The sequence below is a fragment of the Erythrolamprus reginae genome, chromosome 4 (assembly GCF_031021105.1).
Source record: "Erythrolamprus reginae isolate rEryReg1 chromosome 4, rEryReg1.hap1, whole genome shotgun sequence".
In the NCBI taxonomy this organism is placed as follows: domain Eukaryota; kingdom Metazoa; phylum Chordata; class Lepidosauria; order Squamata; family Dipsadidae; genus Erythrolamprus; species Erythrolamprus reginae.
In genome coordinates, this window is record NC_091953.1 from 106,770,036 (window position 1) to 106,841,780 (window position 71,745).

At 41.0% G+C, this 71,745-nt stretch overlaps 3 protein-coding genes across 10 annotated transcripts in view; 1 reads left to right on the top strand and 2 right to left on the bottom strand.

Annotated features, from left to right (window-relative positions):
• Nucleotides 1-201: 201 nt before the first annotated feature.
• On the bottom strand, nt 202-9,271 carry ING1 (inhibitor of growth family member 1). 4 transcript variants are annotated; one of them, XM_070751158.1, is made up of 2 exons: nt 6,316-9,271; nt 202-2,017 (listed from the first exon to the last, which is right to left on the bottom strand). In XM_070751158.1, the coding sequence occupies exons 1-2, from the start codon at nt 6,455-6,457 to the stop codon at nt 1,314-1,316; spliced, it is 846 nt and encodes a 281-aa protein (XP_070607259.1). In that variant the 5' UTR covers nt 6,458-9,271; the 3' UTR covers nt 202-1,313. The 4 variants fall into 4 exon arrangements, with proteins under 4 accessions (XP_070607259.1, XP_070607263.1, XP_070607261.1 ...); XM_070751162.1 differs by lacking the exon at nt 6,316-9,271 and adding an exon at nt 4,549-5,597; XM_070751160.1 differs by lacking the exon at nt 6,316-9,271 and adding an exon at nt 4,555-4,726.
• Nucleotides 9,272-11,194: 1,923 nt separating this feature from the next.
• On the top strand, nt 11,195-55,701 carry CARS2 (cysteinyl-tRNA synthetase 2, mitochondrial). The gene is made up of 15 exons (XM_070751163.1): nt 11,195-12,194; nt 13,811-13,861; nt 18,729-18,846; nt 20,653-20,724; nt 23,876-23,981; nt 27,058-27,141; nt 29,255-29,384; nt 30,737-30,870; nt 34,218-34,282; nt 37,697-37,763; nt 42,532-42,670; nt 47,703-47,826; nt 51,543-51,641; nt 52,803-53,063; nt 55,466-55,701. The coding sequence occupies exons 1-15, from the start codon at nt 11,899-11,901 to the stop codon at nt 55,508-55,510; spliced, it is 1,791 nt and encodes a 596-aa protein (XP_070607264.1). The 5' UTR covers nt 11,195-11,898; the 3' UTR covers nt 55,511-55,701.
• A 7,932-nt stretch (nt 55,702-63,633) lies between these two features.
• NAXD (NAD(P)HX dehydratase) overlaps nt 63,634-71,745 on the bottom strand; it is a 25,013-nt gene continuing 16,901 nt past the window's right edge. For 4 of the 5 annotated variants that reach the window (XM_070751189.1, XM_070751188.1, XM_070751187.1 and 1 more), the window contains 5 exons: nt 69,111-69,161; nt 68,925-69,029; nt 66,842-66,962; nt 66,212-66,332; nt 63,634-64,031 (listed from right to left, as the gene is read on the bottom strand). In XM_070751189.1, the coding sequence (XP_070607290.1) occupies nt 63,881-64,031; nt 66,212-66,332; nt 66,842-66,962; nt 68,925-69,029; nt 69,111-69,161 (549 nt within the window). In that variant the 3' untranslated portion in view covers nt 63,634-63,880. Of the gene's footprint in view, nt 64,032-66,211; nt 66,371-66,841; nt 66,963-68,924; nt 69,030-69,110; nt 69,162-71,745 lie in introns of all 5 variants that reach the window. The other variant, XR_011559054.1, reaches the window with a different exon arrangement.

Consider the following 71,745-nt stretch of genomic DNA (forward strand, 5'->3'; position numbering starts at 1 on the left):
CACTGACATCTTAGAAATTAGTGCTGAATTACTTAAGAAAATAGTCACTCTTCTTTATAGGACTACGGTATATTGATCCCATAAATAAAGCTTTTCACATCTTTCTAAATGTACAGAGATTAAAATATATGTTCACAATCCAGTACATTCAAGACTAAAGGAACAACAAAAGGAAAGTGAAAAAGAAAACACAGGTGTGAATTGGATTACTCAATTTAATTTATTCCTTAATATCACAACTGTACAACTTTCATACATACAGAAGGAAATGCATATTGACTACATCATGGCATGTAGATGCATTTCCAATTATAATACAGTTAAGTGCAACTCCACTTGAGAAATGTACATTTGTACAACTTATACAAAGTAAAGACCGCTACACTATTATTCTGTGACAGTATAAAGCCTTGATTTATGTTAAGTTTCACTACTAAACCATTTTCTGGTTAAATACAAAATATACTAAATCATTTTTAAAAGGCCTTTCTGGTAGTTGGCCAGTATATAAAATATGTTGTGTAAAATTTAACCTTCTGCATTTTAAAAAATAAGCTTGTAACATGTTGTCATTGAGAGCTATTAAGAGTGACACATTTAACAGGAGCCATGCTGTAACTTCTTTTCCTTTGCTACTGCATCAATCACCATGAGAAAAGTTCACCGATATAAACATGTCTTAGAAACCAAAGCCCATTGAAAGCAATGGTCTTTAATGTTAATATGTATTAATAAGGTGTATGATGATCTCTCATAGTTTTGGAATTATGTTTAATTGAAACAAAGAACACATACTTCCAGGTAAATAGCCATAAAACCAATTCAGAGTGAAGTGTGTTTAAACCTAACTAAAATAAGGTGGTTTAAGCACCCTAAACTCTTCATTTGGTTGTATTTTTAATTGAACTTGCAAGGCAATGCTGCTTTATTCAGACTACAGAATAAATTTTTGGAAACAAGACCACATTCTTCTACAAGGAAGAATGGAAAATGTTATTCAGGTTTCCGCCTATATTTTCACTGAAGTATTACCAGTTTGTGAAAAAATGTTTTTATAAGATGAACCTGAACATTACTACATGTTAACATTCTTATTTTGCTCTATGTCTTGACCAACAGTTCATTTTTTTGCTAACAGCTGTATCAAAGGAAAAAACTCAAACATTTTTCCTATTGTCATTCCTATGACAAGAATGGTTTGATGTATAACCTCCTTTAAAAATATACATTTTACAATCCTGCAACCTCAACAAAAAGGTGAGGCAAGAAATAAATATCAGTTCTCAGGGCTTTATTTGCTTCTGATCTGTAAACTACCTGTTGTAAGCTCTTTCTTTTTTAGATTTCTCCAGGGCTTTGTCCATCGTTTTCTCATTTTCTCCTCTACATTTGGGACAGTACCATTTGCCTTTGGGTTTATGATTGAGTCCCACACAAGAGAAGTGAAACCATTCAATTGGACATTCATCATTGTCACAGCCTATCATTTCTCCATAGGAGACCTGGTTACACAAACAATAGGTTGGTTCATTGGGATCAATAGGTAGGTCTGCAGGGGAAGCCTCCCTCTCTGCTTTGGTCTTAGACCTCTTCTTTTTCTTGGAAGTTTTTGCTTTCTTCTCCTTTGGCGTTCCGGAAGTTATATCATCATGATCATGATTATTAGAAGCATTCTCACGGTTTTCATTATTTCTTTGCCTCCTGGATCGCTTATTGTTGGGCTTTTCTGCCTGAGTCAGTGTTTCATTCTTTGATTTGTCTTGGTTAGCCTTACCACTATTTCCAGTGATTTCATTAGTCTCTTGGCAGGTTTCAAATAATTCTACATGACTATCAACTTGTCTAGTTCTGTTCTCGACGAGTTCTACCATTTGGCTGACAATCTGGATTTTTTCATCTCCTAGTTCTTGACTTCGAATCAATGCCCTCTGTATACAATGCAATAATCTTCTCTTTTGTACTGCATCTGTTTCCCGTTTGAATTTTTCATAATAGTCATCAAGTTCTTTTAAGATCTCTGTAAAGAAAGAATAAGGTTGTTATTTGTCAGCTTTGTACATAACACAGAAATGTTTAAGTTTCATCAAATAGGTTTGATCAAATAAAAATCTCCCCAAACTTTTCATCATGTAACTTGCTCTACTTCTAAGCACCACTATTTGAAAAACAAGATGTGTAATTTCTTCTAAATTGGGCTTGACTGCTGATGATTTCAGGAAAATATTTTCCCCCCCCTGGCAACAGTACAGATATGGTTTCTTACTGCTTTCTTTCAGAATGATTTTTAATGAATTTCACATCTAACCTATAGCTCTTGTACTATATCACTTGGAAGTCTCATATTCATATTATTTATTGTTAGCATATGGCATTGTTACATTAGCCAAGACACCAAAATATTATTGCAGAGTAATAGTTTGCGTGGCAAGGTACCAGATCTGTTGTAGGAAGCACTTGAGTACTTCCCAAGATACACCACAGGAGAGCAAGCTGGCCTCTTTGGAGAGGGGCGGCATACAAATCTAATAAATTATTATTATTATTATTATTATTATTATTATTATTATCAGAAAGACCAGCAACCCTTCCTGCAGCATCACCTCTCCCTCCCCATAGTTGCCATGCAAACAGCCGTCATGGCTGTGAAGGTTCAGAGCTGGCAGAAATCTAATGCATAGAGCATCAACGTCTCTCCCTACCAAAGTGATTCCTACCGTCTACTTACACAGAACATGCTTTTGAACTGTTAAGTGGCTAGAACCTGAAGTGAGTGACGGGAACTTACCCCAACATGCAGTGCTAGGACTTGAACTGCTGGAGCAGAGACCATCTCCAGTGTCATTAAGCCACTGAGCCATAGCACCTCTTCACATTCAGGCGCTAAGAAAGTGCAAACCTGTTTACTTTTCCATCCCAGACAAAATCATCCAGGAACTGTGGCATACTGAGATACATACAGGAGCCTGGGCATAAAAATATTGTTGGCATAAATTGTTGGTAAGCAAATAAAATAAGTGTTTGCTTCTACTAAACTTGTTGCTTCAAGATTTTACTCAGAGGTTCTGCTTCAAGTCACCATGGTTTATTTTGCTCATTATTTAGATATATATTTCTGTGTGCATAAAGTAAAAAAGGTAAAACTGACCAGCTTCTTGGCCACACCACGGACATGTATGCTCTTTTAAAGCACCACATTAGTAGTTTTACAATTGTCTTTTCATTTGGGGGGGAGGGGCAGGAGTTTTCCCACTAATACTGGGAATTTCCTGGGGGCCTCCCATTTAATTTCTATTTATTAAGAATTTAGCTTTTAAAATCAGCAAGGTTGGCAAGGTGCTGCCACCTAGCTGAGCCGTTAATGTATTAGCCCCTACAATAGAGTAATAATTCATGCGAATGTAAATTGTGCAATTTATCTTTGGTTCTGTTGATTATATGCTCGCAGATTAAGCCACCGTTTTTTACTCTAAAAATCCGAGCTGCCCTTTGAACTATTTGTAAGCCATCTTGAGGAAATTACATGGAGTTTTCAAGGTCGGAATATGTCCGTCTCTTTTTAAATAAAGAGGCAAAACATAGAAAAATACAGTGTTGTTGACATGCAAAAAATCCTCGCCGCTGACTCTCTTTCTTCAAACATAACCAGCGCCAGTCTTGGAACCTGAAGCGAACTCTCTTTCTCCCCGTGATGGCCGTTTCGTCCCTGTCTTTATTTTAGACCGGGGCTTCAACGGATCCTCTACGTATCAACCCCAAGAACGAAACACAGCATTTGCGCAAAAGGAAAGAGAACAAAAATGGATTCGCCTCGACGCCTCTGCTTCGGGAGAAAAAAGGGGAAAAAGCCGCTGCTGGTCAGCGTAGCACGTCCCTCCCTCACCCGCCAAGTCCCCGGCCGGAGCCTGAGGTAAATCAACGCGCGGCGAGAGGGGGGACGACGACGAAAGAGGCCCCACCCCTATCCCGCTTCCAGGGCAGCAGCCAATTTCGCGGATAAAGGGGCGGGGCCACCCTACAGCACAAGAGGCCTCCCCGCAGCCGCGGCGTCGCTGAGAGGGTGGAGCTGAACCATCAGAGCGCGCGCAGGGAGCGGGAAAACAAGAACCTTCAGGCCCCGCCCCGTGAGTGTGCGCTCGCGTCCGCTTCCACATTCGAAAAAAGACCTAGTTCGTTCCAGCTGCCTCGCTTACTCTTAGCCAATCAGAAGCGCCTCCCCTTGCCTCTCCCTCCCCCGTCTCCTTTTCAGGCAACGAAGTCACGCCCTCCCCGTCCCCTCCCACAGGATGCGATTTCTAGGACCATTGTTCTTAGAAGGGAAGTGGCGGTAGGCGTGAGTGCGTGTGTGTCTGTTTTTCTCTTTTACGTCTTGTCTTTAATAGAACGTACGCGAAGAGCAGGAACCATCCAACCGGCCAATCAAGGTCTGGCCACTCCCACCACAGCCCGACTGGGTCGAAACCGTCCAATTAGAACAAGGAATTAAACCAATAGCCCACCTTCTAGCTAAAAACTATTCCCACCAATCAGTAGGGAAAGCCCCAAACCAACCTCCACCTTCTTGAACGCCAATGTTCCAATCAGGTCCCGAGGGCGGGCAGACGACAGCCTTCATCTTCCACATCAACCCATTAGTCACCGCGCGCCTCCAACTCTTCCTTCAACTAGCATGCCAATCAATCTCAGAGGAGCAGCCGGGGCAGTACGAAACCTCCGCCCGCCGCTTTCCCCCTCCTCCCTGTCCCCCTTCGGTCCTGTCAGCGTCACAACGAAGCGAAGATCGGTAGAGAATTTAAGGGGGTACTAATCATTGAGCAACGGGGCGGGGCCAAAGCAGCTTCCTGAGGGAAGCTTCACCAATAACAGCAAAGGAGGCGTGGCGAGCACAATCGGGGAATGACGAGGAGCTATAAAAGCCCCGTGACGGCGCTTTTCACTCTCTTCTTTTTAGAGCTCAAGCGCAGAGGCGTCTCCCTTTAGCGCAGTCGAGTGTTCGCCGCGGGTTGAAATGCCCGCCCTTGTCCTTCAACCCTCCTCTCTTCCGTATTACCCCTCCTCAAACAGCCGTTCGTACCCCAAGTTGACGCTTGTTCCTTCCCCTTCTCTCTCGCCTTTCTTACACTCGCCTGCTTTATTTTTTGGCGCGTCTTACGGACGGGCGACACAATATTAAGTCCTCACCACAAAAACAAATACTGTACTTGCTGTTTCTATCGTACTCCTCCATTAAGCGCCGCAAACACATAGCCGGTTCCCATCCCCTCCAGTTCTCCACAGGCGGAAAAGGGAGTTTGGACGTACCAGGGGCACTCCGGTGTCACCTCCACTAACAGCAGTCGCACTCTTTTTCACCCGCTCTCCACCCCTTTTTACCCCTCACAGCACCCGGTGACAAAGGACTTCTCCGGCTCTTTAACTCCAACCACCATTTCCCCGGGTTGCAGAGTCTGAGAAAGGGAGGGAAGGAAGGATCCAGCCTCCCTTTTGAAAAGAGCTGCAAAACGCGGCAGGAGTTTGGGAAGGGGGGGGAGGCCCTCCCGCACATCCCCAGCCCACACGGGGATTTATATAATCGGTTCCCCATCACTTTCCGCTCCTTCTCCCTGCAGAATTTGGGCGAGAGCAGCCCGTTTTGAAAGAAAACCCCATTGAGAGAGGGGGGGGGGAGGAGGAAAAAAAAAGAGGGAACGAAGGCTACAAGCCCGGCCCACCCCTCGCACACTCCAGCTAATCCACCCGCCCGCCCTCTCTCTCTCTTACTAGCACCCTCTTCTACTACAGCCATTGCGAATACTAGAAATTCCTCAATGTGGAGCCCTGGTCGGTCTCCTTCCTCGCCGCTGTCCCACCGTCCCCCAAAGCAGCCCCTGTTCGTCGGGGAGCCAGAAAGAAACAGCTGCCTCCGTTGCCCCACGCGTCCGGATTTTCCTGCCCCTCCTCTGCCCCGCTTCGGTGGTGGTGCCGCCGCCTTTTTGTCCAGTATTTTTACACCTCAGAAAGCCAAGTCCTGGCTTTCGAGAGCCGAGGACCGAAAGGAAAAGACCTTTTGTTCCGCCCCGAGAGGGGATAAAAAAGAACTGGGTATCCCTGCAGAGCAACCCCCCCCCCCTTCTCTACTCTTCCTTGCTTTTCCGCTCCTCTTCTCACTAATAAATAATCCTGATAATAAAAGCCAACCCTCGGTTTCAAGATCGGGAGGGGGGGGGGGGCGCAGGGAAAGGGACCCGAGAGACCATCTCCACAAACAAGGCAAGCCGAGGTGGCTTCTACACAAGACTCCCGTCCACCGATACACATAAAGGAGAAAAGCTCTCTTACCTTGGTATTTGGCGTCTATTTCCCTCATCAGGGAGACGTTTCTCTGCAGATCGAAAGGCAGCGATTCGATCGATTCCAGGTAATCCTCCACATAGTTCGCTAAATGGAGCTGCTCCCCGTTGCCAGGATTCAACATTTTCATCCGGCCGAAAAATTGTGGGTATGTATATGTCTCTCTCTGTGTGTATCTCGTCCTCTCACCCCAATGGGCGAGAGTTTTCCTTTCCAGCACGGCAGCCCCAATGGCAGAGACTCAGCCCTCCGCCGCCTCGGTGCCTCTCTCTCTCTCCGGTTCCTCGATCCAACCGAAAAACACACACACACATACACACACCAGAAAAGCTACATCTGAATCTTTTCTTCCCCCGAACAGGCAGTCGCACAGTCCGCGAGTCCTCTCTCCAGCGGCGGTAGCAGCTGATTGAATGGCTGTCGTTGTCGGTAACTCACACCAAGGAGGTGGTAGGAACAATCAGAGGGATGTGTGTGCGTCTCCGTGCGAGTGTGTGTGGACAAGAGAGGGGAGGAGGGTGGAAAGGGAGAAGACGGTGTAAAATAATAATAATACACAGATCTCCCCCCTCCCCCCGGCAGACAAGTAAGATCCGCGCGGTAAAAAAAAGAAAATGCCAGGCAGAAGCGGCGTCTCTCCCGGTGCGTGCCCGCTGCTCCTGGGCTGCCGGTGATCTTAATGCAGCTCGCTCTGTACGCCGCACTTGATCCAACGTGGAAAACCCAAATACCAGTTTCAAACACTTGGGAAACATTCAACCCCGCCAGCTAGTGCGCCTGCGCAGCACTCCCATTGCAACCCCCCCCCCAAGAGCGGCAGCGGCAGCAACAGCCGGGAAGCTCAATGCGCTGCTTTCTCTACAGTTGTGTCGGGCTCTCCCTCCTCCCCAGAAGGAAGTGAGACCGCGGGGGAGGGGGGGAGCCGCACGGGAATGGGGTTTTGTGCATGCCCAAAGACAGTTTTCTGACGTAGGGGCGGAGGAAAGGGGGGGGGGGGGTCGCAAACGCAATACTGTACAGCTTTTTTTTTTCACTTAAAAAAACGAGGGGGGGGGGGGCTGCGTCGCGCCGCCTCTGCTGGAGCGGGAAACCGGGGCCGCGTTGGCCAAAGGCGAAACGAGAGAGACGTCTGAAGTTGGGCGGCGTTTCATTCCGAACTCCTCCCGCCGGAGCCTTTGCATTGCTCAGCAGCACCGCCGAGAAGGGAGGACGGGCAGAGCTGGTAAGAAGTTGGGGTGGTGGGTTTGTCGGGCGGCCGGGCCTAAAACTTGGGTCAAAGAACTTGAGGGGCCTCCTCAGCCACTTTGGTGCCCGGAGAGGCTGTTGGCTCCCCTCTGCATTGTTTCGTTTCTCCAATTTTGCAGGAGTTGAGTTAAAAAAAGGAGACCGTCTCCTTCCCTGCTTGAAGTTAGCCACTGCCTCTATTATTATAATCCCACACTGACAACCGGAGGGCCCAATCCGCTGTCAGGCTTGTTTCCCGCCCCTTTGCTTTCTAATCCAGTCACAGGCTGCGGGTTGCAGAGCCGGAAAAGAGGAGGCGAGTAAAAAAGCGGTGCATGCGCAAATTCAAGACTTGTGGATAAAATGGAGGACGAAAAGATGCAAAAAGAAAAGTAGACTACATTTCCCTGTAACCGTTTCCTTTTCCTCCCCCTTTTTTGTGTGATGCCGCATGCGCCCGGATAATGGCTCCTGGACTCTCGGGTGGGGTAGCCCCCTGCTTTTAAGATTGCCTGATCTGAAAATCAAAGCACACTCGGCTGCAGAAAACAAGAGTATCTTAAGTGGAACAAGCTGGTTGCTTTCCTCAGCCCTGATGAGTAAAGGATACTTATTATTTGAATTTATCCACCTGCAGTACCCTCCTAAACTCAAATCCATGTACTGTACCTAAGTAGTCCTGCTTTTTGGAAATTAGATTTACGTTGATGTAAAGATAAAAACTGAACAAAGAGAGAAAACATCAGGAAGCCGAGCTTTAAAGCCAGTAGTTAACTGCACTGGCAACTTAGATATATGGAGTTAGCAATAGATGTAAATTGCCAGATGCCCGCATTAAAAACAACTGCCTTGAAAATGGTTGAGGATGTAAAACTGACAGAAGGTGGAAGAAAAGGGATGCCTTGGTGAAATAGGCAGTGTAATGGAGAGTCATTCTTAAATTTTCAGACCACTGAATGTTGATCTGTTTTTGCAACCATGATATTCATATATTACATCTTAAACATTAACTTGCTGTGTTTATAGCCAAACAGGTGTGTGGTGGCAAACTTTTCCTTTTTGGCATATAAACTTCAAAATGTAAGATTATACACTGATAATAAGAGATTGCACAATGAGGATTTGAATAGATTGGTTTTTAGCCTGCCTTGATTATACATATTTCAAGGAGACAAGTTGACATTATATACCTTCCTCTTCCATATCAACCCTATGAGGTGGGTTGGAGCTGAGGGAGAATGACTGGCTCAGTCATCTAACTGATGTTCATGCCTAAAGTGAGATTACAACTCACAGCCTGTTGGTTTCCAGGCCAGTACATTAACCACTAAACTGTAGTGTAGATTGTGGTAGTGTTTGTTTTACATTCTCACCACAGGTGAGAAATAGTATCCTCACCACAGGTGATCCTCCCTGAAACAGTTATCCTTCAGTCAATAGAGAAAACAGTCTATGTAAAAGAAAGAGGTGAGTTAGCTGCTTTTCTAGAAAATAGATTGTAAAAGCAACTCCACAGAAGTTGGAATAAAATAAATAAATACATTAAAAAAATCATTTTTTTAAAAAAAAATCAAGGGGCCCACCACTAGTGACCTTGAACCAATTACTTCCCCTCAGCCCAGCTCACTTCACAGGGTTATTGTTATGGGGAAAATTGGAAGGCATGTTGGATATCTTTACTGTTTTGAATTATATGTGAAAATAATAAAAGCAGAGTATAAATAAATGCTGAATCAAATGTCTGAATTTTTTTCTTTGCCTGCTGCAGACAATCTGCACACCAGATTGGTGTGATATCCTTGCGGTGATTATGCTGTGGGTACCTAGCAGTTCGAAAGCATGCAAATGCAGGTAGACTAAACTAGCAGATAGGGGAAAACAGCACAATTTTCCTCCCAACAGATAAAAACCAGAAAAAAAGGGATAAGGGATAAAACTAGCTCTTTTTAACAGGCTTCCTTTTGTTTCATACCAAGTCTCAAAAAACAAGGAATGGATTTGCCCTCCTCTTAGAAAGTATGTTTCTCAGTGACACAATTTCACTATGCTGCTTAATCCACAATCATACATATGGTACCAGAAAGGGAGGGGTTTTTTTATAAATGATAAACAGCATTTGTGTTCAGTAGTTTTTATTGTAAGATTTGCTTCTTGTTTGCTAGAAATAGCAATAGTAGCTAAGTACCTACACCCAGAAATACTTTGTGTAAAAATTTCTGAAAAACCATAAACCTCCTTGAAAGCTTTAAATGATGCTTGTGGATTTATAGGAAGTTATTTTTGTGTGGAGCAATGTACTACAATATTTGTGTGTCTTCCATAATTGTATTGAATGAGATTTTTTTTCAACTTGGGAATTTTTTTCTGGCCAATCTGTAGACTTAGGCATAAATTTAGTTTCAAATAAGAAAAACAGACTTGCAAACCTTCATTCAACTTGATTTGTTTCATCAAAAATAGATGTATAAGAGGTTTTGCATTAATAGTCTTATACTTTATTAGTTACATTCAGTCAATTTTAGTAAGATTCGTGTCTGTTCAGTACTTTATTTTAGACTATAAATGCATAGACACACATTCATACATATGATCTAGGATTAGAGATAAAGGATGGGCTACAAACGACAACTGCTATTTGTTTCCAGGCTTAAGGGGCAGAATTTTCAAGCTTTTTATTAGCTTTGTTATTTTTAATTATTGGCTTAAAAATTTTGGGATAATTCTGGGATATAAATGATTGCAATAAATATTTTCTTTTTGGTAGTACTGTATTTTTATTTCATTTCTATAAATATAAATAGCACTTAAGACTTATATACCACTTCAGTGTCAGCATATTGCCCCCAACAATCTGAGTCCTCCTTTTACCCAGCTTGGGAGGATGGAAGGCTGAATCAACCTTGAGCCTGGTGAGATCTGAATTGCAGCGAGCAGTTCAGCTGAAGTAGCCTGCAGCGTTGCACTCTAACCACTGCGCCACCTCAGCTCATAGATGCATAGTTTTAGTTGTAAGCCATCCTGACTTGTGTCTAAATAAAATTAGAGAATACTAATACAATTAAAACACACTTCCAGTGTATTAACTCAGTGACTTTAATGGTACTTATGACCATGTACAGTATATTGGGATTCATTCAGAATTACATCAAGCAAGGTATCACAAGTTTGTGTGTGTGTGTGTATGTGTGTAGAGGTAATCCTCTACTTATAAGCTCATTTGGTGATTGTTCAAAGTTACAATGGCACTGAGAAAAGTGACTTATGACGGTTTTTCAATTACGACTTTTGCACCTGCATGATCACACAATCAAAATTCAGGTGCTTGATAACTGGTTCATATTTATGACCAGTGCTGTGTCTCAAAGTCATGCAGTCACCTTTTGCAACCTGACAAGCAAAGTCAATGAAGAAGCCAGATTATCTTAACCTGGTTAACTAATCAATCACAACGTGGGATAGGCATGACAAGGCAATCTGGGTTTCTACTGTTTCAACCCAGTCTTAAGCTGCTATTTAAAGCCTTTATTTCTCCTATCCCTCGAAGATGCTCACGGTGGCAGACATGGATCCAACAATCACTTTCATCCTCCCTCGTAAAAGTCTTGAGTAGCACTTAAAGCCACACTGGCGGAAGTCATCCAGCAAGCCAATAGCGACTGAACCCGGATTTTCCCCTGGCAAGAATCCACCCAGTGAATTTTATCCGCGAGTTTTATTTCCGAGTAAATCTAGCCACATTATCTCGGATTTGAAAAGGGCGAATGCCTACGTCTGTGGTAACTACAACCACTTACCGCTTGCACCTATACACACATACGTTTCCCCTTCCCCTTGCAATTCATGCTTAACTCAAAAGCAATCGATCGGACGCCTCCCCTGGAAAACGTGCACCAGCTTTACTTTCAGTCTCCGCAGGGGACTCTCTTTTTTGCGAGTTAAAACTGGGAAACAACGCAACTTTCAAGGTCACCGGCAAGTCTGGAACGGGAGTTTTGGGGAGAATCGGGTAATCTTGTGAAAAGCCATCGTTGAACGCTTTCCTCCGCCTCTCCCTTACGAACGTAGGCAAAGAAGCACGACGGCTCCTCCTTTTCCTGCTGGGCTCCGCCTGTAGCTACCGCTCCTCCTCAAGCGGCGGAACAACCGGCGCTGACTGTTGCTACCGCCGGCGTGGGCTGTGCGGCGCCGAGAGAGCCCCTCCCTCTTGCTGGGCGGAGGGTGGGAGGAGGAGTAACAACGCGCCGGGGATCTCGCAGCCGAGTGGGCTGCGCGTCTCTTCCGCGCAAGCAATAGTAGAGCCCGCTGCAGCGGCGGCGACGGCGGCCGCCTCCTCGCCGCGACGGAAGCATGTTTGGCGCTCCTTTGCTAGCCCGGCCTGGCGGGGCTTGCCTGAACGCCGCTGCTTCTCCTTTGCAGCGGCTGGCCGTGCGTCGGTGGTTGTCTTCGGTGGCCATCGGGGCTCCAAGGAAGCGCCTGCCGCTGGGTGAAGGCTCCCGCAGGAGAAGTTGCACTGCGTGCACTAGCCCAGAGGTCGGGACCAAGTGGATCAAGCCTACCGGCCAAGAAACCGGGATCCAGATCTATAACAGCTTGAGCAGAAGCAAAGAGCCCCTCATTCTGAGAAATGCCAACGTGGTGACTTGGTAATTTTTTTTTTTTTAAATTATCAAATCTGCCCTCCCTTCCTCCTCTTCGGCAGTTTCTAGAAGCAATGAAACAAACTTATCGCGTTGCTGGTGGAGATGTAGTAAATGTTGGGGTGGGGGGCAGTGGGAGTAGCCTCTCCTGTTGAAGGTTTCCTTGACCTAAGGCTTGTAAAACTATAGGGCGCCTCAATGGAAAGGAAATAAAAAAATAAAAATAAAGGGAACACTTAAAAAACAGAATATAACTTCAAGTAAATCAAACTTCCGTGAAATCAAACTGTCCATTTAGGAAGCAACACTGATTGACAGTCAATTTCACATGCTGTTGTACATATGGAATAGTTGTGCTAATGAAATATTCAATGAGAATATTGTATTTCATTCATTCAGATCTAGGATGTGTTATTTGAGTGTTCCCTTTATTTTTTTGAGCAGTATAGTACAGTATTATAGAACTGGATTGGTCAATTAAAAACAACTTTTTTATATCCCTCTTTTCTAATTTTCTTAAAAGGTAGTAGAATAAAATGGGGCTCTTAATTGGGGATTGCAGCCTAAAATGGCAGTGTTTGGCTTGTGGAATTTGGAAGTTCATCTGTCCCAACTCCCAAGACCCTAGTGGCCTTTCTCCTAAACTTGACCTTGCGATGAAATAGGAATATGGTATCTACCTTCCAAATAAAAAAGAACCCCATCAGATAATTGTCAAGCGGATAGAAGGCAGGAGGACAAAGACCTGAAATGTTAGCAGAGACCAAGGAATAGCTTTAGATGAAAAAAATCGTGGGCCGAGTTCTGGTAGAATAAGTGTACCATATCTGATCTGGGAAATTAGGGACAGCAATTAGATGGCAGAAAAAAAATTGAATGTCCATATTTACTGTCATTTAGTGATCTTCTGGAGCTTTGCTCAGATATTACTTAAAACAGAAAAGCAGAAAATGTAAACATAGCATTAAATAACATTTGCCAACAGATTTCTTGGCCTAAAAATAAGTTATCAGTTCCTGAAAACTTTACAGACATACTAATATCATTTACTTGGCCAAAACCGAGAAATTGGTTTGTCATTATCTTAATCTAGGGACCCTTTAGTCATCTTCTGCTTTATCATCTAAGATTGACTAGATGATACTACCGATAGGTGTTGTAGTGATGTGCAGTGTGCATAATTATTACCTGCCATGATTGCAAATTAGTTGGAAGACTTAATGTTATGTAAGGCTGCTTTTGACAAAGAAATGGTAAAAATAAAATCCAAACTCTTATTGTTTGCACATCAAAGATAATGATTTGTGAGTGGTCGGGGCTTCCAATCTAAAAGTGATTTAGTCTTTGCATGTTGTTATTCTGTCTTTATACAGTATTCTCTTCTTTGGAAAATTGCCATTGTTTAGTTAGGCCCTAATTAAAATGATAATTTGAGCAGATTTAGTGTGACCAATAAAATATGACTCTCAAAATATATTTTTTAATGAAATCTCCCTAGCAAGATCACCATAACCAGATTATGTCATACCTAGGGTCAGTCATTGTGGCTGATGTTGAGCCTTTAAAACTATTCAGCCATGTGACTTTTCTCTGATTTTTTGCCACTTTAATTTGATTTGCAGGTACAGCTGTGGGCCCACTGTATATGATCATGCACATCTTGGGCATGCTTGGTGAGTTTTAATTTTATTTACATTTGTACCCCACAAACGTCTCTAGATATAGATTAAAATTAGCAGCAGCATCCATAGCAAATTGTGTTCCGTAATAAAATGTTGACATTTGTCTGGTGCATGCAAATGCCATTACAGCCTTCTTTTGTAATATCTGCTGAAATTGCAGATGTGTGACAATTGCCATTTGTTTATTTTTGTTTATTAGATTTTTATCTTGTCCTTTTTCTTGATCTCCCTATAAATTACTATTTTATTAGATAAATTAGCATTGATTTGCTCTTTCAACAAAAAGCAAACGTTAGTTGAATTAACCCTGATATTGTATTTATTCAGAATGAAAGTCCCATTATAGGTTCACTAATCTCAAGAAACTACATAGAGACTTGCCAAAGACATGTAAAGGATGAAGATGAGATGTAGCATGACAGATGACTGGTTTATCTGACCAGGGAGGTTTGCAGAGTGGTGTCCATGACACAGGGTCAAAGCCCTGTCCCTTTTTATATTTGTTGTGATGGCACCTTGTCTTTTCTAACACCCACTCCCCCCCCCCTTCACATGGACAGCTCTGCATCTGACTTGGAGAAAAGGATTTTTTAATATACAGTACAGTGATCCCCCGATCATTGCGAGGGTTCCGTTCCAGGACCCCCCGCAACGAGCGGGTTTTCGCGAAGTAGCGCTGCGGAAGTAAAAACACCACCTGCGCATGCGCAGATGGTGTTTTTACTTCCGCAGCGCTAGCGAGGAGCCGAAGATTGGGGGCGGCGCGGCTGTTTTAAAACGTCGCCGCCGGCATGGGGGGCTTCCTAGCAGCCCCCCAAACCCGGGTTGGGGGTCCGGGGGGTGCTGGCAAGCCCCCCATGCCGGCGGCGACGTTTTAAAACAGCCGCGCCGCCCCCAATCTTCGGCTCCTTGCTAGCGGGCAGGCAGGCGGCGGACAAGCCGTTCGCTGGCGCTCGCTCTCGCCGCTTTCCAGCTGAGTCCTGAAGCGAATTCGCTTCAGGACTCAGCTGGGAAGCGGCGAGAATGAACGGCGTGGGCGGGCGAAGGGCGGGCGGCAGCGAGGAGTTTGCGTGGGCGGTGGGGAAACTCCTTGCTGATGCCCGCCGCTCGCCCTCCCGCCAGCAAGAGGGGGAAGACCCAGGGAAGCCGCCCAGCAGCTGATCTGCCCGGCGCCATCTACGCATGCGTGCCCATAGAAAAAAGGGCACGCATGCGCAGATGGTGTTTTGACTTCCGGGTTGAAAAATCGCAAATTAGCCTGTTCGCAATGGTCGGGGACGCAATAACCGGGGGATCACTGTATATTAGGTGGTGGGGTGGGGTGCCTTACTCTGGTTGAAAGATTAGGTGAAATATTTTATTACTTGTAATATTCTTATTTTTCCAGCTATGAGTGAAGCGGTTAAAGCAAGGACCTAGTCAAATACAGAATAGTTTTTTCAATGTCTTCCTTAAGTAGAATTTGGTAGTCCTATTTATATGGTACAGCTGACAAAGGATGCTATAGGTGCCCTTCCTAAGAGAAATTGGAGGGTAGGTACAGCTCTTCATTTTGGAACAACTTATTTTACTGAGGTCAGGTTAGCTTCTATACTTTTCTCTTTTCTGGAGCAGGGTAAATTTGTTTTGAATATTTTTGTTACCGGTATCTAATGCAAAGTGCAACTTTGAATGCAACCCATAATTCATCTACTTGCTGTATGGTATATTTTTGACTTACTTATCATGAGACATTTCCAAATCACCAATGTAAACTCACTGAAATACCTAAGATGACTGTGTAGGGACCCAGATTTAGAGGAGAAACTGTGATTTGGAACATTAGATGATAGGCTACATTAAACCTATTGGCAATCATGTTAAGCCAGGATTTCTTGAAAATGTCACAATTGACTGACTTCATACCTAATAATGACTGTTTACCTAATATATATCTGGTTATAACCAATATGTATCAAAATGTTATATTTAATAAAATATATAATTTTATTTTAGGGAGTTAAATAATGCCAGGTTATCTGATTAGTAGATAATATGAATGTAATGATTTTTGATATATATTTTATTAGGCATATAAAATTATGTTATGAGCATTGAATACACACATTTAGTGACTGCAGTTATAATGGTGATGGAAAAATAACTATGTCAATCCTAGTCACCGAGTGAACCATAATATTAATCTATCTAATGAATAAATAAATCTTCAAATCCATTACGTTTGCTCATCTGTAAAGCAAAGGGAAGCTGAAATAAGATCATAACCAAGTAGCATTTTCACTTAGCAATCGCCTTCCTTAATTACCAACTTGCTGGTTCAAATTGTGGTCACTAAATAAGGACTATTTGTATTTTCTAAGTAGAAATTGCCTTGTTTCAACAGTAATGGAACTTCAAGAAAAATAAAAATGACTGAACTACTTATTTATCAGAAACTTAGACCTGTTTATTTAGGGCTTAATCAAAACAAGAGACTGGTCTCACATTGCCTGTTAAAGAAAGTTTACCATCCTGGTTATTGCATGTTAGTGGTGGAGCTTATTTCAGAATACAGTGATGCCTCATCTTACGAACCCCTCGTCATATGAACTTTTCGAGATACGAACCCGGGGTTTAAGATTTTTTTGCCTCTTCTTCCAAACTACTTTCACCTTATGAACTCGCCGGCGCTGCCAGGCTGCCCTGCCTCCGGAATTCCGTTGCCAGCCGAAGCGCTCATTTTCATGCTGGTGGGGTTCTCCTGAGGCTCCCCTCCATGGGAAACCCCACCTCCCGATTTTGCGATGCTGCAGGGGAATCCCACCAGCGCGAAAATGGGCGCTTCGGCTGGCAACGGGAGTCCGGAGGTGGGGTTTCCCAGCGAGGGAAGCCTCAGCGAAATCGCAGCATTTGCGTTGCCAGCAAAGCGCCCATTTTTGCGATGCTGGGATTCCCCTGCAGCATCGCAAAATCCGGAGGTGGGGTTTCCCATGGAGGGGAGCCTCAGGGGAATCCCACCAGCGCGAAAACAGGCGCTTCGGCTGGCAAAAGGGGTGAATTTTGGGCTTGCACGCATTAATCGCTATTCCATTGATTCCTATGGGAAACATTGTTTCGTCTTACGAATCTTTCACCTTACGAACGTCGTCCTGGAAGCAATTAAGTTCGTAAGACAAGGTATCACTGTATGTAAGTGTAGGATTGCTTTGTAAATAAATAAAATTAGAAAAACCAACCCATAGTTATAACATTATATTTCACAATAGCTATAGTTAAAAATAGTTGATGTTTGTATAGAAATGCCACCTGTGCCTTGAATTTTGTAGCCTGGTTGCTTACAATTCCTTTCTGTGCATTAGCAGTTCAAACATCAGGTAAAGTTATGGAGGCAGAAAAAAAGTTGAGTGGCATCTTATAAATACCTGTAGGATTTGTAGGAAATACAGTATCTGATTCCCAGTTGTTCCCTATAGCAATGGTAAAATGTCTCCTCCCTTCCTTACCCACCAAGTGAAATCTTCATATTGTTGAAATTAAGAAAATATGGGATAATATTTTTTGTGTCAAGTGGCTATAAATTTTGCTCAGTTCCTGGCTTTAGTATTACTTAAAATATGTATCTGAAAAAGATGTTCTCCACCCCCCCACCTATTATTATATGTGTTCTGTCTCAGCCACCTAATCACTATGTTTTCTTACCCTATGTGCCTAATCACCATGTGTGCATTCACACAGCCTTTTTCTCTTGCTTGCTTGCTCAATCTCTGCTTTATTGCTGATTGTGCACTAAATCTCTCCCTCATACCTTGTGTCTCCTATCCATTCACCAGCCATGCACAATCAGCTTCTACCTCTCAGATAAGCCATCTTTCTGAGTATGACAGTAACACTGCCTTAATTTAATTTCAACTGTAGGTGATTTTAAGCATCTTATCAGAGTCATATGTGTGTTTGTTGCAGATTTGATGTCAAATTAAAAAGCAGGATAGGTCTCAGAATCCTGAAGCTTTTCTATTGCAAAAAACCTACATTTTATGTCACAGTAAAACTTCTAATCTTCTACAGTGTTCCCTCACTTTTTGCGGGGGTTGCGTTCCAAGACCACCCGCGAAAGTCGAATTTCCGTGAAGTAGAGATGCGGAAGTAAATACACTATTTTTGGCTATGGACAGTATCACAAGCCTTCCCTTAACACTTTAAACCCCTAAATTGCGATTTCCCATTCCCTTAGCAACCATTTAGATTATTACTCACCATGTTTATTTATTAAAGTTTATTAAAAAAATATTTATTAAAGGTGGACGAATGTTTGGCGATGACATATGATGTCATCGGGCAGGAAAAACCGTGGTATAGGGGGGGAAACCACAAAGTATTTTTTAATTAATATTTTTGAAAAACCATGGTATAGACTTTTCGCGAAGTTCGAACTCGCGAAAATCGAGGGAACACTGTATTTCCATTTCCATTTCTATTTCACTTCTATTTCTACTAGTTTTTTCTCATCATTCCTATCATCCTTTTCCTCCCACTTAGGACTGTATGACTGTAACTTGTTGCTTGTATCTTAAGATTTTTATTAATATTGATTGTTTCTTCGTTGCTTATTTGACCCCTATGACAATCATTAAGTGTGGTACCACATGTTTCTTGACAAATCTATATTTTCTTTCTGTATACTGAGAAGCATATGCACCAAGACAAATTCCTTGTGTGTCCAATCACACTTGGCCAATAAAGAATTCTATTCTATTCTATTCTATTCAAGATTCCATTCTAATATATTTTGGATATATTCAGGGAGCTGAAAATGATGATCAGAATGTATAAAAGATGTGTCTTCCCTAACACGTTCATGATTTTTCTCTCTGTATTTCAGTTCCTATGTAAGATTTGACGTCATTCGTAGACTAATGACAAAGAGATTTGGAAAGGAAGTAGTGATGGTGATGGGGATTACAGATATAGATGATAAAATAATTAAAAGAGCACATGAGGTAAGTATACAAGCCTTTAAGCATGTTTTCAGAATGTGTATCTATTTTATATTGTGTATTTCTTTATACATGTTTTATTGCGTGGTATATAAAATCTGCCGTGAAATGAGTACTCCTCTTGTATTGTGCTATTTGCATCATGTCCAACTTAGAGAGTAAAATACAATCCATCTGTTTGAATTGATTTTTATATAAGCTGAAAATACTTGAAATTTATTTGTTTATTTACTTGAACATATTGGTAAGCCAATGCAGTCAAAAACCACCCAAAAACACAATATAAAACCAAGCCCAAATGGAAACAAAAATAATACAAGAACACGAAAGTACACAAGTAGTAAGAGAATCAAATATGGCAATAACAAGTCAAACCAGGAGAAAGTTCTCTGACAAAGTTCATATTTTAGAAGCTGGTAGAAAACCAACAGAAAAGGGGCCAGCTTGATTTCCACAAGGAGCCTTTTCCACACAATATTCAATACTATGGAAACATAGAAGACTGACGGCAGAAAAAGACCTCATGGTCCATCTAGTCTGCCCTTATACTATTTCCTGTATTTTATCTTACAATGGATATATGTTTATCCCAGGCATGTTTAAATTCAGTTACTGTGGATTTTCCAACCACGTCTGCTGGAAGTTTGTTCCAAGGATCTCCTACTCTTTCAGTAAAATAATATTTTCTCATGTTGCTTTTGATCTTTCCCCCAACTAACTTCAGATTGTGTCCCCTTGTTCTTGTGTTCACTTTCCTATTAAAAACACTTCCCTCCTGGACCTTATTTAACCCTTTAACATATTTAAATGTTTCAATCATGTCCCCCCTTTCCCTTCTGTCCTCCAGACTATACAGATTGAGTTCATTAAGTCTTTCCTGATACGTTTTATACTTAAGACCTTCCACCATTCTTGTAGCCCGTCTTTGGACCCGTTCAATTTTGTCAATATCTTTTTGTAGGTGAGGTCTCCAGAACTGAACACAGTATTCCAAATGGGGTCTCACCAGCGCTCTATATAAGGGGATCATAGTATAGGGATGTCAAACTGTTCACAAGTTCCTGACTTTGCTCATAGACAGCTAGTAGGGAATGCTAGAAATAAACATTATGTGACCAGGGGCCCCTGTGATGACTAGAACTCCAAGGAGCAGTCAGATTGTTCATGGCTACATTCAACAGCATTCTGAATACTTTCTGAATAAATTGTATATATTTCAAAATTATATACTGTAGGTATTACTGGGCAACCTGTGACTTGTTGGGTTTCAGAGAAATTTCCTTATTGGGTGCTCTCAACAATGGCAGAGTTTCTAAAATAATGGAAAAATTCTGCCTTGAAAGTAGTCCATCTTGAATTGTACAGCACAGTCAAGACATAAGGAATTTAATGTTTATGACATTTTGGATTTTGTCATAAAATACTTTGTGGTAATTTTTATGGTACAAAATGTTTTATAAAATTTACCAAATTTCAATTCTATGGGAGATGGATTCCGGATTTTGGATGCTTTCTGTGAGTTGGTCTATTTGAGCTATCTTGGTTGAAAATGTTTTGCCCTATTATGTACCATTTTGCTCAAAGGTTAAGTAATCAGAGTATTAATATTATATAGATATATGAAATTAAATCATAAAAGTCCTGTTGGAATGGATCTTGGAGATTCTTTAGGCCCGTGTTTCTTAAACTTTTTAACATTAGTTCATTAGAAGAACAGTTGGCTTGACCTCTTAGTTATATCTTGATTTCATAACCTCTGTTAGCTCTTACACTTGATACATGACTTAATCACTTGGTGCTTTTTTATAGATGGAAATCTCCCCTGAAACCCTTGCTCGTTGTTATGAGGAGGACTTTAAACAAGATATGGCTGCCTTAAAGGTACAAGCATTTAATTGATATGCTTTAATGATGAACATAAAACTTACTTTGTCACAGAGCAATGACAGTGGTGGCGATTGGCGAACCTGAACCCTGAACCATGAACCCTGAACCCTGGGCTACCCGGAAGTTCATGTATGCATCACCTTCAGCCTCCTTTTCACTGTCAGAGGTCTTCATAAACTTCTTTGCCTTTGGACAGTTGCAGCCTGGCCTCCCACACCTCGGCCCACTTCTTCTGCAGCAGGCAAGACTTCTGCAGCCCATAACAGAGCTCCAAATCTATCCAGAGTCTGTTATTGGCTAGAGAGGCCTTCAGGAAAGCCTTGCTGGCTGTAGAAGAAATGGGCCGAGGTGTGCGAGGCTCGATTGCAAGTATCTGAAGGTAAGTAGTAGAGCAGTGATGGTGAACCTTTTTTCTCCTCAGGGGCCGAAAGATTGTGTGCGCACGCTACCGCACATGTCCGAGTGCCCACACCCATAATTCAATGCCTGGGGAGGGCAAAAACATCTTCCCACACTCCCTGGAGGCCAGAAACAGCCTGTTTCCCAACTTTTGGTGGGCCCAGTAGGCTCGTGTTTCACCCTCCTTTTTCTGTCTGGGTCACTCCGGAAGCTATGACCAACCCAAAAAGATAAGCCAGACACACTGGTAGAATCCAAACACAGTTTTATAATGGTAAAGAAAAAAGAAGCCAACAGAAAATGTCCTTACAAATCAGGAAAACACTGGAACTCCAAATAGATAAGGATCCTGTGTTTCAGACAGAAACACAGGATCCTTAATGCCAAGACGAGGCTGGTGAGATAACAGACATACACCTCCCACGGGTCTTCAAGACTGCTGGGCCACGAGCCAGGAACAGAAACGCTGAGAGACAAGGCAGATACAGCAACTCCACTCTGATAACACTCCACGCTGTCGAAAGAGTTTGCCTGCCTTATAAACCCTTCCCTGGTGTTGTGGTTCCGTCTGAGCCCCTCAGGGAACGGCTGACCTTCTGTCGGTTTCCAGCTCAGAGGGAGAGGATGAGGAACAGGAGGTGCAGACAGACGAGGAGGAGGAATCCCAGGCTGAAGAAGAGGGAGGACAGCCAGAGTCCCACCAGGGGGAGCTCTCCCCAGCAAGCAGCCTGGATTCCTTAGAGGAAAATGCACAAGCCATAATTGATCTGCGACAAAGAAGAGCTACTCAGAGAAGAAATCAATTGGCTAAGTACTTTCAGCATTAACGAGGCAACAGCTGGGTTTGGGTGTGGTGCTCTTGGGAAAGGCTAAAAGGCAGACCCACCCTTCCTGGCTTGTGGAGTTTTATCTTTGAGAGTCGTGGGACCTGGCTGTGAACTTTGGCGTCTTGGAATCCTGGTTTGTGCCTTTGACTATTGAAACCTTGGGGGGGGGGGGGGGTGCCAGCAAGAAGCTTGCTGTATTGTCTGGACATCAGGACCCTGCTGTAACGTATTATAGCCTGTCTGTTGGGAAGAACAGGTTTTCCTCTGTGCTTATTTTTTCCAGCTATAAAATACTTTTGGCTTTTACCAGAGTGTCTGGCTGTTTTTTCCAGTTGGTGTTGAGGTCTGGGGGAACCCAGACAGAACACCTGCTAACGAGGATCACACCCAACCCCCTGGTGTTCCTCATTCAACGCTGATAATATTTATTCAGTTGATTCCTCCTTTGATCTATGTGTCTCTGTCGCATACTAATGATAGCTTGTGCTTCGTCATCTAATGACTCCAGAGACTCCAAGCTACTGGCTTGAGAGAGCCCCTCCCCAGGGCTCCCAGGTCGTTCTTCCTCGTCACTTTCCTCTTCGCTCTCATCCTCCCCCGGGCATGGAGCCAGCAGAGATGCAGCTGGTCTTTCATCTGACTCAGGCTGAACCACAACACTCCTCAGGCCTCAAAGGCTTCCCTGAAGCCAGGAGAGGGTAAAATTACACCCACCCAGCCCCGGAGGCTCTCTGGAAGCCAAAAACACCCTCCCAGAGCTTTTGTGTGAGCCAGAAATCAGCTGGCCGGCACATACATTCACATTGGAGCTGAGCTAGAGCAACGGCTCGTGTGCCCGCAGATATGGCTCCGCATGCCACCTGTGGCACCTGTGCCATAGGTTCGCCATCATTGTAGTAGAGCATCTCCACTTCCATTCCATTTCCAAACTTCCGGAAAATGAGGTGGAAATCGTGGAATCATAGGCTTGGAAGAGAAGGTAGTCCAAACTCTGCTCAGACCATCCCAGGCCTGGGAATTTGGAAGTGTTATCGAGCCTTTGCAACATTTAGATTGATATGTTATTGTTGCATTTGATTTTATCTCTGGTTACAGATTATATGTGCATTGTTGTATCTTCACTTTTATGGTTATTATGCTATTTTAATTATTGTTAGCTGCCCAGAATCATGAACTTGGGTTTGTATCTTAAAAGCTTAAATCATGGCATCCCAGCGGCAGATAAGGTCCCACAGAGTTGGCCTTCTCCGGGTCCCGTCGACTAAACAATGTCGTTTGGCGGGCCCCAGGGGAAGAGCCTTCTCTGTGGCGGCCCCAGCCCTCTGGAATCAACTCCCCCCGGAGATTAGAATGGCCCCCACCCTCCTTGTCTTTCGCAAGTTACTCAAGACCCACCTATATTGCCAGGCATGGGAGAATTAAGACATCTCCCCCAGGCTTTCTTATATTTTATGTTTGGTATGTATGTGTTGTATGGTTTTTAAATTGTTGGGGTTTTTTAATGTAATTTTATTATTAGATTTATTCCACTGTTATACTGTTTTTATTATTGTTGTGAGCCGCCCCGAGTCTTCGGAGAGGAGGGGCATACAAATCTAATAAATTGAATTGAATTGAATTGAATGGCAACTGGACCAAAGTTTATTGAAACGGACGCTGTATGGCAAGAGTTGGTTCTTTCCAGTGACTATCTGATTTTCTGCTTACCCAAATTTTAATTTTGACTGAAAAAGTTACTTGAATGAGTAACAAAATGTCTCAGTTTTAATAAATTTTGGTCCAATTGCCATGATTTAATCTTTTAAGATACACAGTTCTTTATTGATGTTCTTCTTTAGGTCTGTTGCTCTTGTGTCACTTTAATCAGATGTTACTAATCATCTCCTTAATATATAATTCTCTCTTTTTTTTTTACATAGGTCCTTCCTCCTACAATTTATATGAGAGTAACTGAAAATGTTCCTCAGATAATTTCTTTTATACAACAACTTGTTACTAATGAATACGGTTACGCAACTTCACAAGGTAAAACTTCCCAATCTTACAGTAATCCTATATTGTGTTTGCAGTACAGTTAGTATGTTTATTATTATTATTATTATTATTATTATTATTATTAATTGGATTTGTATGCCGCCCCTCTCCGCAGACTCGGGGCGGCTAACAACAGTGGTAAAACAACATGAACAATCCAATTAATAAAAACAACTAAAAAACCCTTATTATAGAAAACCAAACATACACACAAACATACCATGCATAACTTGTAATAGCCTAGGGGGAAAGGATAACTTAACTCCCCCATGCCTGGCGACAAAGGTGGGTCTTAAGTAATTTGCGAAAGACAAGGAGGGTGGGGGCCATTCTAATCTCTGGGGGGAGTTGGTTCCAGAGGGCCGGGGCCGCCACAGAGAAGGCTCTTCCCCTGGGGTCCGCCAAACAACATTGTTTGGTCGACGGGTCCCGGAGACGGCCAACTGTGTGGGACCTTATCAGCCGCTGGGATTCGTGCGGTAGAAGGCGGTTCCGGGTGTATTCTGGCCCAATGCCATGTAGGGCTTTAAAGGTCATTACCAATACTTTGGAATTGGCTGGGGCATCCCTCACCCATCTGTATAGATATGGTGAGTGTTAGAAAAGCTGTTGTATTTGTGCATTAGTGCTACCTTTTTTATTGATGAGATTATGACGCATAGCTTGTTGAAAGACCATATCAAAGGAAGCAGTGTAGGCCAGTGATGGCGAACTATGGCACGCATGACCAAAGTGGCGCGTGAAGCCATGTCACACGGCACGCTCGCCTTGCCTGCTTGTCATTTCTGGCACTCATGTGCGCGCAACAATCAGCTATCAATGCATGCACATCGGGCCGCTGATTGTCAGGTGTGCATGTGTATCAGCTTTTGGGGAGTCCGATCCCTTTGTGTGTGTGGCAGTGCCGAAAACCGTCCTATGCATGCATTCCGGCCTGCTGATTGTCAGGCGCACATGCGTGCTAGAACCCGGAAGTTTAGATTTTGCGGAGTGGCCCCGACGAGTGCCCGCGTGCAACATTTCCACATGACCTTTTTGGCACTTGGTGTCTGTTCTGCCGGGCTCTCTGGTATGAGCATCCCGAAAATTCAAGGGTACAAATTTCAGACACACACAAGTTTGAAAATTCAAAACAACATTCTTTATCACAAAATTCAAAATAAACTAAGCACTCTTTTTGTATTGCAAAGAGCACTCGTCCCAAAACAACCTGGTAGTCTGTACAATTCCCTTAATCAGTCCTTAAGTACTTAGCTTGCAGCTGTGAAGAAACGTCACAGCCCTTCTTTTTCCACGAAGTGAAACACACACACATTTTGCTCTGCTTTGGTTTCAAAGTCGTGAAAAATCGACAAAGTCCGGAAACAGCAAGGCAGTCCTGAAGAACAACAATCAGATAATTTTCCACAACGGCCAAACCCACACGCTGCTATTTATATCAGCAGCACTAATTACTTGAGCCCCATCCAAACACAGGTGGCCTCTCTTATCTCCTGTAATATGTCCTCAATTGGTCTCTTCTACGCATAACTCTGCGCCTGCGTGGGTCCAAGACTTCCGCATCTGAATCGACCGAAGATAATTGTTCTGTCTGGGTTCCCCCAGACGTCAACACCAACTAAAAAGAGTAGCCAGACACGCTGGTAAAAAGCAAAGTCATTTTATATCTTTGAAAACAAACACAGATAACAAAAACTGTTCTTACAAACTGGAATGCTATGAAGCTTCACAGAAGAGTCACGACGGCCAGACAATACAACAGGCTTCTTGCTGGCACACACACCACTGTAGATAATAAAACCCACGCCTCCCCCAAGTTTTCAGCCTTCGAGGCCACAAGCCAGAATCAGAGACGCCAAGGATCGAAGCAAGGTCACAGGACTCCCAAAAGATAATTCTCCACAATACAGGAAGGGCGGGCCTGCCTTTTCAACCTTTCTGAGGAGAACCACACCCAAACCCAGCTGTTGCCTATTAGGGATGGAAATACCTGGCTAATTGTCCCCTTCTTTGTGCTGCCCTTCTCTGCCTCATATCTATGATGGCTTGTGCGTTCTCATCTAATGACTCCAGGCTACTCGCTGGGGAGAGCTCCCCCCCGGGGGTCTCAGGCTGTTCTCCCTCCTCCTCGTCCTGACATTCCTCTTCCCCGTCTGCCTGGTCCTCCTCCTCCTCCTCCTGTTCCTCGTCCTCCCCCTCTGAGCATGGAGCTGGCAGAGTTCCAGCCGTTCCCTGAGGAGCCTCAGACTGAATCACAACAATAATGGAGATTGACTTCCTGGGCTGTGTGCCAAGCCCCTCTCTTCCAAGTCACTCCCACCTTCTTCGTCCGAGGAAACTGAACTACCTGACTCTGTCGGCAATAAAACAGGCCTATGACATGTTGATGTTTCCCCTTCATCCACCTCCACATTCCCTGGGGCAGGAGCTGGGCCAGAGCCAACCACAACAGTGTCGAAAAGGTTTGCCATCACTGGTGTAGGCTAACCGGTTACATTATTAAGTTAGGGCTTATCCACAAAACCCTGTAACCTTTCCTCTGGCTTCTCTATCACTTTGTACATTTCCCCCCTCTTTCCTTCTTTCTCTTGGCTAGCAGCTTACTCTTTTACTGGCAAGGGACTTTAGAAATAATTGGATGTAGAAAGATTGGTAAACCGTTTTTAAGAAACAAATTGACCTAACACCGGATTTATCATTGAACAAACAGTAACTGATTATAAATTTTGCTTGAAAAATATCCTTTCTTCACTGAATATAGAGATTGAGAAGTCTGCATCCTTGGCATGGTCTTTGTGTCAGTGTGTTTTGTCCGTTGATGTATTCTTTTCTCTTGGGTCTGCTATGAAATTTCTTCTGTGTTGGTGTTGAAATGTGGGCAGTCTAGGCTACCTGCCATCATCGCCAGAGAACAGCATACTCAGGAATATTGCTTTGCATCTTAGGTATAATATGGGCTAGCTTGAATTGTTGCCTAAAAGTAGAAGGCATTGATCGATGATTCCCTCGAGTAACATACCATTTTTCCCCATCTTTATAGTAAGATCAAATTGTTTATTTCCGACAGGTAATGTTTATTTTGATGTCCGTTCTAGGGGAGACAGATACGGAAAGCTAACAAGTATTTATCCTGAGACCCAAGAAGAATTTGGTATGTTATTGACGGTTACTGACCTTTGAACAAATTTATTTATTTACTTACTATACATATTTCTTCTCTAAGATTCTAGAGAGTTTGCAAATGCCATAAAATAATCTTAACATTAACCAGCCCAGTGTAAAGCAGTAACAGCAATACAGCAATAACAGAAGGACTGACTACCTTAAAAATGTGTTTCCTGTACTCTTTCCTAGAACTATGGCCTTGACCAGTTGTAGAATTATTTTTATAATGTAAGATTTCCCCACAACTTCATAGTTATCTTGGCAGATGCATGATTGAGGTCAGATTATATTTCATATAATTTGTATAATGAAAATAATTTATATTTCTGTGAACTCTTTGGATTCCATAAAAAAATTGATAGTAAATAAATTGTATAACTAAAATAAGTAGAACCATATTGGAAACAAGATGAAAATTACACTCCAGCTTCATTATAATACAATTATATTGGAAGATAAGGAATTATACAATCCACTCTGTTACCTTGCCCACAACTGTTCAAATTTGTCTTTACAAATTAGCTATACAAGACCTAAAGAAGGTGGTAGGCAACCAACCTTCTGAATAAACAATTCCTCAGCATCGAGTCCATAGAGAAAGCTGATTTGTGACACCCGGTTCGCCAACACTGATCTAGACTATTAAAATTGTGTACATGTAGTTTTCAAATGACAACCATAATTGAGACCAAAGTTTCTGTTGTTAAGCGATTCACTTGCAGTTGTTAAGTGAATCACATCATTAATTGAATCTGTCATCCTCGATTGATTTGGCTTGTCGGAAGCTGGCTGGAAAAATCACAAATGATGATCACATGATTCCGTGATGCTGCAGCCGTCATAAATACATGGTAGACAAAATGCCTGAATTTTGATCATGTGACCATGAGGATGCTGTGAATCATGAGTGCTATGACTGGTCATAATTCCTCCCTCCCCCCCAGTGCCATTGTAACAGCTCAGTCACTAAATCAGTGATGGCGAACTTACCGCACGGGTGCCACAGGTGGCACGCGGAGCCATATCTGCTGGCACGCGAGCTGTTGCCCTAGTTCAGCTCCAACATACATGTGTGCTGGCCAGCTGATTTTTGGCTTGTACAGAGACTCTGGGAGGTTGTTTTTGGCTTCCAGAAAGCCTTTGGGGGGGGGGGGTGGAGAGGGCATTTTTACTCTCCCTCAGCTCTAAGGAAGCCTTTGAGCCTGGGGAGGGCGAAACATGAGCCTACTGGGCCCACCAGAAGTTGGAAAACAGGCCGTTTTTGGTCTCCAGAGGGCCTGTGGGGCGGCAGGGGAAGCTGTTTTAACCCTTCCCAGGCATTGAATTATGGGTGTGGGCACTCACGCATCTGCGATAGTGCATGCCCACGCTCTTTCGGCACCCAAGGGGGAAGGCAAGAAGATGCCTGTTTTTTTAAAAAAAAAAAACCGAGCCCATTTTTTCCCACAGAAATGGAGTGGGCAGAGGGCCTGGGAAGCTTGCAGAGAGCTCCTGGGGGCTGGGGGATGTAAAAAATGCCTGTTTTTGCAATAAACCAGCCCATTTTTTCCCTGTTTCCCCCCTACCAGGGGTGTTTTTGCCTTCCTCCAGGCCCTAGGAACTCTCTGCTCTTTCGGCACCCAAGGAAATAAAAGTTCGCCATCATTGCACCAAATGAATGGTTGTAAATCGAGAACTCTCTGTATTTGGGATTCCTTCTGGTCATTCACCTAAATGAGGCCAATGACGTCTACACCAGTGATTTTCAACCTTTTTTGAGCCGCGGCACATTTTTTACATTTACAAAATCCTGGGGCGCACCACCAACCAAAATGACACAAAATGACACTAACACAGTACATATTATACATATAAGAGGCTTTATCGAGTAGTGGCAAAATTTACCTCCAGTACTGACCAGGATTAGAAATCAGGACCATGGGGAGGAGTAGCAGCTTCAACTACTCGCCACGGCCTGACAATGTCTCACGGCACACTAGTGCGCCACGGCACACTGGTTGAAAAACACTGGTCTACAATACAAGTCCTGATGGATTTCTTTGAAACACTGAATTCCGAATTTTCTCTTTAATCATATACTCACTGCTTGTTACTGGCAGGGTTTAGTGATAAGCGCTACAAGAAGGATTTTGCTCTCTGGAAGGCAGCCAGACCTCATGAGATATGCTGGGATTCCCCCTGGGGGAAAGGGAGACCTGGCTGGCACATTGAATGTTCTACAATATCAAGGTCAGCTCTTTTGCATTTCCTAATCTTGCTTCTGTTCAAGAACGTGCTAACCAGTGCTGGCAGAAACCCTACAGCGTCAGTGTGGGATGTCAGTTGTTTATTTTATTTACTTATTTAAAACATACAGCTGCTCATTTTGCATCAAACGCTGGGTGGTTCCTAATCAGGAGTGAAAACAATATGAGCAATAAAGCAATGTAAAACGATACTAACAACTATTAAAACTGCAAAAAACCCCGTTTTTTATTTGTTAAAAACAAAAAATAACAGCAATTGCAGTTTGGAATTGTCCTAACTACACATTTGGAAACGGATTCATCTGAAAGGCATGATGGCTAACTAATGCCAACAGCTTTTTGTCTCCTTTGCAGCTTGAAATGTAAACTAACTGCTGTGGTCCATTGCATTGTCATCCGGAATGTTGATTGATTGGTTGTGACATACGTCTCTTGTGTTGAAGCCTAGCTTGTAGATGATCTGGGGTATTGCAATAAAAGAATGGGAAGGTGTTGACAGCCTTTTCTGTGGGTTATGAAAATGAATGTTGAGTAGTGTTTCAGTAAAGAATTGATTTTGTGTTTTATACGCCTTATGTCTTTGTACTGAACCTATCAAATTTGTTGAAAGTGGTGGTGGGAGGCAGTTTAGATATTTGCTGGACCCTCTCCCAGGTCAATTTCCTTGGGCCCAATGAAAGGAAATGCCTCAAATAAGACAGCCTATAAAGGCAGAATTGTACATTTTGCAAATAGCTTTGTGTTCCCTTTTGTCTAGAAAAATCCCTTGCAGCAATTATGTTTATAAGGACCAATGTGTTATTTGTCCTTCACAATGTAAAGAAGACATCATAGTGTAGCTTTTCCAGGAACTGCTCAGTTAAAATTAATGTGAGCTAATGGATAGAGAAAAAATAGGTCCAATTCAGTTTAATATATAAGTAATACTGAATCCATTAATGTTCAGTATAATTAAATCTATATTAAAGTCTGTAAGCTTGAGGATGTTCATGTAAAAGTAATATTCATGTGAGCCAGATATTTCTTTACTGTATCATACATTTTAGCACAATATGGGTATTTCCTTTTTGACAATTTGGATGCTAAGAGAGAGGCTACATGTAATTATCCAGTGGCACAGTTGAATTAAAGAGAAAAATGTAGTCTGGACATATTGCAACTCCCAAGCAAATGACTTAAAGAAAGTCCCTTGAAAGATATTAATAATAAATGCCCAGGCTGCCTCTCAATTTTCTATTGATTGGAAGCAGTAGTTTGAATATCATTTTTTATTAATTTATTAACATTTCTTTAAATCTAATCACTGTCCATTTGTTTTAATTATTATTTTAATAGTCTAGTGTTTGGGGGACATTTGGATATCCATACTGGTGGTATAGATCTGGCCTTTCCTCACCACGAAAATGAAATTGCTCAATGCGAGGCTTATCATCAGTGTGAACAATGGGGAAATTATTTTCTACATTCTGGTAAGTTTTAGTTTAAATCAACTTTTACATTTTTCATTCCTTTTATTTAAATATCAGAATTCAGGAAATTTCATGGATATAAAAGACAATGAACTTTGTAAAGAACACATTAAATAAGAATTATATTTATTGGGTATTTTTAATAAAAAAAATGAAAAAAGAGGTAAGATATCTAGCTATATACATATTAACAGCTGCTAGGATAGCATATGCCCAGCAGTGGAAAATAGATAAAACACCAGAAGAAAATATGGTAATTAAAAAAATATTGGACTGTGCTGAGATGGACAGGATGTCCAAAAAATTAGAGGGAAAAGAAGATTCAGATTATTATAAAATATGGGGGAAATTCTACGACTGGCTAAAAGAAAGAACAACGAAGAAATAATTAAAATTCAAGCAAAGCAACATGTCAAATAAAAGAATTAATAGTAAGTGAAAAAGGGAAATTCTCTGATCGAACATTCAAAAGAGAAGTGGGGAAGCTTTTGTTTCCCAAATGTTGTATGTATACGTTTTGTTTATGTTTTTTCTTTTCTGTTATATTTGGGGGAAAAACACATTAAATAAATCAGGATATACAGTAGCTTATCATAAATAGTGCTTATTTCATGACCTACAAGATATTTCTTTGTTGAAACTATTGAGGTTGCTTATATCTCATGTTGTTCTACCATATAGGGTGTAGGTTTAGGCAGGTCTTATAGCATGAGTCACTTTTAAAAACTGGAGTAGGTCTACCTGACCTTTCCAAGGATAAACAGTGCAAGGCTCATCCATTTGGATGGCTAACATAAGTATTTAAGACAAACGTTTACTTGGACTCTGATTTCCAGAACTAATGGAAATTCATAAAAGTTGACTTTGCTGTCCCCTTTCTCTCTGAACATCCTTCAAGACTTGTGGCATTTGGACATTCTTTTAAAATCATCATGTAAGGACAAAGAGCTATTTAAAACAGAGCAGTAGCACTTTGCTAGAATGGAATTTTGTTACACAAGACACTTATGCCCAGTTTTAGAACTTACTACTATGTCCTCTTGTACTGCTGACCACTTTGTTCAAGAGGGACTGCAAAATCCTTTGGAATCACTAAGTTGGTAGGAATTCACATTATGACGATAGATATTAGGAAGTGATTTGGGTGCTATCTAAATTTAATATACAAATAATGAGAGTTAAGCCATTATATTCTTGGAAATATTTACATAGAAATACTACAAGACATATTCTGAGTTCTGAGCAGAGAGGAAGGAAGGAAGGAAGGAAGGAAGGAAGGAAGGAAGGAAGGCTGAAAAAATGGTAATATTTCTGCAAATATTTTCATTATATTATTGTTTTCTGGAGATATAATTTCTTGCCATTAAATGATAAACCATATCTTCAGGCTGTCTGAATCTCAGAAAAATAAAAAAGGTACTTGTCCTTTGCATTTGGGAGGGGGAAAATACAAAGATAAAATTGAATAATAGGAGATACTTACTGGTATTAGGTGGGGTAAACAATCTCATTCCTTTGTCCTTGGGGGAGATGAGTTTTTGCAATAGGCTAAGCCTCTTTAATAGCCATTTTATGAATAGGATACCCAGCTATGGCATCCATTTTGTGAGAGCTTCTATTATAATATTATCCAAAATATTGAATGTACCTGTGGGCCCAAATCATTGCATACCCAGATTTGTGGAGGAAAATTGGTTATCTTTAAAAAAAGATACCTGCCTTTGATAATACACATACACAAGGTAATTCTTTTAAATATTTGTTTAATTTAAAATTGTGAATTTAATACTTTTGCAACAGTCCAAATATCTAGGGCAGTGATTTTCAACCTTTTTTGAGCTGCGGCACATTTTTTACATATACAAAATTATGGGGCACATTGAGCAGGGAGGGGGGGCAGTGGGGGGGGGGCTAAAAAAAGTTTGGACAAAAAACTATCTCTCTCTTCCTCCCTTTTGCTCTATTTCTCTCCCTCTTTCTCTCTCTTCCTTCCTTCCCTTCTCTGTCCATCCCTCTTTCTTTCTTCTTTCCTTCCTCTCTTTTTTGCTCTCTTTCTATCTCTCCCTCCATCCCTGCCTCTCTTTCTCTCTCTTTCTTTCTCTCTCGCTTTCTTTCTCTTGCTTTCTTTCTTTCTCTCTTTCTCTCTCTCTTGCTTTCTTTCTCTCCGTGTCTTGCTTTCTTTCTCTTTCTCTCTCTCTTGTTGAGCTTCGCGGCACACCTGACCATGTCTCGCGGCACACTAGTGTGCCACGGCACACTGGTTGAAAAACACTGATCTAGGGCAGTTGATGTAATTTGATCACTTAATGACATTGCCACACAAGTGACTTATATTTAACAGATCTTAAAATTTCCTCCAAGTCTTTTAAAGAGTTCTAAGTTTTTCAGCATGTAGTTCTTACACATTATTTTACTGTTCTTTTAGTAGTTTTGGAAACAACAGACTTTGTAGTATTACAATTGGTGAAATATTCAGAATTTTGCAAGAGAAACAGATAGGATGTTGGTTTAAATAGTAATTTTTAAATATTTAATGTCTTGAATCTAATTAGTTATGTACTGTATATCTTAATATATGTTTGTCATCCTGAGTTATTTATAATAAATAATGGGTAGGAGGAAAATAAATATACATTACCAGGATAGAAGCTGCTATATTTATTAAATTGGATGGTTTTTATAAAAAGTTTCTATAACTTAGTGTGAATTAATAATTGGCTATAATTATCAATTTGAGAAAATAAATGGTCAGTGTTCTGTAGGAAAGTACAGAATTAAAGTAAAGTTATTAATAATAATAATAATTTCTAGCTTTTCTTGCAATATTTATGAAATCTACTGATGGATAAAACATACCCTACTATATATTATCAAATGTTGGAATTTAGCAATACTGAGACTTCTGTACGTTTTTGAACTACAGCCTGTATGAGAAATTTGGGTTGGTTTCTATCTCAGGAAGTGTGTTATTTTCCCCCAAAAGTGGACTAAATGATATAGAAAATGTTTCAAGGAATGTTACCTCAGGGAATAATTTTTTGCCTTTTAATATATCCTGTGATTGATAGAAAATGAAAAGTTTTATTATCTCTCTATTTGGGAGTATTTAATTACTTAAATTTTATCATAAAACGTATTCGGAAGTCAGTTACCAAAAATCTATTTTTATCTCTGGGAGGTTAGAATTCTTCTTACTATTTATTGATATATAAAAACAATGGATAAATATTTAAATAGAAGTGTTGAAACGGTCTCATTTTTTGTTTTCCTGTCTCCTATTTGTCTTTCCTAATTCTGGAGCACTTTTTGTTTTTAAAACAAACCAGCAATTTGCTTTTTCATTCCAGGACATCTGCATATTAAAGGGAGTCAAAAAATGTCAAAATCGTTAAAAAACTACGTTACAATTAAGGTAAACATATGTTCTCTGGTTATTTTTTAATAGTGTTTTTCTGGGAAAATTTGTACCTGCAAGGATTTGGACTATGCAAAAGATGGGTGACAATTGATTTGTGGAGGCTAGTGTGAAGAGAGTTTGAACACAGGAGAATTGCGGTCCCTTGAACAAATTTGGTGGGCATTTAAGATAAATATTATAAAAGTGGATAGAGTAATAACAGCTTCCAGTTTCTGTTCTTTGAAGTTGGGTGGAACCTTTAAAAATGAACAATACAGTCCTATGCATTTAGAATAGAATAGAACAGAATTCTTTAGAAACATAGAAACATAGAAGATTGACGGCAGAAAAAGACCTCATGGCCCATCTAGTCTGCCCTTATACTATTTCTTGTATTTTATCTTACAATGGATATATGTTTATCCCAGGCATGTTTGATTCAATTACTGTGGATTTACCAATCACATTTGCTGGAAGCTTGTTCCAAGCATCTACTACTCTTTCAGTAAAATAATATTTTTTCACGTTACTTCTAATTCCCTCCCCCCCAAACTAACCTCAGATTGTGCCCCCTTGTTCTTGGGTTCACTTTCCTATTAAAAACACTTCTCTCCTGAACCTTATTTAACCCTTTAACATATTTAAATGTTTCGATCATGTCCCCCCTTTCCCTTCTGTCCTCCAGACTATACAGATTGAGTTAATTAAGTCTTTCCTGATAAGTTTTATACTTAAGACCTTCCACCATTTTTGTAGCCCATTTTTGGACCCGTTCAATTTTGTCAATATCTTTTTGTACGTGAGGTCTCCAGAACTGAACACAGTATTCCAAATGTGGTCTCACCAGTGCTCTATACAGCAGGATCACAATCTCCCTCTTCCTGTTTCTTATACTTTATTGGCCAAGTGTGATTGGACACACAAGGAATTTGTCTTGCTACATATGTTCTCAGTGCACATAAAAGAAAATATAGATTTGTCAAGAATTATTATTATTATTATTAGTAGTAGTACCGTGTTTCCCCGAAAATAAGACACTGTCTTATATTATTTTTTGCTCCAAAAGTTGTGCTACGTCTTATTTTTGGGGGGTGCCTTATATTTCTCAAATAAGACAAATTCACAGGCAGAAAAGCTGACACCCCCAAAGAAAGTGTACCGTATGGTACACTGATTATGGTACGGTACCTGTCAGTATGGCACCCACACACACAAACGACGGCACTTATATGGTACAACAGTATACTCCCGCTATTGCAACTTCCGGCCACCAGAGGAACTACAGTCTACGCACTGTAGTGGAGACTGTAATGGCGGTGAGACAGCAGCAGACTGTGTCTGCTGTACTGGACGGTACAAAGTGATGAAAGGGGCCAGCAGGGGACGCCACATTATTACGGTACCGCTATGAACAGCTTTGAATGGTACCGTATGTTTTTCCACCGTACCGAATGTAAACTTGACTACGCCTTATTTTCGGGGGGTGCCTTATATTAGCAAATTCTGCAAAACCTCTGACATGCCTTACTTTCGGGATACGTCTTATTTTTGGGGAAACAGGGTAGTAATATAATTATAATTATTATGCAGCTTTTATTCTCTTGAGGCCACTGAGCCAAAGGGTCAAATCGTATGTTAAAAAAAGAGAGCATTGCTCTTTTTGCTGTGACTGCATGTCCTCTTTCTTGCAAATTCAAGATACAGTATCCGCAACTCTTTATGAGCAGTTTCCTGCCTTCTACATCTCTTACTTTCATTACTATCCATCTCTGGTTCCTCTTATCAAAGAATAAGCTCTGTTCCCTGTTCAATTCTCTGAGCAATTCTACCAGACAATATATATAAAATAGCGCTGGTCAGATGACTTGCCATTAAATAATGCTGGCTTTTTTCACTGGGGAAATTGAATCTCTTTCACTTTGGACTATAATAGATTGACATTAGTTACCGTGCACCAATATGGTATGTATTTTCACTGTGCTTTATCCTAGGGTCGGTGAATTTCTGTGCAATTTAAATTTTGTATGTATTTCATTTTACATTTCTAAAATGTTAATGTTTCTGAAAAATCAAGTGGGAGCGTCTTTTACGGGAATGGAAAAGGGCATTGTCAGTCACCCAGGACAGAGTCATGCTGGGCTTTTGCGTTTCCACATCTCTACACTAATATTGGGTTCCTACTGGTGCGTTTGCCGCCATCACATTGATAGCGAAAATTGAGCTGCGTGCGCAGCTCCAGATAACTATAACTAATATATGCAATAGATATCGCTAGATTTTTTGTGCAGCAAAAAAATGCCCAAAATTGGCAAAATCTCATGCATGTGCGCATCCTCGTATGGAATTTGTCTTCCTGCGTATGCGAAGAAGCCAAATCTCAGGCAAGCGTGCCCACGCGCCGGTCACCTGGGCCTGCGCGCTCAACTGCACCAGTAGTGGCGACGATGAGGAACTGTTGCCTGCTCTGCACCCATAAGGAGTAGAGCTATGCTTTGTTTTCAGCAAAAGCCCCCAATGCGTTGTCAGATTTCATGATTTGGGGTTGAAGCATAATTGTAGAAACGGAAGAGCAACTTTAAAAAAAGGAGAAATAGTCATGCAGGCAAAAGTCTTCCAGCTAAATCCCAGAAACCTTTATTTTATAATGTGAGATGGCACACTCTCTTTTAGTGCAGTACAGTGTTTCCTCGATTTTCGCGGGTTTGAACTTCGCGAAAAGTCTATGCCACGGTTTTTCAAAAATATTAATTAAAAAATATTTCACGGTTTCCCCCCCATACCACGGTTTTTCCCGCCCAATGACGTCATATGTTATTGCCAAACTTTCGTCCGCCTTTAATAAATATTTTTAAAAATAAACTTTAATAAATAAACATGGTGCATAATAATCTAAATGGTTGCTAAGGGAATGGGAAATTGCAATTTAGGGGTTTAAAGTATTAAGCGAAGGCTTGTGGTACTGTTCGTAGCCGAAAATAGTGTATTTACTTCCGCATCTCTACTTGCGGAAATTCGACTTTCGCGGGCGGTCTCGGAACGCATCCCCCGCGAAAATCGAGGGAACACTGTATACAAGTATGCTTGAATTTGTCTTTTTCTCTGCTTCTGTCATTTTATATGTACATATCACGTCATATTTAGGACTTCATTGATTTTTGTAAAAAATATCAGATTTGCTAACTGGTCTGGACAGGTTTGTTCCAGTTCAAAATCTGAATAATCATTAGATCTAAGAGCAAATATTGGCATGCCTGCATGAACTTGAAGTTGATAATGTGCTACTTTTTAATTTTAGAGGTTGGGATATGATGGACAGCATTTGAATTCTGAAATAGGGTCCATCATCCATGTCAAATTCTTCATGATCTAACTCTGTTAGCAGAATCAAGAAAAAGACTCCTTCCTCTCTCTTTTTGTTTGTTTCTTTAGGATTTTCTAAAAGAATTTTCATCCGATCAGTTTAGAATGTTTTGTTTGCGGACCAAATACAGCTCGGGTAAGACCACTTCTTGAACTAAAAATGGCTTTACAAGATATATATTGTTGATGAGGTTGCAATTAGATGCTTACTTTATCTGCATACCTCTGAAATAACTATTTTTGTTTTAAAACATTTTCAGGGGAGAGTTTTAAATTTTCAGGTCATTTAATTTTGTTCTTAAATTCAGCTAAACTTTAAAATGCATCCTTTTTCCAGTTGATTTTTGAAGAGAAAGGTTCTGTTCTATTTTCATAGTGAAATTGATAAAGAGTTCTGTGAGCTGCCCTGAGTCTGCGGAGAGGGGCGGCATAGAAATCTAATTAAAATAATAATAATAATAATAATAATAGTAGTAGTAGTAGTAGTAGTAGTAGTAGAAGTAGAAGTAGAAGTAGTAGTAGTTCAGGTTTTGACTGATGCATGAGTATTTAGTGACTTCTTGATGAAGTTGTGGTTTAAATCCGTGTTCTGTTTACAGTTCAAAATATGGCTCATTTAATTTCATTGGCAGATTTCATTAATGAAATACATTTGCAGTACCTTGAAAAGACCTTCATATCATAGGGTTGCTGTAGGGGAAATTGCAGGAAGAAATTCAGCATGTGTCACTTAGAGCAGGGGTCTCCAACCTTGGCAACTTTAAGCTTGGTGGACTTCAACTCCCGGAATTCCCCAGCCAGCAAACTTGGCTGAGGAATTCTGGGAGTTGAAGTCCTCCAGGCTTAAAGTTGCCAAAGTTGGAGACCCCGACATAGAACAGGGGTTCCCAGCCCCTGGCCTGGAGTCAGAACCAGGCCATGAAAACGATGAGTGCGTGCAAAACTGCATTTGTGAAAGTGGTGTACGCGTGCAAAACCATCCCCCAACCCTCGCTGCCTAGCCAGAAAGGTTGGGGATCTCTGATGTGGAAGAAATGTAGGATATACGGTAAACCTATTTATTAGATAAAACAATTGTTTTATTTTTTTAACAGCAATACTACAGTATCACTTTAATTGACTACTTAGTAAAATCCAAACTGGATTCCACAGCGATATTGCTATTTTTGTTTGCAGTAGATGCACATGGAGAAATACATAATAAATATTTGATTGTATATTTGAAACGTATCTCCTCATCTTTGTGCTTTGATCTAAAACATAAAACACAACAAGCAAATCACACCGAGTGTGAGAAATGAGAACAAAGTGAAATTTTTCAAGAATTTCTGCATGAGCGCTTTGTAAAATCTGTCAAAATATGATCTGTCTATTGTGGCCCTGAAGCATTATTCTTTCTCCTTTGATCCAGAGTCAGCACAAAAATCAATTTGTATCTGAAAAAGATGCTCTCCCCCTATTATATATGTTCTGTCTCTGCCACTTAATCACTATGTCTACGTACCCTATCTGCCTAATCACCGTGCATGCATTCACACAACCTTTTTCCTCTTGCTTGATTGCTCAATCTCTGCTTTATTGCTGATTGTGCACTTAAGTCTTTCCCTCCCATCTTATGTCTCCAATACATTCACCAGCCATACGCAATCAACCTTTCCCATTCAGACAAGCCACCTTTCTGGGTATGACAGTATTGCTGCCCAGTGTTTGTGGTCAGTCAACCTCACGACATAGCCCCAAAGTCAGTCTCACATAATAAACATAGTTTAAACATAAACTAGACTGCGGAAAATACGGTTACAGCAATAGAGTGATCAACACCTAGAATTCACTACCTGACTTTGTGGTTTCTTCCCCAAACCCCAAAATCTTTAACCTCAGATTGTCTACAGCTGATCTCTCCCCTTTTCCAAGTGGTTTGTAAGGGGCATACATAAGTGCACCATTGTGTCCACTGTCCCTGTACTACTGTCCTATTGTCTCTTTTTTATCATTACTTTCTATTTATGTTATGCTTATACAAACTACTATCCTACCTGTTTGATAAACAAACAAACAAACAAACAAACAAACAAACAAACAAACAGAATCTTCTTATTATAACATCGTAATGGTAACCAATTCAGTATCTATACAGAATAAGCAAGATGAAGTTGATGGAAATACAGTGGTACCTCATGATACAAATTTAATTGGTTCCAGGAGGAGGTTCGTAAGATGAAAAGTTCGTAAGATGAAACAATGTTTCCCATAGGAATCAATGTAAAAGCAAATAATGCGTGCAAATCCTTCAGGAAAATCCCAAACTTTAGAAGGGAGGCGAACAGAGGGCAGGGAGGAGCAGCTAAAGGGGGCGGGTGGAAGAAGCAAGGCTAAGCTAAAGGGTGAGTGGGAAGGAAGAAAGGCAAGGTGGGTGCCCCTCCCTTTTCTTTCTTCAAAAGACACTGTTTCAGTGCCTCTGCAAGCAAGCTGTTCTCTGCAAAATCTTTCCTCCTCCAAGCCGCCCCTCCCTTTTCTTTCTTCAAAAGACACCCTTTCAGTGCCTTTGCAAGCACGTTGTTCTCTGCAAAATCTTTCCTCTTCCAAGCCGCCCCTCCCTTTTCTTTCTTCAAAAGACACCGTTTCAGTGCCTCTGCAAGCACGTTGTTCTCTGCAAAATCTTTCCCCCTCCAAGCCACCCCTCCCTTTTCTTTCTTCAAAAAAGGGGGAAAAAAGAAACCCCTTCATCCCAGCAGCAGCTGCTTGGGTTCGTAAGGTGAAAATAGTTCGGAAGAAGAGGCAAAAAAATCTTAAACACTGGGTTCGTATCTTGAAAAGTTCGTTAGAAGAGGCGTTCGTAAGATGAGGTACCACTGTACTTAGAAACTGTTATCTAGGCCAAAGGGGGCGAAAACATTTTCAGTCTAGAGTAGCAAGATAACATTTGATAGTAGCCCAAAGAGATAGCCCACTAATTCAAGAAGGAGGTGGGAGAGTTGAGCACAATCAAACTTGCAGAATTCCCTTATTATAGGCAGTCTCAATAAAGTATGGTTTTAACCTTCCTATGGAGTTAATTTCCTGGTCTGTTCTATTTGGGGAGCTGATAGTACTGTACCTTTACTTCTCAATCACATGATCAATGGGAATATATGGAGACTTTCTCCGATTCGATCCATGGCGTTAAAAATAGTACCCTGTTTCCCCGAAAATAAGATGTACCCCAAAAGTAAGGCATGTCAGAGGTTTTGAAGAATTTGCTAATATAAGGCACCCCCCGAAAATAAGGCATAGTCAAGTTTACATACGGTATGGTGGAAAAACATACGGTACCATTCAAAGCTGTTCATAGCAGTACCGTAATAATGTGGCGTCCCCTGCTGGCCCCTTCCATCGCTTTGTACCGTCCAGTACAGCAGACACAGTCTGCTGCTGTGTCACCGCCATTACAGTCTCCACTACAGTGCGTAGACTGTAGTTCCTCTGGTGGCCGGAAGCTGCAATAGCGGGAGTATACTGTTGTACCATATAAGTGCCGTCGTTTTTGTGTGTGGGTGCCATACTGACAGGTACCGTACCGTAATCAGTGTACCGTACGGTACACTTTCTTTGGGGGTGTCAGCTTTTCTGACTGTGAATTTGTCTTATTTGAGAAATATAAGGCACCCCCCAAAAATAAGACGTAGCACAACTTTTGGAGCAAATATTGATATAAGACAGTGTCTTATTTTCGGGGAAACACGGTACATTTTGCTTGATGGGGCAAATACATTTTCAGTGATTAATTGCTGCTTTGTGACACCTTTCCTTCTCAGCTTTGCAAATCAGATTTTGAAGAAAAGCATTTCCAATACTAAAATAAAAGAAGAAAATGTGGGATGCTCTTCCTATTTTTTTCAAAAATAGTCTTGCCTACACAAGTGAATAGCTTTAAAAACTGTTTTAGAACAAGATGATTATTAGTTCCATATTCCCCCAGTGACCTCTTCCGGAAAGCTAATATTTTCCATTCTCTTTAAATAGGTCTGGTAGAGTTACAAGGAAGATAATAGAATGACTGAAGAAATTCCTTTAAAACCATTAATTTGTTGGCTAATCCAGTTAATCCAGTCCAATTTATTAGTGGACTGTAATAAAGATTCCCGTATGCATTCTCACACTTTTTTGCTCCCAAGCAATAAATCTATATTTTAGTCAAGGCTATTAAATGCTGTGAAACATCTACATCTTTGAAACTGGACTCAGTAGCATTACAGTCCTTTTCTTTGAATGTGAGGAGGACCAGAAAGTCCATTTTATTACTCATCTTGTTTCCATGTATTTATGGAAATTGAGTGACATTAAAATAGATGAAGAAACAAGGAAGGGACCTTTAAAAATATGTTCTTTTAGTACTTTTAGCGCAATCAGTCTGCTAATAATTGACCAGAAAAATAATTTGCAACATCTGGACTCTTAATTCTTTTATTACTGTTTCGCCCTTGTACAGTATTACGGTATGTACCTTGAACAATTTCCAAAGAAAGAAATCTAATGACACAAAGTATTACTTATTTTGACATCTTATTTATGTATTGTATCTCTTTCGGGCATTTGTTTGTTTATTGTCCCAAATATTGTTAAAGATACTGCTATTTTTTTAAAGTTTAGTTCTAGTGTTCTATAGAACAAATTCTACCAAAAATGAAATTAACGTGGAGATATATGTAAGAACAAAAAATCTACTTTCTTTGACAGAATAAGAGATTGTTCTCATTTGCTTTGATAATTTTCAAGATATGGAAGAAATCCTCTAGTGAGAAATTTTGGACAGAGAAGAGGCAGGAGAAACACAGTATTTTATTCAATTTTAAAGTATGCTGTTCTATGTTCTGTTATTGCCAAACTCTCTATATTAATTCATATAATTAAATTTATTTTCTTAGGAGTGGAATATAGCAATGATACCATGGATGATGCAAAGAACATTCTTCACATAATACATTCTTTTATAAGTAGTGCCAATGCCTACATGAAAGGACAGTTTGATTGTGATGCCATTAGGGAAGATGAACTTTGGGAGAAGTAAGTGCCATATTCTCATTTATAATTTGCATTTGTGGATTGGCATTATGGAAAAGGACAACACGGTAGAGATCTGAGGAGCAACTACAACAGGCATAATTTTAAGATTCCCTTGTAATTAAGTTCTGCATGTAAAACTAATACATAAGGGTGACAATTTAATGAGTTGGTTGTCTGCTTGTTGGGTGCCATAGAATGCAAGTGGTAAAGTAATGGAGTCTTTTTTTTAGTTCATTTTCTTGTGTGTATGGGGGCAGCATCTCTTTTGAAGGCTGACCTTTGTGCATTTTTTGCGCAATGTCATGGATGCCCGAATATTACAAATAAATTAATCCATTATTCAATAAATTAGTCAATTTCATGTGAAAACATGAAGAACTTGCATAATTCAGCCACTTTTATTTAAAAAATGGAGAGCCATCTAGTGGTGGCTTGAGCATCTCAATGCCTACAAGTGCCAAGTTTTTAAGTCTACTGTGTGTTCACGTTAACAATTCCAAAGTTATCTTGTGTTCTGCCGGGCTCTCTGGTAGGAGCCTCCTGAAAATTCAAGGGTACAAATTTCAGACACACACACGTTTGAAAATTCGAAACAATGTTCTTTATCCCAAAATTCAAAATAAACTAAGCACTCTTTTTGTATTGCAAAGAGCACTCGTCCCAAAACAACCGGGTAGTCTGTACAATTAATCTTAAGCAGTCATTAAGTACTTAGCTAGCAGCTGTGAAGAAACTTCACACCCCTTCTTCCATCGAAGTGAGACACACATACACGTTGCTCTGCTTTAGTTTCAAAAGCGTGAAAAATCAACAAAGTCCAGAAAACAGCAACACACGATTCCTGACAAACTGCGATCAGATACTCTTCCACAACGGCCAAACCCACACGCTGCTATTTATAGCAGCAGCCCTAATTACTGGAGCCCCACCCAAACACAGGTGGCCACTCTTATCTCCTGTAATATGTCCTTACTTGGTCTCTTCTACGCATAATTCTGCACTTGCATGGGTCCAAAACGTCTTCATCTGAATCAATGGAAGATAAGGGAGATTGACTGCCTGGGCTGTGTGCCAAGCCCCCCTCTGCTGAGTCACTCCCACCTTCTTCTTCGTTCGAGGAAACTAAACTCTGAACTGACTCTGTCGGCAATAACACAGGCCTGTGACATGTTGAAGTTTCCCCTGCATCCACCTCCACATTCCCTGGGGCAGGAGCTGGGCCAGAGCCAACCACAACATCTTGTCTCGATGTAAAATATGAGTGATGAAATATCTTTTGTTTTGTATCCGAATAAACAAAAGAAGCAATTCTTCGCTTTTATTTATTTTTTAAGTGGGACATTATGATAAGTGAATTGGAGTACAGTGATCCCCCGCTCGTTGCGAGGGTTCCGTTCCAGGAGCCCCCGCAACGAGCGGGTTTTCGCGAAGTAGCGATGCGGAAGTAAAAACACCGTCTGCGCATGTGCAGACGGTGTTTTTACTCCCACAGCGCTAGCGAGGAGCCGAAGATCGGGGGCGGGGCGGCTGTTTGCCGCCGGCATGGAGGGCTTCCTAGCAGCCCCCCAAACCCGGGTTGGGGGTCCGGGGGCGCTGGCTCTCGGCGCTTTTGAGCTGAATCCGGAAGCGAATTCGCTTCCGGATTCAGCTCAAAACCGCCGATAGCAAGCGGCAAGGAACGGCTTGTCTCGGCGCTTTCGAGCTGTCAGCTCGAAAGCGCCGAGAGAAGCCGTTCCTTGCCGCTTGCTATCGGCGGTTTTGAGCTGAATCCGGAAGCGAATTCGCTTCCGGATTCAGCTCAAAACCGGCGATACCAAGCGGCAAGGAACGGCTTCTCTCGGCGCTTTCGAGCTGACAGCTCGAAAGCGCCGAGACAAGCCGTTCCTTGCCGCTTGCTATCGGCGGTTTTGAGCTGAATCCGGAAGCGAATTCGCTTCCGGATTCAGCTCAAAACCGGCGATACCAAGCGGCAAGGAACGGCTTCTCTCGGCGCTTTCGAGCTGACAGCTCGAAAGCGCCGAGACAAGCCGTTCCTTGCCGCTTGCTATCGGCGGTTTTGAGCTGAATCCGGAAGCGAATTCGCTTCCGGATTCAGCTCAAAACCGGCGATACCAAGCGGCAAGGAACGGCTTCTCTCGGCGCTTTCGAGCTGACAGCTCGAAAGCGCCGAGACAAGCCGTTCCTTGCCGCTTGCTATCGGCGGTTTTGAGCTGAGTCCGGAAGCGAATTCGCTCCCGGACTCAGCTCAAAAGCGGCGAGAATGAACGGCGTGGGCGGGCGAAGGGCGGGCGGCAGCGAGGAGTTTGCGTGGGCGGTGGGGAAACTCCTCGCTGACGCCAGCAAGAGGGGGAAGACCCAGGGAAGCCGCTGCCATCTACGCATGCGTGCCCGGCACGCATGCGTAGATGGTATTTTTGACTTCCGGGTTGAAAAATAGCGAAGTACCCTGTTCGCAATGGTTGGGGACGCAATAAACGGGGGATCACTGTAATGCTGAACTGCAACTGTTAGCATTCTTAGCCAATGTGCATTTCATACATCATAATGTATTAAGAGTTTTAATATTAGATTTGTTATTGTAATATTGTTTTATCACTGTTGTGAGCCGTCCTGAGTATGCGGAGCGGGGCGGCATACAAATCCAATGAATGAATGAATGAATGAATAAATAAATAAATAAATAAATAATAATACAGACACATCGGAGGTGAATTTAGACTGGCTTGGGAGAGCAGATAGGGATGATTTAAATCAGTTCACCAAGCTGGTAAAAGACACCTCTGGCCCTGTCTCCACCCGCCCGGGCGCTTGCCTGTTTTCGCAGGCTGGCTACAGAGATCGCTGGGAAGGCTGGAATGGAAGGCAGGCAAGCAAGCATGTTGGAGCCACCTGGCCTGGCCCTGCCATGCTTGCCTGCCTTCCACGCAGCCCGTTTGCCTTTTGAGGTCCGGTCCCACATCCAACCCGAGATGGCCACTTCCAGGAGGGCCAACGGGTGAATGGCCAGCCCTTGGGGGAGATGCAGCCGCTGTACTGGAGCCGAGGGGTGTTGGAAGCAGCACCCCGAGAGGGCAGGCGGATGTCCTGGGGAGCACTACGCTGCTACCGCGAAGCTCACCTTCACCTCTGCAGCCCACTGCTTTGCTTTTCCCCTCTTTTTTTTTTTTTAATGGAAACTGAGAAAGTATAGACAATCAAAAAAATAATTAAAGAACTAGTAGATAATAAAGGTATGGGAAAAAAATTAGCTTGCCCCCTCTTTTTGGAACGCTCGTGGGTTTTCATGCTGGTGCCTGTTTGGTGCAGTGGCAGGCAAGCCAAGAGACAGTGGGATGAAGGGGCTGCTGCATTGGGATCGTCTTGGCCTTCACCATGCCTCTGACTCCACCTTCTGCCGGTGCCATGACGCAAACCTCCCATTTGGATAAAGAGGGGAAAAGCAAAGCGGTGGACTGCGGAGCTGCCAGCTTCAGGAAGTGGCTCAACAGGCAGAAGTAAGAGTCTGTTCTATAATTCTTCTAAATCTTTGTCAATAAGTGTCAGGATTTCAAATCAATTCCCAATTTTCTTCTTTAAAATGCACGACTGTGGGAAATAGCTTTCTTTTTCTTTAACCTAGCTTGGAGTTTGCACACGAGTAGTTCCACAGCCAACAGCTGGTCATAACTTTGATGCTATAATTGAACTCCTCATTTTAGAAATAATATCGTTAATTTGATTTATACTCCATATGGAGATGTCCACATACAGAAGCATTGTTTTGGTTTTTTGAAGTCAATGGTAGCTTAAAGAAATAATGGGAATAGAGGCAGTTGTTTAGCTGGTCTTCTGTTTTGTACAATCCAATTACGTTTTCCTCTTTAATATTTCTGGGTTTGGCATGGCAATCTCCAATCATAAGCAGACTACCTTGAGATAAATTTTATGAATTTGATTATAATGCTCATAAAACTCCTACATCAGTGTTTATAGTTGGAGCATAAACTTGAATGATTGTTATTTTAAAGTGTTGTCTATTCAATCTAATTGACAATATTCTGTTATTGAATGTACTTTAGCCAAGTATTATTCTTATTATACTTTTTTTTATTCTGAAAGCAATACTGTTACTTCTTTGTTTTTCATATCCGGAATAATACTAATGCAAGTGGTACCTCTACTTAAGAACTTAATTCGTTCCTTGACCATGTTCCTAAGTAGAAACGTTCTTAAGAACAAGCAATTTTTCCCATAGGAATCAATGTAAAAGAAAATAATGCGTGCAAACCCATTAGGAAAGAAATAAAAGCTCGGGAAAAAAGCTTGGAATTTGGATGGGAGGAAAAGGAGGAAAAAGAGGAGGAGGTCACTGCCGAAGGAAGAAGGTGAAGGCTTAAAAAAAAGAGAGAGGGACTCTGAGGCGGTGAGGAGGAGCACACTCCTCCACTAGATCCGGCGCAAGGCTGCCTCCCATACACTGCTTCCCATACACTGGCTGCTGCTCCTACCTGCTGCCTCTTCCTTCCCATGCTGAAGGGCTCCCCTCTCCTCTCCCTCGCTTTGTAGTCGGCGCCTTTCCTTCGCTGTGGTGACTCCTTGGCTGCCCAGAGCGAAGGGAGTATTTCTTTTCTCTGGGCACTGGCAGAGGTTTATTCCCTCTCCAAGCGCCCAGAGAAAGGAAAATGCTTTATTCACTCTGAGCTGCCAAAGCCTCCTTAAACGCCACCAAAAGGCTCCTCTGGCAGCCTAGAAAAGCCCAAGATGGCCGGGATTAAAGGGAGAATGGCAGGAAACTGGACAGGCCTTCGTGCCGCTCTCAAATTTCCTGGGACATTTTTCCAGGCTCAGGTTCTTAAGTAGAAAATGGTTCTTAAGAAGAGGCAAAAAAATCTTGAACACCTGGTTCTTATCAAGAAAAGTTCTTAAGTAGAGGCGTTCTTAAGTAGAGGCGTTCTTAAGTAGAGGTACCACTGTATTTTTATTTGCTGACTGGTTTATAGCAATGAGGCAAAGTTTTGTTTCTGGTATCTTACTTTCTCCATTTTTCTTCAAGACTGGCTCTTACCAAGACAGAAGTAGAGGCAGCATGTGCAGATGACTTCGACACCCCCAGGGCTATCCATGCAATTTTGGACCTCATTCACTATGGCAACAGACAGCTTATAACCGTCACTAAGGTAACTCATTAGGACGCAAAGATCAGGAAGTGACATTTGTCTAATTCTATACTGACGGGAATCCGTGTATTATTTTTTCTAGAATAAGCGATTAGGAAAAAATAGCAACACATTTCATTCCTATAACAGCCTTTATCCATACTGCATTTGCAGAAAGTCAAAATTGAATGTATTAGGCTTGAAATTGCTCAGATTTTATTTTGATCATTACTTTGCTGGATTTGTAGCAGCTTATGAAGGATGCCGTTTTCTTTGTTAATCATTGGATTTTCTCATTTCTCATTCTGGAGAGGCCTTTCCTATATGTCCTCCTCAAATGGTGGTTGATTGTGAAGGGTGTTTTTTAAATAAAGCTTCCCCTGCATTTGTTGCAGAGCTTTGTAAACCAGAGATCACAAAATTCTTCTGCTCTTGCAGATTGTTCATCGACACCAAACATTTATTATATGAAAATAATTTAAGAAAAAATTAGGTAATCATACTATCAATAATATTAATAAAGCTGAGAGCCCTTCATGGCACCGGACCAGAATATCTCCGGGACCGCCTTCTGCCGCACAAATCCCAGCGACAAATTAGGTCTCACAGAGTTGGCCTTCTCCGGGTCCCGTCAACTAAACAATGTTGTTTGGCGGGACCCAGGGGAAGAGCCTTCTCTGTGGCGACCCCGACCCTTTGGAACCAACTCCCCCCAGATATCAGAGTTGCCCCCACCCTCCTTGCCTTTCGTAAGCTCCTTAAAACCGACCTCTGTCGTCAGGCATGGGGGAATTGAGACTTTCCCTTCCCCCTAGGCTTATAAAATTTATGCATGGTATGTCAGTATGTATGATTGGTTTCTTAAATTGGGGTTTTTTAAATTAACCCCAATATTATATTTGTTTACATTGTATTATTGTTAGCCGCCCCGAGTCTACGGAGAGGGGCGGCATACAAATCTGATTAAAAAAATAAAATAAATCAGTGTGTTTTATTGGAAGGGTCACTCAAGCTAGACAGGTCTTTGCAGAAGAGCCAGACTGATATATATATTTCAGTCTATTTAATATGGTGATAAAACAGAAGAAGAATCCTATGCTGAATTGGTCATTACCCAAGTCAAAACGGACTGCATCAGAATTTAACGGAATAAATTTAACTGAATAACAGTTGGAAAGGGGTCTTGGAGGGTCTAGTCCAACCCCCTGATCAAGCAAGAGACCCTGTATCAGTGATGGCTAACCTTTTTCCCCCCCAGGTGCCAAAAGTGTGTGCCCACACCCATATTGCAATGCTCCCATGTGTGACCCCCATTCTGCCCCACCCCCTGTGCATGTAACTCCATGAGCCCCCTCCACGAATGCATGTGTGATACCCCCTCCCCCCAAGCACCCTATTTTGGGCCTAGCAGGCCTCCCCGAAGCCTCCAGAACTGGCCTAGGGCAATGGTTTGTGTTGGCTTGTCTCGGTTAGCTATGCTATGAAACCTTCGACAATACCGAGCAGAGAATTTTAACAGAGCGTGGATGTGTGATAAAGCCAAGACACAGACTTAGTTAAATAAGTATTATTTACATATAAACAAAATATAAACAATCCAAAAAATATGCACGCAGCAAATACAAAACAATACGCACTGAACAATTACAATATAGCAAAACAGAATATAGATAACAAGCACAAAGCTAAATATAATATAGATAAAGCACGAAGCTTATACAAGCACAGAGCTTAGACACAACTCCCTCGTCTCAGGCAAAAGTAAAAGGAAGTGACTGGGCAAGATCATGAGCTTTTATAGCTTCAATGACTGACATAGCCTTGAACATTAACTCTTCAAGTAAATGTTAACCCTTTGAGTGCACATTAACCCTTTAAGTACAAGTTTGGTACAGTTTACAATACGCAGTTTATAATGGCAATCCCTAACACATATGTACCCTGTACTAACAGTTTGCATGCCTCAAAGATGGTGCCATAGGTTCGCCATCACGGCCTATACCATTTCAGACAAATGACTAATCCAGTCTGCTTTTAAAGTCTCCAGTGATTAAGCACCCACACGTTCTGAAGGCATTCCACTAATTTATCGTTCTCACTGTCAGGAAACCTCTCCTTAGCTCTAGGTTGCTTCGTTCCTTGATTAGTTTCCATCCATTGCTTCTTACCTTGCCTTCTGGGGTGGTTGACCTCCTCTTCTTTATGGCAACTCTTTAGATATTGAAACACTACTATCATGTCATCCCTAGTCCTTCTTTTCACTACACTAAACATATCCTATTCCTGCAACCATTCTTCATATGTTTAACCTCCAACCCCCTAATCATCTTTTTTTCTCTCTCTTATCTGCACTTTTTCCAGAGTCTCAACGTCTTTTTAATATGCTGATGACCAAACTGGGTGTAATATTCCAAGTGTGGTCCTACCAACGCATTATAAAGTTGTACTAACACTGCATGCAGTCTTGATTCTATCCGTGTTAATGCAGCCTAGGACTGCATTGTTTTTTTTGATAGCTAGAGCACATTGCTGGATCATATTTAAGTGATTGTCCACTAGGACTCCAAGAGCCTTCTCGCAGTTAGTGTTATTGAACCAAATTTCATCTAATCTGTACCTCTGCGTTGGGTTTAAAAGCTTACTTTTCTCTATATTGAATTCTGTTTTGTGGGATAGAGCCCAATGTTCAAGTTTGTCAAGATCCATCTGGACCTTGAGCCTATCTTTTGGAATGTATGCCGCCCCGAGTCTGCGGAGAGGGGCGGCATACAAATCTAATAAATAAATAAAATAAATAAATGTTGGCTATTTCTGCCAGCTTGGTGTCTTCTGAAAATTTGGAGTTTGTCCATAGCATTTTGGTGGTCCAGTAACGTAGCCCATTTTGCTAAAGAATGAAATAAGATTTGTTTGGTATGATCTGTTTTTGACAAACTGATGTTGGCTTCTGGTTATAACTTTGCTTAAAAATATATAACTATTCCAGATCCGTTGCTTGATTCTTTTCCAGGATCTTCCCATATATTGATGGCAGGCAGATTGATCTGTAGTTTCCTGGATCCATTCTTTTCCCTTTTGAAAACTGGAACCACATCAAATCTTTTTCAATCCTCTGTGTTCCAGGATTTTGAAAGATATGGTTCAATGGTTCTAAGATCATGTCTGCTAACTCCTTCAGAACTCTGGGACATAATCCATCATGTCCTGATGATTTGAACATATCTAGAGTGGGAAGATGTTATCTTACCATTTTCTTGCCTTTATTAATTTGAATTCCTAGTGTGTCTTTTAGGGTTCTGCCTTTGGTAAATTGGTCTATTTTTTCTTTAAGCTGCAGACATTCATTTAACAAGAAAGGTCATAAAATGGGGCAAAAATCACTTAACAAACGTTTCACTTAGTAGCAACATTTTTTGGCTCAATTGTGGTCATTCATAAGTCAAGGATTACTTGTAGTTAGATATTTTTAAACATGGTTTTAAGAGAATTGTTTTTATGCATCTCGTGTTGTCCTATCTACCTTATAATTGTACCATTCCCCTTGTTACCATTCATAATTTTCCATTCTTGGATAGTGTTTAGGAAATGTTTAAGATAACACAATTTCTGCGAAGTTGCTTTCCAAAATGGTTGAATAATGCTTCATTTACATCTTGAGTTGCTGTGCTGAAGCCTTGGTCACCAAAGTGACTGTTTTCAGTGATTCAAGTTTTTCTTTGTATCTATTTTGAAATCAGAAAACAGGATCCCCTAGAAGTGCTATTGTATTTGGGGCCATGGTCTCCTACGTGATGGAATTTTTTAACACGGTTGGAATCACCTTTGCTGAAAGCCAGGTAAGACCAACAGTCCACTGATATCAGTTACCATATTTTTTGGAGTATAAGATGCACCAGAGTATAAGACACACCTTAGTTTTGGGGAAAGAAAATAAGGGAGAAAAATCTGCCTGCCAGGTATTCATCTGGCTAGCATCCTAAGCTAAGATTTAGCACATTATTTTATCCCCTGGTTAGGGTTTAAAAAAACCTTATTTGGAGGGAGTAGCAATGAAAAAGCCTGCAAGCCTGTAAGAGCCACCACAACTTGCTGTGGCCAACTTGCCACGGAACAATTTAAAAATACAGTGGTACCTCGTCTTACGAACGCCTCTTCTAACAAACTTTTTGAGATACGAACCCGGTGTTTAAGATTTTTTTGCCTCTTCTTCCGAACTATTTTCACCTTCTCAACGCAAGCCACTGCTGCTGGGATGAAGGGGTTTATTTATTTTTTCGTTTTTGAAGAAAGAAAAGGGAGGGGCGGCGTGGAGAGGGAAACAGTTTGCATTAACAAAGCTAGGAGAACGGAGTGCTTGCAGAGGCACTGAAAGGGTGTCTTTTGAAGAAAAGGGAGGGGCACCCCCTTGCCTTTTTCCTTCCCACACACCCTTTAGCCTAGCCTTACTTCTTCCACCCGCCCCCTTTCGCTGCTTCTCCCTGCCCTTCTGAAGTTTGGGATTTTCCTGAAGGATTTGCACGCATTATTTGCTTTTACATCGATTCCTATGGGAAACATTGTTTCGTCTTACAAACTTTTCACCTTACGAACCTTGTGCTGGAACCAATTAAGTTCGTAAGACAAGGTATCACTGTACTATTTAATTATTTGAAATAAATAAGTATTTTAATTTTTGGCATTCATATTTTATTCTGTCCCTCCTTTTGCATCTTTTATTTAATGATTCCATTCCACCAGCTTTGATATTAATGTAACTCTTTTTTCTCAGCCAGTTGGCCGCAGTGAATTCTCACAGACCTTTTTCTTGTTGTGTCATTGCAGCTATAATTGACTTTTATTGGCACATACCAGTGTATATATATTATTGGTCTTGATTTTAACTTTACCCTTATTATTACTTTTATTTTATTTGTGCTCCTCCAGAAGCACCCAGAATGATGTACAGTAACACTGAAAAACCAGTCTTTGACAAAACCAAACTTGATTATGATTTATAGGTTCTCTCGGGACACAAGCATTCCGCTTTGCTCTCCAGTGTGATAGATGAGCTAGTGAGCTTCCGGATCAAAGTGCGCAATTTTGCTCTTGCTACCCCTGAGGCTGGTGAAAGTCCATCTGCACCAAATGCTGCTCTCTCAGAAGAAGTAAAACGGCAGCAGAAAGAGCAAAGGCGGCAACGGTTGCAGGAAAGAATGCCCCTTCTGCTCGCATGTGACCGCCTTCGCCAAGACTTGGCCATATATGGCATCAATATAAAGGTTTGTCTTTGCACCGTCCAAACTCTGATTATTTTTATTTTACTGACTGTAGGCAAGCCTAGGAATAAGAGTACAGCTGTACTTTTCCTTCACACTGAAAACAAGCAGTTTCCTTTTTTTCTAATCCATATACTGCAGGGTTTTTCAACCAGTGTGCCGTGGCACACTAGTGTGCCGCGAGACATGGTTAGGTGTGCCGCGAAGCTCAGAGAGAAAGAAAGCAAGAGAGAGAGAAAGAAAGAGAGAAAGAAAGCAAGAGAGAGAAAGAGAACAAGAGAGAGAGAGAAAGAAAGAAAGAGAGAGAGAGAGAGAAAACAAGAGAGAGAGAGAGAGCAAGAGAGAGAAAGAGAGAGAAAGAGAGGGAGGGAAGGAGAGAGAGAGAAAGACATAGAGGGAGGTAGGGAGGGAGAGAGAAAGATACCAAAAAAGAGAGGAAGGAAGGAAGAGAAAGAAAGAGGGATGGAGAGAGAGAGAAAGAAAGAAAGAGGAAGGGGAGAGAAAGAAAGAGGAAGGGAGAGAAAGAGGGAGAAAGAAATAGAGTGAAAGGGAGGAAGAGAGAGAGAGAGAGATTTTTTTTGTCCAAACCTTTTTTAGTCGCCCCCCCCCTCGCCGCTCAATGTGCCCCAGGGTTTCGTAAATGTAAAAAATGTGCCGTGGCTCAAAAAAGGTTGAAAATCACTGATATACTGTAACATTAAAAAATGAAAGAGTAAGTCTGATTTAAATCCCTTGGTCTGTTTGAAGAATGTCGACTCTCAGTAATGCTGGGCTAACTGCTTTGTAGATGTTCTATCTGGGAACAACATGGTTAAGAATAGAGAGGTTGCATTGTTTTGAAGAGCCATTGGGAAATTTTAAATATCTGTGTAGTCCTGTAATTGCACAAAGAAAGGGCACAGGATTCCACAAAATTACTTATACAGCTTTTACTTTTATCTGCCTAGATACCAGAATAGGTGACCAGGGGTCACTCTACATTTTTAGAGAGAAACTCCTCCCCAGCCACCAGATTTTTAAAATAGAGGAATAAGCACTTCTGAAAAATAAGGAGTGCTTAATTCAGTCACCTATCACATCATGTACATATTTCTCCTGGTAAGGGAGAAAGCCAAATAAAAGCTGGACATCGAGCAGTACATATTGTACAAGATCGTAGCATTATCAATTATTGGGAATTATTTTGCTACAGCCCATAATGTTAAATTGAAAGTACATAGAGCCCATAATGTTAGACTGAAAACACAGAGAAAGCAGAAAATTTGTAGGTGTGGGGACAGATAAGGTATTTCTGGAGAAAAAATACAGTCCATCGCTTAAACTATGAAAAGCTTAAATGATAAAATAAGGTTTACGTGAACTCTAAAATTTTATTAAAATATTACACTCAAGGAAGAAAATATCAGTAAAAAATAACACAAGAGATCTAACATACTACAGTCTAATAGTAGGTTTTTATTCTTATTTTTCAAAATAGCATTGTCAATAAGAAATCAAGCAATCTGAGTTTGTACTTTAAAGGGCAACCCTACTTTCTTCATAGTCAACTTCAGTCAATAATTCCCTGGACTAACATTGAGGCTTGTGGATCAATTGAGCCTTTCCTTAAATACATAATTACACAAGTGGAAAAATACAATTGTTTCTGTTACACTAGAATGATACAATTACATTAAAAATGTGGGATTTTACATAAGCCATTTGTTTAATTCACTTAAGATTAAGTGAAACATTAAAAGTCTGAAGCTTACCTAAACCTGAATATTTTTAAATTATAATTTGATCACCGGCTCAAGGTTGACTCAGCCTTCCATCCTTCCGAGGTGGGTAAAATGAGGACCTGGATTTTGAGGGTAATATGCTCGCTCTGTCAAAAAGTGCTATTTCTAACATGTTGTAAGCTGCTCTGAGTCTAAGGAGAAGGGCAGCATAAAAATGAATAAATTTATTCTGCTAATATTTTTATAATTAAATGACAGCTGTCGTAACCAGTGTTCTCTCTAAATTTTTTTTGGGGTGGGCGGAAAAGTATAGTGTCTGAGCGGCAGTCCCTTCGGGACTGGGCGACACAGAAATAATAATAAAATTTCCCTCTCGGCTTCTGGGCAGGTTTGGAAAACTCTGAGTTGATGATGATTTTTAAGTGAGCGATTGCTCACCTGCTCAGCTTAGAGGGAACTATGGTCGTAACTACTGTTTGACTTCCAGATCTGCAAAAGTAATATTATGGGAAGCTGGTTTTCTCCATATTTGAATCTGCTTCTGAACTGAGGGCTAAAATGAGCATTGATATTTCTGGCTAAGCATCCTTATATTTGCATACAGACTTTCACATCCAACTTTGATGAATGTAATTCTCTGCTTTTTCTCTTTTATCCCCACCCCATTCCCCCAAATATTTACAGGATAGAAGTTCTACTTCTACATGGGAACTTGAACAAAATCGATAATGAACTAGGAGAGCACTGATAAAAAGACAGATGTACATTTGAAGCGATTATAATCATTTTTAAAGTAAAGACAGATAAGGATAAAGACTATTGCCCCTTGGATTGCTGGGCTTTTATTCTAATGCAATTTAAATAAAACATTGTCAAAAAGTCTAATTTGGTAACGTGAGGAATACAAGTGTTGAATGAGATCTGTTTTGTCTGCTTCACTGCCTACTCTGTGCGAATTCATTTACTTCAGAAGAGTCTTCTACAGTCATAGAAATTATCTAGTGAAAACCTAATGATTCAAGCTTTATTCCTATCTGTCATCATATGGTTGAAATGAACCTCTCTACATATTCACACTTTTTGAGTGGTTTTGACTGAAGTATAACGTAATTCAAGTATGGTTTAGTTTAACATCACCGAAAATACCAAATGAAATGAATTTTTGAGATTGGAGATGAATGATCAATGTTATATTTTATCATCAAAAACCTACTCTGTCAACATTAACAGAATTTCACATCGGATTTAAGTGTTTTTCTTTAGCTGATACCAAATGAGCATTTTAGAAACTAAAGCACAGAGCATAGTCTGTGGAAGTTGAAGCTGTCCTCAGCAGGTGCCTTATTTCCTACAGTGTCAAGAAACATTCAGGTGAACAGAGGCAATGGCAAAGCAGATACATTTGGGCCTTTTGAAGACGACATGTTTTTAAAACTTGAGTGTATGTCGAAAAAGTCAAGTAACAAACACAGGTTATAGAAAAAAGTTTCCCAAAATAGCCAGATCCTGTATAGCAGTGTTTCCCAACTTTGGCAATTTGAAGATATCTGGACTTCAACTCCCAGAATTCCCCAGCCAGCAAATGCTGGGGAATTCTGGGAGTTGAAGTCCAGATATCTTCAAGTTGCCAAGGTTGGGAAACACTGCTATATAGTATCTGGGGTTCAGTGCTCTTTGTTGGTTCATTCCCTCAAAAAGAAGAAATATTAATGTTTTAACAGTATGAGGATACGATACTTGCCAAGAAATTGTTGGATGTCACTTTTCAGAAAAGCCCTTCTGCCTTTGCCACTGTGGCCCCCCATGAATTTATTTATTTATTTATTTATTGGATTTGTATGCCGCCCCTCTCCAGAGACTCGGGGCGGCTAACAGCGACAATAAAACAGTGTACAATAGTAATTTGGTATTGATGATTAAAAATCAATTAATATAAAAACCAAACATACATACATACATACATACCATGCATAGAATTGTAAAGGCCTAGGGGGAAAGAGGATCTCAATTCCCCCATGCCTGGCGGCAGAGGTGGGTTTTAAGTTGTTTACGAAATGACCATATGATACTGTCTGACTGATTATATTGATCAGAAACAAAAAAGGTTTAGGTAGCTTTTATGCAGAATTCCCTAGGGTTTGTGTGTATGCTTTTGAAATGCTACTATTTATAAACATTTGTTTAGGCTATTTTGATTTATGTTGCCTATGGAAAAGCAAGCAAAAATGATGAAATCACAACAAACATTTTTACGAAATTAGCAATTTTAGGGATTTCCTCTGCTGTGTATCCTTTTCCCAATTCCTCAAAAAAGCACATGTACAGTCATGTGAAAAAGTAAGTATATCCATGTAGGACGGGTTTTTTTGGACATGTATGTGGACATAACATTTTCAGTAAATAAAGTTGATGTTGCCATTTTTATCCATTGTAGGATGAAGGCCTCTTCCGCATGTTTTCATCCAGTATGGTTCTGAGCTTGCTTTTGCCAATTTTGCTCCCAATATTTGCTGATGTCGTAGCTCCATCTTGTTTTAGCATCCATGAAAGAGCCCTAAAACAATATGGAGTTACGGCATCAGTAAGTATTGTGGGCCCAATTGGCAAAAGAAAGCTGCCTGCATCCTGCAATGGATAGATAATGGGTAGAATGATGGATGACATCAGTTTTATATACTGAAAATGTCCACATGTATATTGAAAAAAGCTGATATAACTCAACTGAAATATGAAAAATAGACATTGTAATATACTGCTCAAAAAATAAAGGGAACACTCAAATAACACATCCTAGATCTGAATGAAATATTCTCATTGAATACTTTGTTCTGTACAAAGTTGAATGTGCACAACAGCATGTGAAATTGATTGTCAATCAGTGTTGCTTCCTAAGTGGAGTTTGATTTCACAGAAGTTTGATTTACTTCGAGTACTATTGTGTTGTTTAAGTGTTCCCTTTATTTTTTTTGAGCAGTATAGTTTATTCAATAAAAATTAACTGCCATTTCTTTTTATGAAAAAATAAATACACCTTTGGCAGAAACCACTTTATCATTGTCTATCAATCTCTGGAGTTTTTCCATTCCTCATCCAGAATTATTTTTGAGCTGTGCAATGTTTGAAGATTTCTTGTATGCATATCCTACGGCCAATCACTACATCTTGATGGCATTTGTGTGTTTGTTTTGACCATCAACGGTTTTACATTTCCCCCCCTCCAGATATTGTTTGATTGATTCACAAGCAATAGCACTTAGACTTATATATCGCTTCACAGTGCTTTACTGCTTTCTAAGGAGTTTAGAGTCAGCATATTTCCTCCCAAAATCTGGGTCCACATTTTACCAACCTTGGAAGGGTGGAAAGCCGAGTCAACTTTGAACCAGCGAGAATCAATTGTTTAAGGCCATTTTTTCCAAATTCCTTCCCAGATTCATAAGCATCTATAACAGTGGTTCTCAACCTGGGGGTCGGGACCCCTTTGGGGGGGTAGAATGACTATTTCACAAGGGTCGCCCAAGGTCATGGGAAAAGACAAATTTCCCATGCTGTTAGGAACTAACATCTGGCATCTTGGAACATATTTTTACAATCCGACCAATCAGGTATTTACAGTAGGGGTGTGCCTCTGACCTTCCTGCCAATCAGCTTAAAGCTCTATTGGGAGAATTGGTGCTAGACTTATGGTTGGGGTCACCACAACATGAGAAACTGTATTAAGAGGACACGGCATTAGAAAAGTTGAGAACCACTGATCTATAACCTTATTTTCTCAAAAGCCTTAGAGCAGTGATGGTGAGCCTTTTTTGGTTTGTGTGCCAAGAGTGTGTGAGTGGGTGTGCTAGTATGTGTGCACATGCCCACCCCCCATACTGCCCCTGCACATGTGCAAAACTCCACTCCCCGTCCCTGCGCATGCCCAGAGGCCTCACCAAAGCCTGAGACTGTGAAAAACGGGCAAACCGGAAGATCAGAAAAACAGACTTCTGTTTTTGCCTGTTCTGCTGTTTTTTTGAACTCTAGAGGGTTCAGGGAAGCTTCGTGAAGCTCCAGAGTGCAAAAAACAGCCCACTGGACAAACTGGAAGTTCGGAAAACACACTTCCGGTTTGCCCATTGTGCTGTTTTTTTGCATTCCGGAGTGCAACCTAACTTAGTGGATGTGTATGGGACTATGGTTGAGGTAACCATAGTCAGTGCCAAGCAATGGAACTCAGTTTCAAAAATTCCCCTTGTCTTGCAAAAGCTAGAAATTGCCCATCTGTTTAATCCTATGAGTGAACACGCAGTGTTTTCAAATTTGGCAACTTAAGATGCATGTAGAAGAATTTTTTAAAAATTAGCTGCCATTGTCCTGGATCAGAAGGATAGAGCAATAGAAAAGTGGACTTTCCCCCCTTTTATTGTATGTGACAAGATTTGGCTACACAGAAGCAGAAGCCCTAATATATATGCAAATACCGATTTTGATTTTTTTAAAACATTTTCTTTATTAAAATAATAGGAAACTGGCACGCTGCAGAACAAGTATCTTGTTGTGATATCTTTATTTTCAAGAACGTTTCTTAAGTTCCAAATGAGCCCCATCACACAGGAAAAAAGCTTATTGTGTAACAGGCTGCATCCTTGTGGAACTGACCTTCTCATAACCAGTTGCTTTGGATTGGTTCCATCACCAGGACAGCTATTTTCAAGTCCAAATCCATTTTGAAGGAAATTTTGCAAAGTAATCCAAATGTTTTAATCAATTCAGAAAGTTGGGGACTCCTATTCATGAACAGGCCTCGAGATACTGGTTAGAAGAGAAAGACTTAATTTCTTGTGACATCCACATAGAAATAAATCTCCAGCTGAATACTATTGTACACAGGTATGGGCAGTTATGGAATAAATGAATCCTTATTTATTTTTCTGCAGGGAGAAATGAAAATTACTCGCCTCATTACTGAGGCAAGTAAATGCAGCTTAAAAAGGAAATGCCAGTTCACGCCTTGTCACACATTCATAAGCCCGGTCAAGATGAACAAATACTCGCTATGGTTATTTCAATCTGTCATTTTTATTTCCTCAAAAGAAACTCCTACAGTTTCAGAAAATTTCAAATGTAAATCTTTATACACTAGTGAACAACATAAAAAACAGGCAAGTTTAATGTAGTTATTCATCCGAGCCACCTGAAAAATTGGACATTTGGTTTCCCTACAAATTTAATTTAAATGTTTACCTTTCCCGTTGCTCAGCTCTATTGATGTTTTCAATTTTATGGGAGAGCTCTAGTACAGGTTAACTGAAAACAACATATACTGCATGATTAACATCTTTATTTTGTCAAGATCTTTCCATAACTTCAACAACAGGGAATCAATTTCACTTTATGGGTCTAACACCCATAAATGAAGCATCTTGATTGGTAGACTTGCTTCTCATCCTTTTGTACCTCAAATAACTTCAGATTGTATAATGGAACAGACACATGATACATGGGGTTAGAGTTAGACACAACTTGCCTGTCCTACTGTAGACTCCCTTCAACATGCAAGAAATAAACATTTCCAATAAGTGGTTTATATTTGGATGCTAATCATCTAAAACCTCTGCGTACTGTAACATCCCAGTCACCTACACAGATAGGAAGAGTAATGATTCAGTTCTGCAATTTTCTGGACGTACGGTAGGAGTAGAACATGAGATCTGCTTCAGGCAAATTCTAGTTTTGAAATATTTTTGATACAGGCTTTTATACAGAGCCAATTCAAAAATTCAGAAAGAAAAGCCATGCCAGTCTATACAATCAGAAGCAAGGCCCACCGGTACTTTCTTCCCTGCTGTCCTATTCTTTCACATATAGTAGAGCTCAGCTATCCCTCACCCATACTTCCAAGGAGCAGAACCTGTACTGTAATTTTTTTTAATGAGCTGTGCTCTGAACTTTGATAGAACCAAAGAAAATAAGACTCTTAATATATAAAAAAACACAAATGTATTGTTCTGAGGTAGAAAAGTCAGTGCATTGAATTGTTAACCATAAGCACTGAATGTATGCAGAGCAATTTCCTGCTTACACAAAGAAAGTTAGTATTAAATGGTGTTTTAACTATTGTACCATGTAACAAAGCCCAACCGCAACTGTCCGTACACAAAGAGGAGCGCTAATTTAGCACTAGAAAGCATTACACTAAGGCTTACGTTGTCCACTTATATACTTTGGAATAAGCTCCACTGAATTGTTGGATATTATTTCTGAGTAAATATGCATAGTAGCAAGTTGTTAATCATTCAAGCAAACCAATTATATTCTGTCAACTTTCTATTCAGTCTTTTGAAAACCATTACAAGATGAAACTGCCGAAATAAAAATATTTAGTTCATCAATCATACCAAATTAAGCTTTTTCATTTAGTAAACCTAACAGGATACACTTGGGGCAGCTGAATGCTCTTGGATGGTTCTATAGCCTTTTACAATGATGCTGAATATTAAGAATAAATTGCTACTGAGCTTTGAATTACTCTCTATGTTGCAGTCTGCTGTAGGCTGAGTGATCTTACTGTACAATTAAGGTTAATCCTTCACTTCATTTTTGAATCACTTCAATGCTGGTGATCCCCCCCCCTCTAAAAACACATCTGCATGCAGTAGTATGTTATAAGGTGATTTTTTTTAACTGCTAGTATAAAAGCATGAAGGACACTTCCTATTGACAGCTATCTCTGTGCAAAGACTACGCAAGAATTGCTTATGGTGAACAGTTTCTAAAACATTCCCCTTTTTGTAATAAAACTTGCTGAACCCCTCATTCCAAGTATGCCTGATTTGTCTGCAAATGATTTGGTTTTGTGTTCTAAACTAGCACTGAATAACAGATGACGCTTTAATACATTCAGCTAAACAAATTCTATTTTCGCATGCCATGATTTACAGCTTCTTGGTGCTGCTTTACAACAAAAACTAGCAATGCATTTCCAAACCTCCCCCCCTCCTTTCCTTTTAAAAAAGGAACAAAAATTAGTGTCTTTACAGACCAAGGAGTCAAAGGCAATTTGCATGCAGTTTCTGTTCAAAGACGGCACTTATCAAAAGTGGCATACTAAGTGCGCAGAACTGAACCTCTGCAATTGTTGCAAGAACAAAACAAATTAATTCTTGCAAATCAATTTAGGAAGCTGAGCTGGTGGAAGAATATTGTAATGCAAGCCACCAAAGTTCAGTACTTTAAAATCCCATTTATCTCAACGGGAGAGCTTCGCATATAGTTAATCGTCCTTCCATTGAAATTAGTAAATCCAGGGCCATGAACATTTAAATAATTATCTCAAAAAGTGCTTTTCCAAAAGGCAATGGAACTGTGTTTTTTTCCTTGAGGAAGACGACATTTCACTTAGCATTCAAGAAGGTTCATCAGTTCTAACTGGATGATAAGGGTGGTGATGGAAGGATTGTACTTATTTTCAGTCATATAATAGTAATAATAATAATAATAATTTATTAGATTTGTATGCTGCCCCTCTCCGAGGACTCGGAGCGCTCACAACAAGTAAAAACATCATATATGGTCATTAGCACTCTATTTGAGAGCCATTGAGTCTCACAGAGTATGGTCTCAGAGTGCTAAAGACAAGATGACTGCAAAGATATATTTATTTATTATTTATTTATTAACTGAATTTGTATGCCGTCCTTCTCTGAGTAGTCGGGGTGGCTCACAACATGTCGAAAAAAACAATATACAGTGGTACCTCGTGATACGAACCCCTCATGATATGAACACTTCGAGATACGAACCCGGGGTTCAGAAAATTTTTGCCTCTTCTTACAAACTTTTTTCGCCTTACGAACTCACCGCAGATCGCAAAATGGCACTCCGCTGGGCGCCGCCGCCCGGCTGTCACCTTTTAAAACAGCCGGGGGGGCTTCTCAGCATTCTCCCGAACCCAAAAAGTTCGGGTTCGGGAGGCAGCCAAGAAGCGCCGCCGCCCACCTGTCAGCTTCTTAAACAGCAGGGGGGCTTCTCGGCGTTCTCCCGAACCCGGAAGTTCGGGTTCAGGTTCCGGAGGCCGCCGAGAAGCGCCCGGCTGTTTCAGAAGGTTACAGCCGGGCGGCGGCGCTTGGCGGAGTGCCATTTTTGCAATTGGCGGTGGCATTTTCGGCTGATCTGGAGGCTGGAAAGGAGGTGGGGAATCCCAATAGGGAATTCCATGGGCGGAGCTTTGACGTCACAAAGAAATCCAATTAATATGACTAAAAAACCTTTAAAACACTAATAAGATTAAAATTGTTCATTACCATTCACACATTAAAACACACTACATTGTCGGCCAGGGGGCTAGGATCTAATGGCCCCAAGCCTGGCAGTATAAATAGGTCTTTAAGCTTTTACAGAAGGGGAGAGTGGGGGCAGTGCAAATCTCCGGGGGGGGGAGAAAGCTCATTCCAGAAGGCTGGGGCCCCCACAGAGAAGGCTGGCCCAATGCCATGTAGGGCTTTATAGGTCATAACCTATATGATCCTTCCAGCCCTCCATCCTCCTGTGTATGAAGCTTCTTGAATGAGAAGGGAAACACATCTTCCTGAAGGAAAAAAACACGTTATTACATGTTTCTGAAGAAAAAACACATTCCTGTTGCCTTTTGGAAAAATACCTTTGAGACGACCATGCCTGGATGACTGGGAATCTCCACAGACCTTTTAAGCACTTACTAGAAAATAAGCCCTGTTGAATTCAAATTACATATACAGTATATGGGGCTTATGAATCCACAGTTGGCTGATCTTTATGTTGCCTATCAAGTGAATATTTTTTTGCTACGAGTAATTATTGCTCAAAACCCAACCTGTAAGATAGAACAGAGGAAATACTTTCAGTTTTGTTTTATTGTAACGTCTGTAACTACAGCTTATTCATCTCAAAAAAGCAAAAGAAAAAATAATAATATTCCAAACCCTTTAAAAATACCTACACTTTTTATTTTAAAAAATAAAAACTACCTAGTATACCATTACTGCTAACAGCATTTGAAAAGGGATGCATTGTACAAGGATATCCTACTGTAACGTTCGTGGCTGCGAGAATTGTTCTTCTTCCTCTTCTGCTGCTTTGGTCTTAGGTTTCAAAGAGTTTATTAAAGGCTGTTCCAATTTCTAAAACCATGTCAGAGGCTGTCATAGACCGTCCAAATTTCTGAAAGGCTTGGTTGTTGCACTGCCTTGTAAGTGAGCATGCTCCAAATGCAGCCACTAGAAAGGGATTTTGACTAAAATAGAAACAAGAATCCCAATTAAATGTGAAATGAGCATGACTATTCCCCCGGAGCACAAACCAACTAACACACTAGTTCTCAGGCCAGTGCAAATAGGATAGTGAGAACACTGAAAAGAATAAGAATGATACGAGCTCATTGGCCTACCAGATCAGAGTTAAAATATGCTATACGTCCCAGACCTGTTATGTCCAACTGTGGGCTAAAATGCAAGTAACAAGAAAAACATCCAGAACCAGGTAAGGATTTCTCAAAGGGAAAAGGACCCGAATCGATTCAGTAACGTAAGAAAAAAGCAAGCATAAAATTAATGTATTTACCAGTTCCTGCCTGATGAACTTTGCGAACAGTTACACCCAGTGGTGGGTTCCTACCAGAACAGATAAGGACGCCGCAAAGTAGCAAAAGTTGAGCTGCGCATGCAACTTCGGGTGACTTGCGCGCATGTGCGTCCCAGCGTGTTTTGGGTTCTGCACATGCGCAGGAAATCTTATGAGGGGAAGCACACATGAGATTTCAGTGGTTTTTTGCTTCTGCACATGTATGGAAGCAAAAAAAATTTTGCAAAAATCTCACACGCACCCCCTCGCCAGATTTTGCTTCCTGCTCATGCACAGAAACAAAACCAAGCTGGGACGCACGCACACGCAACATGCCTGAAGCTGCGTGCGCAGCGCACCAGTAGCAGTGGTAGGAGCAATCCGCCCCTGGTTACACCAACCATTACAATATTAGCCATGATGCTGGGTCTTATCAGCTACTGACAGAAATTTATTCATTTGTTTATACAGTGGTACCTCTAATTAAGAACTCCTCTACTTAAGAACTTTTCTAGATAACTGGGTGTTCAAGATTTTTTTGCCTCTACTTAAGAACCATTTTCTACTTAAGAACCTGAGCCCAGAAAAATTTCCGAGGAAATTTGAGAGTGGCATGAAGGCCCGGCCAATTTCCTGACATTCCCTCTGGGTTTCTCTCTGGCGCAGTGTATGGGAGGCAGCCTCGCGCGGGGTGTACATGCTCCTCCTCGCTGCCTCAGAGTCCCTCTTTTTTTTTTAAGCTTTAAAGTTTTGGATTGTTTTGATTCCTCTCACCTCATCTTCTTCCTTCGGCAGCAACTGTCCTCCTCTTCTTCCTCGCCTCCTCCCACCAAATTCCAAGCTTTTATTTCTTTCCTAATGGGTTTTCACACATTATTTGCTTTTATATTGATTCCTATGGGAAAAATGCTTTTACTTGAAAACATTTCTACTTAATAACCTGGTCACAGTAGGAATTAAGTTCTTAAGTGCACCAGTTGCGGCCCTATTTGGACCGGGAGTCACTGCTCAGTCATTCATGCCCTCATCACCTCGAGGCTCGACTACTGTAATTCTCTCTACATGGGGCTACCTCTGAAAAGTGTTCGGAAACTTCAGATCGTGCAGAATGCAGCTGCGAGAGCAATCATGGGCTTCCCTAAATATGCCCATGTCACAACAACACTCCGCAGTCTGCATTGGTTGCCGATCAGTTTCCGGTCACAATGTAAAGTGTTGGTTATGACCTATAAAGCCCTTCATGGCACCGGGCCAGTTTATCTCAGGGACCGCCTTCTACCGCACGAATCCCAGTGACCAGTTAGGTTTCACAGAGTGGGCCTTCTCCGGGTCCCGTCAACTAAACAATGTCGGTTGGCGGGGCCCAGGGGAAGAGCCTTCTCTGTGGCGGCCCCAACCCTCTGGAACCAACTCCCCCCAGATATTAGAATAGCCCCCACCCTCCTTGCCTTTCGTAAGCTCCTCAAAACCCACCTCTGCTGTCAGGCATGGGGGAATTAAGATAATCTTTCCCCCTAGGCTTCTACAATTTATGCATGGTATGTTTGTATGTATGATTGGTTTTATAACAAGGGTTTTTAACTGTTGTAATATTGGATTTTTACATTCTGTTTTTTGTCACTGTTGTTAGCCACCCCGAGTCTACGGAGAGGGGCGGCATACAAATCCAATCAATCAATCAATCAATAAACAAACAAACAAACAAACAAAGTAGAGGTACCACTGTATATCAAATTTAGAAACCACCCATTTTCTTCACAGGGCGGCTCTGGATTGTGTAAACTGGGCATATGCTGAATTGTTCTATAAAAGTATCTTCAAGGGAAGCTGATCAGAATGTATGACATGCCTTACCCATTTGTTTTTTCTGGTCCTGCAAGAAAGGCCCAGTGTGCTAGGACTCCTAGGGACCCAGAAAGGATGTCTCCTTGTCCCCCACACCTCCTGCTGCTTCCTTCATGGCTACATACAAGCACTGTAACATAAAAAATACTCAATCCTTATTGAACAGAGCTGTGGGAGAATTGAAAAAAATGTAGATATGAAATGCAGCAGGCATTATATCTTCACTTGCAAAGTTCATATTTTATAAGATTAATATTTAAACACTGTTATATTTTTACTTTTGCATTATTGCACTAACTTCAAAGGTTTAAGAAAAGAACTTCTTTAGCAACAACAATTTTTATTTAATACTATAATCTATACTATACTATAATCACTATAAATTTTCAAACAGCTCGGATGGTTAATCTATGTATATTTTAAAATAATAAAATATGATGCTAATGTTGGAATAGTGACCGTGATAAAATAATCAACTTTTGACCAATGGCTAGCAAAAAAACCTGCTGTACTTCCTTTATTTTTGATATATTAAATGTATGTATCAGCATTTGGTTTTATTTTCTGATTGCATCTACCCAGCTAGGGAAAAAATGTTTACATTTATAAAAATATTTGCTCTATGTTTCTTCCATATACCTTTTTCTCCATCTGAAATGAGGTCTCGTTCGCCTTTCTGAACAATTGTCAAATTCCCCAAGGCTTGGCTGAGCCTTAACAGACAGCCATGATAATCATTGTTATCTACAGGATCTCTAAGCTAGAAAAGAACAAAGGGTGAAATGATATAGAATTAATTGCAGCAAGTAAAGAGGAAAAGGGCTAACTTTCATTTGTACTTTTATGTTAAGCTTTTACGTTATGAATGGTTATAGCTACCTGCTCAACTATAGTCTCTACCAGCCATACAATAAATGTTGCCATATTTATAAATCTTACTATGCCTCACTTAATTTGTTCACAAGCAATCTGCACTTATTTGTATAAAAGTAAATGGAAATATAAAAGAACAGGTAGAAAAATACACTCAAAGCAAGTCTCAGACTTAGAAGGATTCAATCAAACTTCTCGAACTTGCAGGGTTTTTAAAATTACAATGTGCTTCCCTGGACACAATGGCGAGGAATGCAACAGAGCTGGAAAGTTAAGATGTGTGTCTTACAGCCCAACATGTACCACCCCGACCCAATGGCAACAGCAGCCTGGCTGCTTCCCTTCATCACCATCTCTTTATTGAGAGGGGTGATAGTTGGGGCAGGGAAAGATGCATGGAGTGAGACATGGCTCCCCTTGCTGTCTCTTCTCCCCCACTGCCAGGCTTGGCAGGACTCCTGACCCTTGCTTAGCCATCCGCCATCTTTAAGGAAGCTATTTAGGGGTGGTAATTGGGGCCGGGTGGGCCGCAAAATGCACGGCCTCCCTTTCCAGCTCCATCGCGTCCTTTGCCATTGTGTCCAAGGAAGCCTGTTGTTATAAAAGAAAACTTCTTATGAATTTGATTGAACTCGGGAGAAGTTTTCTTTTACAAAGAGCTTCCCTGGACACAACAGTGAGGAACACGATGGAGCTACAAGTCTCAGATAGGACGTGCGTCTCGCGGCCAACCCTGCCCCACCCCCACCTGCCACCCCCAAATTGCGCCTCACTGTGAGACGAACTTCCTACCTGACACTTGTAGCTCTGTCGCATTCCTTGCAGTTGTGTCCAGGAAAACACATTGTAAAAGAAAGCTCACAACTTGCGAGAACTTGTGCTTCCCTGGACACGATGGTGAGGAACGTGATGGAGCTACAAGTGTCATGTAGGACATGCCTCTTGCGGCCCAACATGTCTCACCTGGCAGAAATGAGCCTTTGTGAGATTTGTCACGCTACCACTGCTGCCTCGAGCATGACTCTGCAAGGCATATTGTGCCATTGCATGCACGCATGAACTGCAGCACTACTGCAAGGTTCGACATACCAGCACAGCTGTGAGTGGCAGCATCCCAGCTGTGATGGTATGAAAAAGCTTGTGGCAGTCCTGCAGTTTCTGCATGCAACGGCACAACAAGCCTTGCAAAGTCCTGCTCCATAAGATGGTGGCGGGCAGCCACTTGGCCGGCGTGAAGGACAGGGAGGGGAGGCAGTGGTGACGGGACCATCCAGTCCCACACTCGCTGCCTACTGCACCAAAATAATAAATCCTTCCCCTAATAATAAGGCCAGGGCCATATTTCAGGGGTGGAAAGAAAATAAGACCTGTCGTATTTACAGGAAACAATGTAGAAACCATACATAGATTATATACATTAACGTGGGCAGCCATGTGTTTATTATACACTGCTCAAAAAAATGAAGGGAACACTTAAACAACACAATATAACTGTGCACATTCAACTTTGTACAGAACAAAGTACTCAATGAGAATATTTCATTCACATCTGGGATGTGTTATTTGAGTGTTCCCTTTATTTTTTTTTAGCAGTATATAAAGAAGTAATTTTGAGACTTAATGTACTGATAACTGCATTATTCTCTGGGTGTCATTACAGTGTGGTAAACTCTTGTCCTCTCAGCTGGTTGACAACCTAGAAATTTATACTTTAAAAAGCCTAAACTGGGCTAAAATCACAAAGCCCATTTAATTAATTATTGAAGTTCTACATTAGCAATATTGAATGTAATTTGGATTTGGGGTACCTTCCCTCATGGAAATAAAATTAAGAACTGTATGGACTCACCATTGCTTCATAGAGTCTGCTAAATTCCATAGCATTTGGAGTAAGAATAGCTCGAGGATAACCCTGAATAAGAGAAGGCTGTTGGGCAATGAGCCATAAACCATCCTGCATGGGACAATAAGAGGAAACATTTAATGACTGGCTCAAAATCTTTTTTAAAAAAATTAATAAAATTATCATACTTACAGCATCAATTACAATAGGAATTCCTTTGACCTTGGATTTTTCTATAATGCCCTGTTTATTGGAAAAAATACTTTTAAATTAAACATAACACTGAAAGGGAAAATGCAATTATTTTTTCTCCTTTTGTAAAAAGCAATACATTTTAAATAAAAGGCAACTTAAATATTTTAAATAAAACAGAGTAAAACTTAACCCATTCCAAACAATAAAGCACCTCTTCTAAAAAGCGCATTGTATGCTTTGTATCACGTTAATTACTCTTGCCATTTTCCTTTCTCTTCCATAATATTTTCACCAAAAATATGTTCACATATAGCTTCACGCTTAGGTGTCGTGAATCTACTGAAGACTTACCACGCATTTAAAAGCACATATTAAAAATGCATGCAAAGCAAATACAAATAGCTTTTTAAGATGAAAGTAAACTGTAAAACATTTAACTGTAATAATCCCATTCATTAGAAGACAATATATATGTAGCTTATCACCCAAGTTGGTAACTTGTAAGTATGAGACTTGCTACCTGTTTATATTCAGTAAGCTTCCCTACCAATTTTGGTGGGGGTGTTATTTTCTTCTTCGTAGTTTATGCATATATGTATATATGTATGTATGTGTGTGTGTGTGTGTGTGTATGTATTTATGTATGTATGTATGTATGTATGTATGTATGTATGTATGTATTTATGCAATTTTTTTAATGCCACCCTTCTCCTTAGACTCAGGGTGGCTTACAACATGTTAGCAATACCACTTTTTTTAACAGAGACAGCATATTGCCCCCACAATCCGGCTCCTCGTTTCCTTGATTGGAGTACAGTGTTCCCTCGACTTTCGCGGGGGATGCGTTCCGAGACCACCCGCGAAAGTCGAATTTCCGCGAAGTAGAGATGCGAAAGTAAATACACTATTTTTGGCTATGAACAGGATCACAAGCCTTCCCTTAACACATTAAACCCCTAAATTACCATTTCCCATTCCCTTAGCAACCATTTAGATTATTACTCACCAGGTTTATTTATTAAAGTTTATTAAAAAAATATTTATTAAAGGCGGATGAAAGTTTGGCGATGACATATGACATCATCGGGCATGAAAAACAGTGGTATAGGGGAAAAACCCGCAAAGTATTTTTTAATAAATATTTTTTTGAAAAACCGTGGTATAGACTTTTTGCGAAGTTTGAACCCGTGAAAATCGAGGGAACACTGTATTGTTTGCTGCTTGATCATTTGCCTGGTGTTAAGCCATGCTTATCTAGGTGTTGGCTGCTGAAAGGGATGTGTTCGGGTCTTCTTGTTTCCTTCTTAGCTTTATTATCTCTTGACTGTATGTAAAAATGTTGCTTACTGGTGTTCACGCTCTGCTACTCTTCAGCCTGTTTGTCTTACATAGTGACTATTACAGTTCTTACACTGAAGAAAGTGGCTTTAGTGGGAATTGTTGAAGAACTCAAATGAGCTTTTTTTTTTTTCAAAAGGCAGCTGGACTGTTTTTTGTTTGGGGAAAAAGCTTCTCATCCAAGAAGTTCATCAGTTCTGACGGTGGGGGAGGGCGCAATGGAAGGATAGTAGTATTTCCATGCAGTCATCTAACACTCTCTGAGAACTGTTGAGTCCACTTGGGGATTTATGTGGACTTTGCTGTCTTCATAAGAGTGACCTAAGGCTTATGCCGTTTTAAAACATACCACATGGGAATTTTTTCTCCTTTCAAGAAAAACTCAAGAGGACTCTCAACCAACAAAACACTTGTGCACTTTCAACCCAAGAATACAGGCATAAGCTTGTCCACCCCAAGGATAAAACATCCCGAGACAAATTGAGCAATGTGATATAAGCAATACAATGCAGTAAGACACATCCAGACCTGTACATTGGTGAAACAAAACAGCCATTTCACAAGCGTATGACACAACAGAGGAAATTAAATCCATTACGACAAGATTCAGCCGTCCATCTCCATTTGAAAGACAAAGGTCATTTGTTTGAAGACAGCAAAGTCCACGTTTTGGATAGAGAAGAGTTTTGTTTGAAAGAGGGGTAGAAGAATTGAACACCTCAACCGTTAGAATTGAACACCCCTCCTTCAACAGAGGAGGAGTATATCTCCAGTATATGACACAGCCCTTGCACTAGTTCCAAGACTCTACAACCTATTGTACCCTGATTCACGTAACCCTGAGAGCATAGATAAATCCCCAAGTAGCTGTTGGAGAGTGCTAAGGATTGGATGACTGCAAAGAAATACAATTCTTCTATCTGCCCACCTCCTCTATCAGAACCTATCCTTCCACCCCACACCATCCAGTTTCAATTGTCAATGCCTATTCTTAGGCATCTCTCTCTCACTCACACACACACACATACACACCCATCATCAGAACTGATGAAGCTTCTTGGATGAGAAGTAAAAAGTTTTTTCTTCTTTCTCAAAGAAAAAACAGTCGTTACCTTTTGAACAAAAAAGAACCTTTGTGTTCTTTTCAACAATACCCTGTAGTGCCATGATAGAGAGGCATTCACAATCTTAAGTAACAGGTGTTACTAGAAGTTTATTAAATGGAGCCCGATAGGCAGGCCACCTTTATTTTGGCATTCATTCTTTCCTAAGAAAAGTCAGTGGAACAAGAAAA

Bases quoted from the DNA above. Each gene is read 5' to 3' on its own strand.
- ING1 (XM_070751158.1), bottom strand. From the start codon at position 6,457: ATGAAAATGTTGAATCCTGGCAACGGGGAGCAGCTCCATTTAGCGAAC. The intron at 2,018-6,315 runs GTAAGAGAGCTT...CTTTCTTTACAG, and splicing joins AATAGACGCCAAATACCAAG to AGATCTTAAAAGAACTTGAT.
- CARS2 (XM_070751163.1), top strand. From the start codon at position 11,899: ATGTTTGGCGCTCCTTTGCTAGCCCGGCCTGGCGGGGCTTGCCTGAAC. The intron at 13,862-18,728 runs GTGAGTTTTAAT...TCTGTATTTCAG, and splicing joins GCACATCTTGGGCATGCTTG to TTCCTATGTAAGATTTGACG. The intron at 47,827-51,542 runs GTAACTCATTAG...TTTTGAAATCAG, and splicing joins AGCTTATAACCGTCACTAAG to AAAACAGGATCCCCTAGAAG.